Source organism: Dysidea avara, chromosome 7 (genome assembly GCF_963678975.1).
Source record: "Dysidea avara chromosome 7, odDysAvar1.4, whole genome shotgun sequence".
Lineage (NCBI taxonomy): Eukaryota > Metazoa > Porifera > Demospongiae > Dictyoceratida > Dysideidae > Dysidea > Dysidea avara.
This window is the reverse complement of record NC_089278.1, coordinates 31,029,866-31,092,096: the sequence shown is the minus strand read 5'-3', so window position 1 is coordinate 31,092,096 and position 62,231 is coordinate 31,029,866. Positions and strand designations below refer to the sequence as shown.

Below are 62,231 nucleotides of genomic sequence, written 5' to 3'. Positions count from 1 at the left end.
TGGAAATGTCATTCCTTGTTCTGATAGTTATAAAGATCTTGGTATATATTTCTCTGTAGTTTATCATGGAGATTACACTATCAAACATTACTTCTAAAGCTTATAAATCTTTTGGATTACTTCGCAGCATATTTAAAGACAGTTATTGTTTGGAGTTAGGAAAAATCTATATGTTTCGATGATTAGATTGTTCTTGCTTGTGGAAGCTCTATCTGATATTGAGCTATTAGAAAGAGTGCAAAGGAGGACAACCAAATATTATATTCTTAACAACTACACCAGTAACTACAAAGAAAGGCTTTTGAGACTGAAACTTCTTCCACTCATGATTTAGCTGACATCATGTCTTTAGTAAAATTTCCATCTGAAAAGTTCAACATATTAAACCCTGTAGAATTTATCTCTGGACCCACAAGATCAGCAGGATACAATCTCAAGGAATCTAAAAACAGTGTAATTCATTCCTACTTCTACCATATACCCAGATTGTGGAACAGTTTACCATTATTTGACCTATCCCAAACCCTCCAAACTATCAAATTCAAACTCAGAAATTATTTTTGGAATCATTTTGTTGACCGAGGACTCATTTACCTAGTTGATTTTATCACATAATTTCAATAATAATGATAATGACCTCCAAATTTTCTTAGCAACAGTAAAGCAAATAATAAAATTGTTCTAACAAACAGCTATACATAAAATCATTTTTACATGAAGTGATATGCTGTGGGGACATACCTGTGACCCCTCCACACAGTGAGGACTGCCAGAACAGATCATAGATAAATTTATCACTTGACACTTGCAATCATTGTAGTCCTTTGCATGACAAAATGTCTAGCTAGCTATAAAATGTCTGGTGACATTTTGTCAGCTGACAAATGTCTGGCTGACAAAATGTCTACCTGCAATCGTTGCAGTCCTTTGGAATCACTTTTTATCAAACTTCAATTCAGATAACAAATTTAGCTACTCCTTCTTGTGTCCTTGCGTCAACTGTAACAAGCACCCAAGAACTCCTAATTTTGACTTTCTTTAATAGCAATAACCAATGTAATTTTCAATTGTACTTAGCTAATTAAGTAATTACTTTATTACTTGTAACTCCTGGCCACTGGTACAGGATACCAGTGGACCATCAGTGCTGCTCCTGCAACACTGTAAAGCTTTTGAATAAATAAATAAATAAATAAATATGTCCCTGTCTAGATCAACCCATCCCCCTCCTGCAGAAAAACCCTAATTAATTCCACCCGCATCAGTTTCCATGTTACCTCATCAAACTTCATTATGGCTGCAACTAATAACATGTACAAAGGCTATCCTTACAACAAGGCATGCTCAAATAAAGTTGGTATAAGCTCTAAAAAGTCTATTACTAATTGAACACGCATGGATAGTTTGTAATTGTATGTTTGATATGTATTATCAGGGGCGGATACAGGGGGGTCAAAGGGGGCTCTTGACCACCCTCCAAAAATTTTTAGTATACCAAGATCGAGATACTCTAATAGAGCAGTCACTCTAATAAAGCAGTCACAGTATTAGAACAGTGTGTAGTGAGCTATTTAAGGATTTTTATGTGCTTTATCAGCTGCGTGGTTGGTGAGGTGGGCAGCTATTGTCAGCTGGCTGAGACCCTTTTTTTTTTTTTTTTTTGGTCTCACCTTATGAAACCAGAGACAATGTAGTGCCTCAGTTCATTTTTGACCCCCCCCTTTCTATAAGTCTGGATCCGCCCCTGATTATAACACATAATGTTATTATTCTATAGTAAACTAACCAGTGTACACTAAAAGTCGAGATTCTTTACTACTTGGCCAGATCTTTATACAACGAAAAGTGGACTAAATCAATGCACAGGAAAAATAGATTCCTTGATGCTTATCTGTCACTATCTTCTATACATTTGATGCAGATATATATATAGGTGATCATTATTATTACTGAAGTACTCATGTTCAAAGTCACAGAACTGACGAAGTAAGCTACAGGGCACTTCAAGGATTGTACCGGGGGGTCCGCCACTTTCTCGAAGGGCGTACGAGATTTCGAAATCACAGTGATTTCTCTGAAATCAATGATTTCATTAGTGATTTCTCTGAAATCAATTATTTCATTAGTGATTTCATGATTTCAATTGTGATTTCGTGATTTCAATTTTGATTTCGTGATTTCCGTGATTTCACCATTGTTGACTCTCATGAAGCTAGAACAGGTCCAGAAGCTTCGACATCAGTAAACTGGATGGTAAAAGTTATATCTTCACTAGAGTCTAGTTCGTAAGCAAAGATGCTGGGGCCAAAGCCGTCTGGCTGAGATGATTCCAGGCACCAGTAGCGGTGATGGTTTGTGGTGTGGTTGTACGGTAGTGCTGATGATTAACAGGCAAGCTAACAGTGTAAAGAGGCTGTCTAAAAATGAATAGAAGCCGTCCCAGAACTTCGTGCATAAGCTATATTCTAACAAGGGTAAAAAAATAATAGGCGTGGATCAAGGAATGCCGCACTGGCCTAGTTATAGCTAGCCGCCGGCATTTGTGACGAGGCAATCCACGACTTATCTGCAGCCTATCAATACCATTATCCTCTTAGCCACACAATGTTCAACTAGACATCACTACCCTTACCACTTCATCCAGGTACTTAGCTACATGAACCGGCATTCCTTCTTTCCAAGAGCTGTCATCGACTGGAATAATTTGCCAACTTCAGTGATTGAGTCAGAAAGCATGCATTATCAAAAAGCTACTACATACTTGTGCTGTAAAGTAAAAATGGTATAGGCAATGTTAGGCATTGTCGAGTATCGTCTTTACCGGTAGATATAATAAAGCAGTACTGTTGTTATCTTGTGTATTTTTTCCTTGGAGTATTACTCACGTCCCCTTGGCACATCGGCATTCCCACCAATAATAATAATAAAAGTAGCTGATGGTGATACATGTGATTAATTAAGTATATTGGAATTGGTTACTATTACATGGTTGCGTGTCATCAGTGGGTCCACATAATTTCAGTTACACTTTTATCACTGAGTTATGATGAATTTAAAACAGTATCTTTGGTAGGAGATAGACTTGGACTCAATCAGTAATGATTAGGTAATGAAAAGGGTGTAAAATTATTTACAAAAATAGATAACAAACAAGTACACAGAAAAGTTAAGCACAAAAGAATACAAAGACTAGCAAATTAAAACTACCACACTAATTACAATAAACTAAACTACTTACAAGCTACACCTACTTAACTACATTATAAAACCTAAGCAAAATCTATAATGTCCTCCGAGCAAAGAGCATAGTGTCTGAGGACCATTTTGGCATTGTATTTCCATAAAGTCACTGATTAGGTAATTGTTCTCCGTAAAATTTGTGTGCTATACACTGTTAGCTCCAATGCATCCTGCATTATCAGTTCTTCAGATAATATAATGCAAACCAGTATGATGCATTGCCAGCAATGAACATACCTGCAAAATTTAGCAGAACTTATAAACCTTATCTGATCAATATGTGATGTATTTAATCTGCATGAAGCTGACTTAGCTATATGTAGAAAGATAGCTACTTGTATGTATTACCTACCAGTTTTATAATACACAATAGATTAAATCACACCTGAAAGTTGACATAAACAATATCTCTGCTAACATCAGTAACGTGCACATCCCTTCCTTCACAATGGTATTGAAAACTGGAATGGCTCTCTGTTAACAACCCTGATCTCATTTCATATTGACTAACAACCACAGTGGCAGGAAACACCTAAGTACACAGTCAACTGATCTGGATACATCCATGGTCTTCATTGTGTATGCCAGGATTGTTTTATATGAAATGTTTGCTTGCGAGTTATGTAAAGATGTTTAGTGGGTCAGCTGAACAAGCAGAATCATATTATGTGAGCTAATCGTTGAAAAGTTACACCTAGTAGCTAGTTACTAACCAGTACTGACATACATATTTTCTAGACAAGCTGCATAATTATTTGTCCTGAAGCTAATGCTGGGAACTACTTTCTTTGCAAAAGTGTGCTTATAGTTTGCAGCCCTTCTACATGGTTTACCCGTTTCATCATTAACCCATGCAGTCACTATGATGTACCGTCACTTGTGGCTGCGAGTAGAGCCTAAATTGCTAGTTAAAACTGAATAAGATTCCGAGATGGATTCTCAGATCACTCGTGTGGCTCCAGCATAGATTTTAGAGGCGCTTACGCGCCTCAAATCTATGGCTCCAGTGATGGAAGCTTTTGACCATTAGTGGACTCAGCTTGGGCTGTAAAATTCTAGAGATTGGCAGCCGAACCAGTGCCAGATCAAGTGATTCGGGCCTTAAATCACTTCTGTTATGTTCCAATTAATAATATCGCGTAATTCAATGCGTCCGTAATTTACGGAAATGTACAGAGTTTTACGATTTTCGTTTTCAAAAAGTGTGATTTCTGATTTCTTTTGAGTGTGTGATTTCATGATTTCAAATGTGATTTCTGACGAAGCGTACGAGATTTCAAGAGTGTCGGACCCCTCGGATTGTACTAGTCTGGCGCCGCCCGCCCCTTCGCATAAAGTAAGGGTCTGGTGAAATACTGATACTAAATCATTTCTAGCGCCCAGATTCGGCGCTAGCCAATTAGTGCATGCCAATGACGTTCACACAGAAATCGCCTTGGCAACACAATGCTTTTGTTCGAATTGAAGTGCAATTATCTTACGTAACAAGCATTACGTGCGCTGTCTAATTAAATTCCTTTTGAAATGATTAGGTATTTGTATTTCACCAGACCCTTACTTTTTGCGAAGGGGCGGGCGGCGCCAGACTAGGATTGTACATGTATGCTACTTTGCATTCTAAGTCAGCAACGCACCTATATAATATGTAACTACATTGAGTATGATGATAAACTACTACCCCATCTATATTTAATTCCATGTGAATTATACAGCCTCCTTGGCTACTGTAAGACAACTAGCTGTTACATACGTATACAGTCGTACACTATTTGAAGGTGAACTATAATAGCTATATAGCCACTTTTCACTAGGGACCCGCCGATTATGCTGGCATAATAATGAGCATAATAGGTGCCTGAAAGCATTGAGCATAATGCTAGCATAATAGGCAGAAAACTTGTGCAATGCTATAAATTCTTGCTTATCAAAATACATATCCGACAAACAGATCGATATACTCTAATAGAACAGTCAGTAACTCTAATAAAATTATCAGGTAGCTGACTGTTCTATTAGAGTATATCGATCTTTTCTGTGACATGCATTTTGACAAGCAAGGATTTACAGTCTGTGCTTCAACCACTTACTGCTTTTTCATAAAGTGCAAAGTTATTAGAAAAATATGGGAACTGAGGTAAAAATATTGAGCATAATTTGAGCATAATAGGTAAATATTGAGCATTAATTTAAGCATAATAGGTAAATTTTTGAGCAGTGCAGCATAGCATAATAGGTAAAATAATGAGCATAATCGGCGGGTCCCTACTTTTCACTATAAATTTTAGTGCCAGTCTGCATGGCACACATGTACATAATAGTCTTTTAGTGGCCAGAAGGTGAGAACAACCTAACCCAAGACCAAACTGCATACAAAATGGATAACAGCACCAAATGTTTCTGAAGATTTGTTGAAGCATTGTGACTAATTTCAGTCTCAGAAGGGGTGCCATTCCCTCATTTCTAATTGGTTTAAACCTGAAAACTTCCCGAGGGCTTGTCCTCAGAATGGCATCCGTTTATTTGTACTTTCATTCCCAAAGCTTTCCACCTCCACTACTCTCTGGCCTTCCTAAAAAGTATAGGGTCAGAAAGGCAGTCCTTCTCTTAAGCCGCTTATGCATGCAGTATGATTTTTGTGATTCATTTCCCTTGTGATTTGCAAATCAGTACGCATGCTAAATCTGATCCCTTATAATGTTTGCCTTTAATTGATTGATAGGTACATACCGCAGGGGCAGAGAACAGTACTCAAAAGTGGGGGAGGGGGCAAATCATGTGGGTTGGCTGTAAGTTACAAAGTGTTTTAAAAATCATTAACTGTACCTTAGTGTGTTTTGCACTCAGCATGCCAAGGGGTCTGAGATTTGGATGCTTTGAGATTGAATCTGAGAGCATTTTCAGTGGAACATGTGTAGTTGAATAGGATACTCCTATGCAATGACTATCATTGAGACACAGTACAATTAGATACATCAGTAAATGAAGACATTTCAGAGACTCATGCTGTTGATTTTATACATATAGATATAAGTGTTAGTGAAGACAATTAATTGCATATAGCAGGGCAAACTTATAATGATTCTGCTGAATGTTCTATTAGAGTAGTTAGGTGACTGCTCTATTAGAGTATTTCGATCTCGTGCACTCCCAGCATTGATCCATACTGTGTTTTTTCATGCTTGCATAACCTTTAGCACAAATCCCAGTAAATAAAGGCAAAGTAAGTTAGCTAATGACTAAAATAGTTGCTTTACTTAGGCAACTAGGCTTTGGAGAAAATGAGGTGGCACTGCCCCTCCACTTGTAAAAGTGGGGGGGGGGGAGGCAGTTGCCCCTCTGCCCCCCCCCCCCCCTATTTCTCCGCCCCTGACATACCTTAAATCAGGAAAAATTCGTCGTCAAAAATTTTTCGTCGCTGGCTGTATCGACGAAAATTAACTATTAGCTATGTACGGATAATTCGCGCATACAAATATTAACGTATTGACATCCTGGGACACAGATTTGTCCGCGTCATTCAATGACGTGTCATCTGCCGTACAGCCTAGTGTTGCTTTAGCTAGTCTTAATACATCGTCTTGTTTAGTGGATACTTTGGATACTGGCAAGGTTTTGGCTCCTGTGGTTGCTTGTACTGAGTCAGCTGCTTCTGTCAGCAATGTTTCAATTAACACTTCACCAGTGCCAGTCAACAAGTCCTAAGTTAGTGCTCCACCATCTTTAGTCAGCAAATCCTCAATTGTTATTTCACCACCTACAGTTAGCAAGTCCTCAGTTAGTACTTCACCATCTATAGTCAGCAAGTCCTCAGTTAATACTTCACCATCTACAGTCAGCAAGTCCTCAGTTAATACTTCACCATCTACAGTCAGCAAGTCCTCAGTTAGTACTTCACCATCTACAGTCAGCAAGTCCTCAGTTAATACTTCACCATCTACAGTCAGCAAGTCCTCAGTTAGTACTTCACCATCTACCATCAGCAAGTCCTCAGTTATTACTTCACCATCTACTGTCAGCAAGTCCTCAGTTAATACTTCACCATCTACAGTTAGTCCTCAGTTAATACTTCACCATTTACAGTCAGCAAGTCCTCAGTTAGTACTTCACCATCTACCATCAGCAAGTCCTCAGTTATTACTTCACCATCTACTGTCAGCAAGTCCTCAGTTAATACTTCACCATCTACAGTCAGCAAGTCCTCAGTTATTACTTCACCATCTTCAGTTAGTGAGTCATCAGTTGATAATTTAGTCAGCAAATCCTCAGTTAATACTTCATCATCTCCAGTTACTACAGCCGTTGCAGCTGATGATCCAGATCTTTTGTTATCTCCCCTTGAAGCCAGCCCCAGTCACACCCCGTCACCTGATTCAGATCTAAATGACTGTCCTTTGTGCAATAAGCATTTCTCCTCCTGTTCACATCTCTGGCAGCACATTAATTCTGTTCATATTTCAAAGTCTACCTTTCCACCTGCTGACTTTTTTGATTCTTGTAATCGTTTGATTTGCTCACAATCTTCCTGCCGTTGGGCTTCTCACTTACGTTTTCGTAATTCTGGATGCAGGCATCTTCTGAGTACAGGAAAACATTGTGGTGCACCACTTGTAAATGCTAATACTGTGTCAAGCATTCCCTTATCTCAGTTGTCCATCCCATGTGCCTCCACTCCCCCTATCATTGATGAACCTTCCTCCACTTTATCTGATCCATTACAAATTGGTTTAAACTCTGTTGCATGTGGCTCTTTTCAAGGTCCTGCAGCTATGGAATCTGAGGTACTTACCTTTATGATGGACCATGTTATGGTTTGTCCTGTTAATACTATTGCCCATGTTTCTCGTAGTGTCTGCCCTCTTTTAGCCAGGGTCTTAAGTGTTGAACTACGTAAAGCTTGCTCATCTGTTTGGGCTTTTGTTCGCTTGACTATGTTTGCAAAAGCTGTTCTATGCATTCCAGCTACTAATAGTCAACGTCGCCGCTTTGTCATGTCTTCTGTTTTACTCGACCGTTTACATATTTGAAATCAGTCTGGGGGCATTCATAGCCTTTGCAATTCTTTGCTAGATGATCTCAAAGTTTCTAAGCCTCGTGGAGGGGTTTCTCATGGTTTGTATTGTAAGGCTCGTGCTTTGTTATGGGCTAGGGAGGGAAGATATAGTAATGCTCTTCAGGCCCTTTCATCTCAGGGTGTTGCTAGTCATGATGATGATTCTGCATACGAGGATTTACTCCATCATCACCCTTCGCCATGTCCAGATGTAAGTGTGTTGCCTTCTAAGCCTGCATTAACAGTTGATGACTCAATGGTTTTGTCTTGCTTGCGAGCATTTCCAAAGGGCACCAGCCCTGGAGCTTCCAAACTCCGTGCTCAACATTTGTTGGATGTGATTGCTGGGTCCACTGCTCCTGCCGCTCATGATTGTCTTCTTTCTCTAACCTGTCTGATGAACCATTTGCTTTCTGGAAAAGCTCCTTCTTGTCTTTCTCCTTGGTTGTGTGGGTCTCCTTTGACTGCTTTGCTAAAGAAAGGTGGAGGGGTCCGCCCAATTGCTGTGGGTGAAGTAATTAGGCACCTAGCAAGTCGATTATGGTGTCTTGCTGTTCGTCCTTCTCTCCCTGGTGTTTTTATCCCCTACGGTCAAGTGGGGGTTGGAATTCCTGGGGGGTTAGAGACTGCTATCCAGTATCCACATTACTCGTCATTACATTTACCAACATGCTTCTGACTCTTCCTTAGCTTTGTTAAAAATAGACATGAAGAACACTTTCAATGAATGTAGTCATACTGCTTTTTTCGAACGAGCTCGAGTTGCTGAAGATTTTCCAGAGATTTCTGCTTGGGTTAGGTGGTGCTACTCACAACCTGCTGAGCTTCATTTTGGTTCTAGGCGTATCATGGCCTCATCTGGTGTACAACAAGGTGATCCTTTGGGCCCTTTGCTTTTTTCTTTAGTTTTGTTGCAGTTTATTGTTTTTGTCAAGCTTCATGATTTAGTCAACTTACATCTGTGGTATTTAAATGATGGGACATTTATTGGTTCGAAATCTTCCTTACTGAAGCTTTTAGATTCTTTCTCAATTCATGGTCCCCGATTTGGTCTTCATTTAAATCTGTCCAAGTGCGAACTATTCTGGCCTTCTGGAGACTCTTTCCCTGAATTTCCCACCAGTATCAACCAAGCCGGTGAAGGTTTGGAGCTTTTGGGATCTCCTATTTGGGGAACTGACAACTTTTTCGATCAGTTCTTGTCCTCTCATTTAGCCAAGGTTATAGCTGCTCAAGACAGCATTGCAATTTTAGAAGACCCTCAAGTCGAGCTTCATTTACTACGCAGCTGCCTTGGAAGCTGCAAGATCATTCATCTTTTGCGTACAGTGCCATTCTGTATGCTGTGCTCCTTTTTAGAACAGTTTGATTCTAATCTTAAAACTTGCTTAAGTCGCATAATACATCTTCCTAATGATTCTTGGTGCCAAGCCACTTTACCATTTCACTTGGGGGGTCTGGGCTTGCGGTCATCCTTTTCTTCTGCTGCTGCGGCCTTTTTGGGTTCATGTAATAGTGTTCGTCTCTTGGCTTCTCATCTTCTATCCCAGGACTTTCATGATCTAGTGTTTCCAAATGAAGAACATGCTGTTACTACCTTTGAAAGGTTTACATCTGATATCTTTATTCCCTCTGCTACCCAGCAGGACTTACAGGCTCTGTTAGATCAAAATCAGTATGACCAACTATTTGCTTCTTTCAACATCTGAAGCCGTGCTCGACTTACTGCTCTCTCTCAATCATCTGGTACTAGCAGTGGATGGCTCAAAGCTATTCCTCAAGTCTCCCTTGCTCTGGCTATTCCTGGTCCTGAGTTTGTTGTTGGCCTTCGTTTGTGGCTCGGAATTCCTCTATTTCCACTTTCCCCATTATGTGTGTGTCTTGCTTCCATTGACCAATTTGGTGACCATCTTCTGGAATGTTCCCATGGTCCTATGAGAATTCGTCGCCATGATGCCTAGTTGACATTGTTTGTCATGCTTTGTCCCAGAGTCACTCAGGAGTTTTGAAGGAACAACGTGTTTCTTATGAAGATAATTCTCGCCCAGGTGACGTGTACCACCCTGATTTTCAGCATGGTAGTCCAGCTTATTTTGATGTGTCTGTTCGTAGCACTACCCAGCCTTCTCACATTTCTTTTTCTTCTTCTTGTGCTGCTGGGGTAGCTGCTGCAGCTGGTGAGTTAGCCAAGGACCAGAGCCATCAAGATGCTGTAGAGGAGGCGGGGTGTGACTTTGTCCCACTTGTTGTAGAAACTTTTGGTGTTTGGTCACCATTTGCGCTTCAAACCCTTCGTACCATCGCTGAACGCACCACAGCCAGAAGTGGTGCGTCAACCAAACAGGCTCGTAAACATTTGTTACAACAACTTTCAGTTTCTTTATGGATGAACAATGCCCGTATGATTTTACGGTACTGGGCTTTGCAGTGTGAGGACTCTGATTTTCCTTTCCCCAAACCGCTGTTGTAATTAATTGTGTTTGTAGTTTAGTTGTAGAGTAATTTGTATTGTAGCTGTATTTTGTGCCTTTTCCCTTTATGTAACACTCACTCCTTTCAAAAAAATATATACATATATATTAACGTATAGCTAGTTCTTCCGACAAAAAATTTTCGTCGATTATGCTAGCGACAAAAATATGTAGCGTCTAAATTTTAATAGACGAAAATTTTTACGCCGAACTTTTCTGATTTACGGTATGTGCAGTTCAGTGTACTGGTTAAATTTACTTTGGATTAAAGAATGATGATCTGCAGCTATTATAATTATACTGTAGTGTGAGGACTCTGAACGGTACTGGGCTTTGCAGTGTGAGGACTCTGATTTTCCTTTCCCCAAACCCCTGTTGTAATTAATTGTGTTTGTAATTAATTGTGTTTGTAGTTTAGTTGTAGAGTAATTTGTATTGTAACTGTATTATACTGTAGTCATTTTTAATAAAGTATACTTTGCTTCCGCCCACACATATAATTGGTTCTATGGGCAACCAAAGAATTTGTGTACCAAAAATTCAATGATAAGGGAATGATTAACTTCTATATTTGTACCACTTGTGTGTATATCCATTAACTAATACCGTAGATTCCCTAAAAATTCGGCAGAAATAAATTAATTCCGTTCGTGTCTGGCCGAACAATTAGGGAAAAAATGTACCAACCTGGTGTTATTGTCGAATTTTTAGGGATCTATCCCTATTACAGTCTGCACGCTTCATGGCTATGTTATTTGCGATCTGATTTCTGGATTTCTTTCTACAGGGACCAACAGGAATGCCTTGTGCCGGCGGAACTGGCGCAACACTCACTTCGCTGCAGCACTAACTTATATACTGTGATTGCCTACATTATCCAGGAGAGATGATCAATGTCATTACTACATCGCTTTTGTATACAGTCACTCAACACTAATAATAATAGAAACCACAATCAATACTATTAAACTAGCTATCTCGTGATAATTAATTAAATCTCGCTAGCCCCCAGTTGCTGCATGAAGTGTTCCATGACTTAACAGAACGTTATATCTGAGGATGTATCATGTTTGTGGGCTCCAGGAGAGATGTTATTCTGTGAACAGAAACGAAGATCGTTTTGTGGTAGCCGTGATGTCACACGATGATATAGTTCCTCCCGTGAACCATTTCACACTTGGTGCTTCATCCAGCATCGAGGTAGCATATTATGTGAGGTCACTGGGAATCCTCAGTAGACTACTAAAGAAACCTTCGTCAACTAGTACTCCAAGTGCAGACTGAAAATTAGCGCGCTTGTAATAGAAACTTTCTTTCCGCTTGCCGAAATTTAGAGCACATTGCGTTCAAAGCACGGGGAGTGCCGAATATTTAGAGATGCCGAAATTTTAGGGAACCTACGGTAATAATAAGAATGATGATTTTATCCACTCTGTAAAAAAGGTTGTACTATAGCCTCGTGCATGATGGTATCTAGCCGATTTGATATATCATTTACCCTCTAGGTATTCGGCATAAGCCGTTCTTCCTTACCAGAGCAACTAAGTACATATACAACACACAGAGCAAAACACAAACAAATTATACAAAAACAAACAAAACAAAAAATTACATATAATAATACACAACACAGGACACGTAGTTACAAATTTAACACTCAATTACTTAGCTAAGTAGGTCTATATAGATTTAGCATAATTACAGGTTTTTGCAATTGAATTCGTCCCCTTTGCAATTGAATTCGTCCCGTTTGTACTAGTAATAGCATGGGTAGCAGTGAAATTTGGGATAAATACCACGAGTGTTGTATTGGAAATTTACCATTTCCACTACAACAAGAGTGGTATTTATCCCAAATTTCACTGCTATACCCATGCTATTCCCATACTCGCTGCATATACGCATGCTGTGCATTAGCGTTGCTATGTACGCAATTTGTCACTATGTACTAAACACGCGTCAACACTAATTGGCGCTACATTGTTAACATAAATTCTAGCCAATGAAATTGCAATTACAACTTTTTCACTGCTACCAGTGAAATACGGGATAAATTTCACTGCTACTATTGGGGCTTTTGTATGGGTAGTGAAACAGGTATGGTATTAGCAATTGAATTCGTCGGTATTGCAATTGGATTCGTCCCGTTTGCAATTGAATTCGTCGGTTTTGCAATTGAATTCGTCGGTTTTGCAGTTGAATTAGTCGGTTTTGCAATAGAATTCGTCGCGTTTGCATTACAATTCGTCATAAACAAAACGGCTCCAAGAAACCAACCCGTTCATTAAGAGATGAACTATTTATGCTTTGGAGAGTTACACTTGAGACACTAGAAAGTAATTGAAGCTTGTAGTACGCGAAGTTGATAGCTGTCTGACAAGTTAATTAGCTTGCTCGCGAGTGACCACACCCATCGCGAATGGCGTAGTAGAGTTTGGAATATTGTTGGAGAGGCTGTAGAGGAAGAATTATTGCCTTATAAAGAGTTGTTTACTACTTTTGTACTTGAACAAGTTCTTGTAGCAGCTGCTACATCATGTTTTCTTGTTTGCTCCAGCTGCCATTCTTGTTATGGACGAATTTAACTGCAAAAGCGACGAATTCTATTGCAAAAGCGACGAATTCGTACTAGTAATAGCATGGGTAGCAGTGAAATTTGGGATAAATATCACGAGTGTTGTATTGGAAATGGGGATAAATTTCACGAGGCGAAGCCGAGTGAAATTTACCATTTCCAATACAACAAGAGTGGTATTTATCCCAAATTTCACTGCTACCCATGCTATTCCCAGTTAATACCATACTCGCTGCATATACGCATGCTGTGCATTAGCGTTGCCATGTACGCAATTTGTCACTATGTACTAAGCACGCGTCGACACTAATTGGCGCTACATTGTTAACATAAATTCTAGCCAATGAAATTGCAATTACAACTTTTTCACTGCTGTCAGTGAAATACGGGATAAATTTCACTGCTACTATTGAGACTTTTGTATGGGCAGTGAAACAGGTATGGTATTAAATTGCAAACGGGACGAATTCAATTGCAAAAGCGACGAATTCAATTGTAAACGGGACGAATTCAATTGCAAAAGCGACGAACTCAATTGCAAACGGGACGAATTCAATCGCAAAGTCGCCGAATTCAATTGCAAAAACCTGTAACAAGATGGGACAAGTCAATTTACTAGGAAATGATGCTGTTGAATAGATTAAATTCCAATAAGCAGAGGCACTACAGCGAAAATATTTCCTAGTTCTGGAGAGCTTAGAATTACAAGTATTTGCAAAATAATCACCACAGCGTGTGTTGTATGAGTGCTGACGACCAAAGACAATTGGAGGATCTAATTGTAAAGTCTCTTTTTGTTTGTAGTAGCGAAACATAGCAGCAATAGATTGTAATTGTATGATGTCAGGTACAGATAGCCAGTGCCTCTCTACGATGTAGAGATACGTGATCAAATTTACATAAAGATTTAGTTATACGGACAGTACGATTTTGCAATCGCTGTAAACGTGAAATTTGATCCTTCCTCAAAGGAGGACCCCACACTGGTAATGCATAACTTATTTTCGAAAAGATTAGTGATTCTGTGAGTAATTTAAGGATGGAAAATGTCAAAGAGTTCTGATATAAGTGAAGATATGCAACTCGTTTACATAATATCATTAATTTGATGGTCCCAACATAACTGCTTATCAAAAATGATTCCTAAATTAATATTTTTGGTGGTCAACTTCTTTTAGCTGATTGTCATTAACAATAATGGAGGGGCATGACACATTTTGAGATGATTTAGGTGTAAACCACATTACACTGGATTTATTGATGTTACGTTTCAGACGACTAGCAGATATCCAATCAGAAACCAATGCAAGGTCATGGGATAACTGCATCTTCACAGAGTCAAAGTCAGAACCAGAGCAGGTAAGTGTGGTGTCATCTGCAAATTGTAATAGTTTACCAAACTTGACAATAGAAGGCATGTCATAAATATAAATAAGGAACAAAAGTGGTCCTAGAGCACTGCCTTGAGGGATCCCACCCTTTACAGTTGTCCAAGAAGAAGTACCACCATTAAGTTTCACTCATTGGAGACGATTGGAAAGATAGTTTGTGAACCATGCAAGTTCACTCCCAGACACACCCAGCTCACTAAGGCGATTCGGTAAAATGGTGTGATCCAAAGAATCAAACGCTTTGCGGAGATCCAAAAAGGCTGTGCACACAATTTTTCTGCAGTCCAGAGCACTTACAATAGTATCAACAGCATAAATGAGGATTTGTTCTGTAGATTTGCCTTGACAATATGGGGGCTCAAAAGTTCATTGGATTCAAAGTACCGATTCAGTTGGTTTGCAACAATCTTTTCTAGGGCCTGATGACTGCATGGAACAACAGAGATTGGCTGATAATTTGAAGGATCATGTTGAGGTCCGCTTTTATGCACAGGCGTGACATTACATTGCTTCCATTCCAGGGGAATACACCCAATTTGTAGAGAGGTATTGTAAAGTTTAGTCAATGGTTCTGCAATATAGCTGACAAGAAAGTGCTGAATAAAAGCTGTGAATGCTATCCCATTAGCTAGGGACCTGTAAGCCTGTGAATACAGGCAGTCAGAAACATGTGAAGAAACTGAAAAAATCCCCAGGTGACTTTATCTCCAGCAAAAATTATGCAGTCTAAAACGATAAGGGAATTTTCTCGCGCCGATTAGCTAGCTACATCCGAGCGGTCATAGCTACGTAGGCTCGGTGGGGTCTAATCGACGGAACGGAATCAGGGGCTAAACCACGGAAACACAGAACGGAACAAGTTTTAAAATGAAGCTCTTGTAGCTTACCATTGCTGAATGTGCCCTTGCAATTTATTAGCGGCATCTATGGTGATCAAAGCAGTGGATCCATCGAAATAACAAAGGATCGATTGTGGGTTCAGTTGTCATTAGTAACGAAATATTAATTGTGGGATTGCTTTCTTAGTAATGGTTTACCTCCTGATGTCAAGCAAGGAGCTTCCAATCCAGCGGCGTAGCCAAGGGGGGGAGGCATTTGCCCCCCCGTCACTAAGTGATGTTTTTTAAAACTTCCGTCACAAGCTTTCCAGTAACCGGCTGACACGCATCCCAAATTACTGTTTGTGCGCTACTACACGAGTGCACACAACATTCAACTCGTTTGTGAATGGTGATAATAATACGTGACCGGATTTCATATAACAAGGCTTCCACACACACAAAATCAAACTTACGATTTTACCAGAAATGGATTGCTGGTCTAATACACTATCATATTTCACACTGTACTTCCTTCAGCACTGGCAAGTCTGGTTTCTGTAGCAGCTTTCTTCCGACCCTGTCAAAGCCACGAGTGTGAGATTGGCACCATTAAATGGCCATGGCTTTGTGATAATGGTGTGTAGTGAGCTGGGACTTCACAGAGAGCTCGCCAATAGTGTTCTCAGTCAATTTGGAGTAATTTGAGGGCCATGGAGAGCCCAAACTTGGCCTCTGGATTCCAATCGTCTTCTTACTCTATTTTATACCCGTATATTAAGACCACCCCCACCCTCCCACCCTTATTACTACCATCTGTGATATTATACACCCACTCAGTGATAGCTAGTGAACAGATGAACAATTGGTGCAAATTTTGTTTGCACAGCTGTAGGCACTGGGAAGTTATTACACAATGATTCCTTATAAAATCGCCATATCTCCTAACAAAGCTTTGTGCGTCGAAGCCTTGTTTTGTCAAATCCAGTCACATACGATGATTTCTTTCGCGTTACAAGCAATTAATAAAACGATGCACTAAAAATAAGGTATGCTCGAATCCCCAGGGGTTCCCCGTGTAGACACTATGCCTTCACAGAACGAAAATATTAGACACAATTCTATATTTAGCCTACACTACTCACGTGATAGTGCATTTTTTGAATCTAGACAGATGACCCGCTCAAAGTGACTTCGCAAGAGTCGAGTAATAAAGTGTTAAATGGACCAACTTTATTTTCCCGAGCCGAGTTAATCACACTGGATCTTCGTACAGTGTAGTGGCATGCCAGTTTAATTTTTTTCACTTTGTCAGTCAGTCAGATGATCTGTCACAAGCTTACAAATTCTGCTAACAGGAAAGGTATAGAGTTGGGATTTCGTGCCAATACCGACATGGCGTTTGAATTTCGCCGGCTGAAGTCAGTGAGCTCGTCATACTGTGCCAGTGTGCTAGGACTGCAGTACAGACTGTGGCTGACGTAAGTAACTGTGACACATTGTATTTGTACTAAAATATTCACAATATAGTTCTACTGGATTGTGGACGAATTTGTTGGAGTACAGTTGTGGCACGTGCGATGATGCTCGACGAAAATATTTCCATTGATAAGTGGTAACTGGTAACAATCAGTAATGAAGTAGTTAGTCTGGCGCCGCCCGCCCCTTTGCATAGAGTAAGGGTCTGGTATGCTTAGTATAGTGGAGTTGTACCGGATTACCAAAAACTGGTGCAACCAATCAGAACGCTCCACGTTTAATCAGCACATTTTTGTTTATGATACGTCAGAAGAAGGAATCAAATGTCCTAACAGTGCTGAAAGAAACAAAAGGAGTTAGCTAATAAAGAAGAAAGTGTTGTTTCGGGAAGGGCTTTTCGCCTTGTTTGATACGCGAAAAACCCGGGTTACGCTCTGATTTCCTAGGTAGGGAGACATGTCTATTCTATAAAAGTAGACCAATCCACTTTCGCCTGTGTAAAGGCGAAGGAAGTTCAATATCACTGCCACAATTTTGAGTGAGGCACTTCCGTTAAGACCATTTTCGTTACGTCACTATATTCAAATTAAATTCCTCCAGAACAACTCGGTGATACTAAGCAAACCAAACCCTTACTCCATGCGAAGGGGCGGGCGCCGCCAGATTATGAAGTAGTTATGTAGCTAGTTACATAAGCTGTAATAATACAACACCGTATGTTGGCTAGCCCATCATTGGGTCATTAGCCTTTTGTGCAATTATGAACAATGTCGAGTGTTTTGTGGGGGGTGCCTGCCTCCCCCCACCACCGTCTGGATAGCTACGCCCCTGGTCACGTGCATGGTTCTTAAAGGTTGCAGAACGGATGTTGGCGACTGAAGCCTTAGCAGCAGATAGTCAAAGACATTGGAAGAAATATCTCCGTCACCGAGTCAGCGTTAAATGCTTAGCTAGCTACTGTTATCTTCGTCCAACACTGGTGAGTTTCTTATATTCAAATAGTATTACGTGGTCTGTGTATAGCTACGTACCGCTAGTACTAGTTGGCACAGTGGTGCCAGATACTTACACTGATCGATGGCGTCCGCCACATGATCTGTTGGACGAATAGCATTGGCTATAATACGCATAGTGGAGAATAACTTTAGATTTTCCAAGTGGTATTCCTGTTTCTGGTCCTTGCTGAATTAAAAATTGGATAAGGGTTCGGCCAGCTCGATTTACATGCTGTTGCAGGTTGACATGGTCAACTGATTTTAATTTTAGCTCAGTAATAGAAAGTATTGTGCATCCATAAAACGCTGGGCAGGCAATAAAAAGGTAAGTGCAACGTTATTGCCACCTTTGATTTCACAACTTTTCACCCAGGCTTTTGAAGGCCAGCCCTTTTATACAGCTTGGGTGGTTGTAGCTAATTTACAGTGTGATTTGTCACATACTTTGGATTGCAAGCTATACCTATATACACAGCTTCAATCTACAAATATCATATCAGTTCATCATTGCAACATCACTGTGTACAATTTTTTTGAATTACCAAACAGGCATATCATGTCTAGAGAACCAGCATGAACAAAATTCATGCACATGGCGATAATCAAAGGTACATAGCTATATCAGTTTAAGTTTGTTACAAATGATTCCATGCAGGGAATTTGATTCAATGATTCTGATAAAGAGATTGTTGCAATCATGGATTGAACAATTAAATTAAGGAAAATGACTGAATTTATACAGATTTATGTATACATTGTAGTGTACAATAACTAGAGCAAACTTGTTTTTGGAGCAATGGTGTATAATTAATTTTCATTGTTATTTCATCAAAATAATTCACAATGCAACTAGCAAATGCATGCAACTGACTTACTTGTAATTCTTCTGAACAGTAAGAGGCATTTAGCTATAGCATTCACATTGCATTAAATAGAATATTCACGTACAACGGCATAAATCAGAGGAAGCCAAAAACTGATGCAGGAGGGGACCAGAAACAGGATTACTACTTGGAATGGCCTTAGTAACGGTTGACACTAGCTAATTATATGGTATAACGGGTAATTTGAAGCACGTCAAAGGTCAGGCAAACTTGGGTTAATTGTTTCTTAACCCAGCCTGCATTCCTTTTTACCCCACCATCTCTAATTTCATTATTGCTGTTATCAATCACATGCACACGTATTTTGATGCTATGAAGACTGGCTATCATTTCACAGCGCAGCAAATGTCACTTGCAAGGAACAGTGATAAAACGTAAGTACTAGGTCTTAAAAGGCTTTAGCTAACTTCAGACAGCTTGATTTGGAGTAGTTTCTTTACTAATGAAAAATGACCTCCCACCCACATGGAAATCCAAATTTCTGTGGATGAGAAACAAGTAATCAATTTTGCCTGGCCTAAAGGCTAAAGTAGCTATAGTTATGTATATATGTTGACTGGTAATAGTTAACTATTTTAGTATTAGCTATCCCATACATGCAGCTATTGCTTGCTAGCTAGCTATATTTTTTGTGTGTATCTGAGCTTATGTATCCCAAATGGAGGTCTGCACCATATTCAGTAATAAATCAAAAGTCAGTCAAATTTGAGTCAATTGATTTGCCACCTATAGCCAATAAATTCATTTAGACAGAGTTGTAGACTGTGTTGCTACTAGAAGTGTTCCTAACATCCTCTGTTCTCATGTGTCTTACTCTGATGGTATATAGCATGGGGTTAAACATATGCATGCATGCAGCTAGCTAGCTATGTAAATACAGCATATGAAATTGCCAAATACTCATGAAAATTCCTATGATTATCACCACGAATTTTAACTTTTCATGGATACTACACCCATGAAATCTCGACAGTGCCATGAAAAATGCCATGAAATTCTGGTGTGTATAGATATCCATGGTGTACATGAAATGACTTTCATGGTACATTCCATGGGAGCAATTTAACTTTTCATGGCAAAGTCATAGGCATTTCATGGCATACGTCTCTGGTATAATATCATATCATCTCTTAGTTGACAACTATGCAGTGAAGATAGCTATACATGTATATCTGTAATGTTCAGAGTATAAGGAGCATCTTGTAAGCTGACAAGTGTTGCTCTTTGCTGGATCTTTTCAATACATTAGGATATATTTAATTGTATAGTCTCTAAAAATAATAGTATTGCCATACTTAATCACTTGTTTTTATTTTGCCAAAGTCAATTGTAATATTGTTTTTGTAAACTATGTTTAGAAGTAGCTACTATCGGTTTCATGGTCTTACATGTAATTGTAGAAAGGAAATGATCATTCTTAAAATTAAACAACCATATAGGAGATAACCTTATTCTCAGGAATTTATGTAGCATATACATGGTTGTAACATTCAGACTGACAACAAGCTATATAGCTGCTGTAGGGCTAGAGTTTTAATTTAATTGGCAAACTTCATGCATTTAATTTTTCCCACACATTTAGAGGCAATACAACATTATGCCAAGCTAACGGATCCTTTTCAGCGATAGCTATTATAAGATGTTGTGGTGTAAAGGAGGTGACAGCAGGAGGAAGAGTGGCTGTTATGGTTATTATTATAAGCAATTCACTTTGAAAACAGATGTGCTATGGTAGCACCTAAAAGTGTAACATTTTGATTGCTTCAGTTGAGAAATGCTGGTCACTGTAAAGTGCTAATAATAATAATAATAAATAGCACATACATCTACTACTGTAGCACTTCTACTTGCAAATAGAAGTTGAAACTTTAAACCACCAATAACTAAGTCATTTGCAGCACTCTGTTAAAACAGAAGTGTTATACAATAGTGCTTAGATGTGTTATTTCTCAACTGAAGCAATAAAACTTGACACTTTTAGGTGCTACAATCTGTCTCCAAAGTGAATTGCTTACTCATATATAGCAACCATTCTTCCTGTTGACCATTGGTGTTAAAATGTTTCAATGTAGCTATAGTTATGGTCTGAAACTGTACACAAAACCGGTCTACGTGATTGAATCCATGGCTTCCAGTATCGTAAGGTTGCCTTGTAATGTGATCAAGCTATCATGTAGCCTATACAAGTCAAGTCATGCTTGAGCTGGTACTATGTAAAATTACACATCCCACTTTTTTATATTAGGGTGTTACCAATTCTTTAGCTAATCTGTTAGTAACTCCTCCTGTAGGGTGAATGCTTAGGCGTGTATAACTCCATTGGTAGTTGGAAAATTGATAGTATTCTTAGGCATGCTGATTTCTGCATGAGCGCCAGTTTCACATCTGCTTGTGCAAATATATATGTATGGCTTTAGCTGCTGGTTGAGGTTTTCTTCTTACTTGGGCATTTACCTTGAGATTCAGTTGAGAATTATGCAATTAATTTTGGCAAATTGATTTGGTGATACTCAACTTAGATCCGGTAGTATCTTAAATATTTGTTGATAGCTAACATGTACAAGTCAAGTAGCCAGCAAATAGTCCTGTAAAGGCTGTAAGGAAGTGTTGAATTACAAGAATCCATTAAAATGTCTGGCCATCATTCAGTTTTGTATATAAAGAACCCATGAATAGCACTTCCTTTAAATTTCCTCGTTCCAGTACATGTAGAAGCCAGCTTGCTGATGGATTACAATTGACTTTCATAGGTTTGTGTCACATTTTTCCATGCCACTGGGGGTTACTTGATAATGACTGTCATGCTACAACCGGTCAGTGAAAAGAGGTCTACCCATAATATAGTTCACCAGAATTGTTGTGGCTACTAGCTGTGAGCCAGTGGTCTCTCTATAGTATAGCAATGATTTGTTATTAACTAGCTGTTCTCAATTGTAATTATCATAGCTATGTTGTAGTGAAGATATCTATGGAGGCATGTGATGTGGGATATAGTGGTCAAGGGGACCATTTGTGGCACTGCAAAATGATATAAGGACAGGAGATTATAGTAAAATGGAGCATTGCACTTCACACCTACACTATGTAGTCTTTCTCAAAGTTTGTATTTACTGATACACTAGTTGGCTATAGCAAATACTGGAGGCTATTTATATCTATCACATTTGGCTAATAGGTAGTTGCAATATAATATTATGTTTTGCTTATTTTACAGCACACTCACACCTTCTATTATTGCCCTACACGGCATCAGTGGTCATTGTGTAAATACTGTGCACCTCTTATACAATTATACATCCTGATCCAGTAATGCATATTACTTTTATTACTATAGCTAATAGCAATGGAAATGAAAGAGATTAAGAGCGATGTAGGTAGGAGCACTGATATGCTTTATGTTGCCGACTACCTAGACAATGACAAAACATTGACAAATCCATCACCTAACATGTGTGAAGAATTAGCATCAGAACTGGCAACTAACACCACTCAACAAAAGAAAGGGATGGCTGGACTACTCAAGAGCTTATCAGTGGATAGCCCTCTTATCTCACGCGTCTTGCTCATTTTGTTGATTATTCTAGTTATAATAATCTTACAGATACCCACTATTCTTTATTACACTGATCTCCCAGCTGATTCAGATTCTCTACTTGATGGCATTGACTTTGAGACTTGCAGCGTAAGTTGAAGAAAATGTAATGTGTGTGTATTTTCACTGTGGTTAATTAAACATACATAGTAACTTATCTATATTGACAGCTGTGGTACTCAAAGTAATGCTCTACATAGTCTCCCACCCTGTACAATGGCTATGCCTATTGCTGTAATTATGCAAAATAATTCAAACATGGCCAGCTGTATCCTCTTGCACAAGTTTTCCATAAACTATAATGTCCATTTGGTTCCACATGAGGTACTTTGAGATAATAAGTCACTCTCTAGAGTTTGTATGGATACGTATCCATGAAATCGACTAGGAGAAAACATCCCAACTGCCTGTCAGACTCCTGTAAGCATTCGAGCATTAATCGGATGGTTGCGAGTTTGAGGCATGCCCAGTCCAGTCATGAATTTTTTTCTCCTTTCTCCACCTTTTCAAACATACTTTACATAACAACTTTAAACAGGCTGTTGGACTGGGTGTCCTACAGACCTTCAGCATTTGTGTGCTGTAAAGCATTAATAATAGTAAACAAGTACTGTTGGTAGTACATGCAGTATAAGGTCAGGTATGGAGTAGTGTGACATATACAGATCAGAAGTACAGTGCAGTGTCTACTTGTAAGTTTATGTGGAAAGAATACTCGAATTACGTAGATGCAAAACATCACAAATTAGCTGTTGTCATACACCCAAAATAAAACTGTGTCTTTACACAGAAACTACTTCTAGCCTAATAACCTCTGTGTTCAATGTGTACAATTATTTTCTGTCTTGCTGCTGTGACAAATACACTGCCACATGTTTAAGACCATTGGCCACAGCTAGCAGTATAAACTTGCATAATTGAATGGCCTACATTTAAAATTTTACAATGTCTGAGCATAAATATTTTTTTCTCAGTGGAAAGTTTGACATTCCAAACTCCTATGCAATTTTTCCCAACAACGCAGTTACTTCTCACATCAATAAATCTGTCAATATTATGGATGTTTATATGAAGGCTTTATTATAATATGGCTACTTGACTAGTGTGACTGCTCCATTAAAGTACCTTGATCTTTTCAACACAAAACTAGTAAGAGACCTCATCTTCTCTTTCTAGATCCTCTTTCTAAAGAATGGACTTTAATTGAATTAGTTCATGCAGCATATCTACTGATGTAGAACTGTGAAATTCAGGAGCCAAACACACCAACAACATAAATAACAACATGCAATACTGTAAACATAAGGTCTGAGTTCAAACCTATGATCGTTCTCATTGTATTGGAAGTAGTGCTGAAACAATTATTCGGTTATTTGACTACTCAGTTGGCATGGCACTATTTGGTTCATTAAGACACTATTCGAATATTCTTTAGCACTTTGTGCACTGTGATCAGATGGATAAAGCCAGTCTTGAAACTTTAGATTCTGAAAAAGTGGCATAAAGATTCTGGTTTAGAAGAAATTGGAATAGCTCTCAGGCTTTACCTTGCTCCCTAGCAAAGGTTTCAGTACTTATTGAACAGAAATTTATGCTTAAAGAATCATCTAATATTCGGTCATTTTGTTCACAACTATTCGAATAGTAAAAATTGCTATTCGTTTCAGCACTAATTGGAAGTGGCCTGTATATAACACTTGTTTCTATTGCTACACATATGTAATATATGTATGTATGTAATAGTTATACCACGGGCACAGGTATTTGCCTGACATATACACACGTGCCCAAGGGCAAGTGCGTATATACAGACAAAGCACAAGTGCCCGTGGTATAAATAATATGTTCTACTTTAGCATGCAGACTTACCTAATTGGCAAAATCTCTAGTTGTTATACCACTAGTGTTAATTATGTTTCTTTAATTACTACATTTACACAAGTACAAAACAAACTACAGTTGGTGTATTAAAATTGAATCCTACAGTCACAGCTTGCTTGATTCCCTATATATATATATAAGAGAAGAGAGATATAACAGTATAACATCAAAGAAATCTAATGATTTCTGGATATAGCGTGCACTCCTATTAGGTGTGCAATGTCTCTTGTTTGTTAATGAGATATACGCACTGCCTTAACGAGATATACGCACTAGTAGATGCACTGCCTTAACGAGATATACACACTACCTTAACGAGATATACACACTGCTCCCAATGTGTATATCTTGTTAACATTTTGAGTCAGTGCATGCAATATGTGATATATGTGCATTGATCTGAGGTGTGAAAGTGGTACATGTATAATTATAACTATTATTAAAGACTTGACATAATGTAATTATATCATTCAAAATTCTGCAGGTTAAAAATGTGGAAGTATTTCAGTCTGCTACACCCAGTGTATCATTACTTGAAATCTGCATTACACTTGGACGTTGTAATGATTGTATCAACAATACTTCACCAGTATTTCATCTCTTATTACAGGCAGTATTACAGCCAGTATATGACCTCAGCCTTTTCACAGCAAACAGGCAATGTAGTGAAGCTGTTGTCTCCCTCTTCTGTAATGCCATTAATGATGATATGGTTAACATCAGTCTGGATACAGAATGTATACAAGTTAGAGACAGTAGCTGTGCCTCTGAGTGGAGATTAATAGAGACATTCTTTAACCAGTCATTGTTAAACTGTAGTAGCTTGAATAATGCTGAAAGCATTTCATTTTCAAGAGCTCCAATTTTACCATGTCCTGATGGTTATGGAGTGCTGTGTGGGTCCATCTGTCAACCATTATGTGCTGAAGTTTCCTCATTTACTGAAGCAGCTACTACTGTTTACAGAGTGCTGAATATCATATTCCATAGCATTGCTATCATCAGTGGAATTACCACTTTATTTGCCTGTATTTATCATAGAAAGAAAATGTAAGTTGTATATCTGCTAAGTTATAGTTATATATAGTAAGAACAAGGATCATTTCAGCAATAGTGCAGACAGATTATGGTTTCTTTACAACTAAGACTGCAATGTAGAGTTTGTTTAATGGAGTTTGGCATATTCAAATAAGTGCTGTTGCTGAAATGTATGCAATATACGTATATGATATCATAAATGATGATGAAAGTTTGAAGTGGCTAAAGTTTGGCAAATTTGACAAATTAAGGAAATCGCCAAAACTTTATTCATTAATCAGCTATTCAGTTAATTGTTCTATATTAGCTGCATGGCAATGTTTATGTTGGCCAACCTGCTTTGCAAGCTGGTTTGCCTAACATGCCAAACTTTTGTCGTATACAGTACATAATTTATTATATTACTGTTGTGTATAATATGATGCAAAAATTTCTTTGCTGTAGCACATATATATGTATATAAAATTTCTAGCTACTTCATCACAACCAATTTTAGTTGTGTGTGAGGTGTTAGTGTGAGTGTTTGTGCGTGTGTGTGTGTGCATGTGTGAGTATGTGTGAGTGTGTATGTGCGTGTGTGTGTGTGTGTGCATGTGTATGTGTGTACATGTGTATTTGTGTGTGTGTTGTACCTGGGGAAGCAAATGCCCAACTGTCCTTGTCTCATTTAGTGGTGTTGGGGTTGTTGCGGAACTTCAGATTCTGCGACTTCTCTCAATGAGACCCTGGACAGTCCTCCTACCCTGCCCATGAGAATTTACCTGCACAAGGCTCAAGTGTGCAGGCATCCCAGTGCTGGTTCACTGGGCAGCAATAGTTGTGGCTGGCTTTGTGTGTGTGTGCGTGTGCATGTTGTGTGTGCGTGTGCGCATGTGTGTGTGTGTGTGTGTGTGCATGTGTGTGTGTGTATGTGCGTGTGTGTGTGTGTAACAGGACAGAACAGGTGTAATTGATTATAATTATGACAGATTATTAGCATGGATTACATACTGATATTGCAGGTTCATCCATCCGTTAATATTTGTGGTCTACTACACAATTATATTCCTGATTATTTGTAAGTTTCATTTTGTGGACAACTGTATTGTGGATCTACATGGGGTATTAGGTATAGTTACTGCAAAATAACTGATGAGTATTATACAATGAATGTTAAGGGATGACAAAGCTTGTATGCTTATTGAGGTTAAATCTTTAGCAGCTACATGTACAGTGTACATAACGTAATCAGATTTAAGTAACAAAGCACAAGGTCCACAGTTTGCAGTGCAAGTAATAATTTCACTCTTATATGCAATTAAAAGGAATGTATTAGTACGCTTTATAATGGTACAGGGAATTTTTCCTATCCAATTCTTCATCTTGACAAATTCATACCTTCTGTTTTACCAATTTCTTATTCTACGTGCGTTTACTAGTAGGATGTTGACAAGCAGGAATTAATTAAGGACACATATTTTATAAAGAGAGAGAGAGATGTAATAGTTACTTAGCAACTCTAGATAAACCACTAAATACTTCTACCAGACTTGGCTATATCACACCAAAGATCAATCTATTTACCAGTGTATTGGTTTTATAGTTTGGTTATCCATTAATTTATGAAGTGCTTTAGCTAATCTCTTAATCACATTCATATAAATTCTAATGTAATCAGCACATACCAATAAAACTAGCTAATAATATATACACTGAGTGTACTGTGATCATACACTTGTGATTCATAGCTTTAAAAAAGCAGTGAGTTAAAATATATTATCCTTTTTTTCTAGCATGTTTTGTGGCATCTCCCTATGTGTTTGGAACAGATAGTTTACTGTGCTCTCATCCTAGCCTAGTTGTGGCAAGTGCTGACCCAACAGCATTTTGTAAAATTCAAGGTAGCTACTTGTATGAACTAATTTACATAATTAATGTACTTTTGTTGCAGGAGTTGTCATACATGGTGGGGGTCTCATTTTTATTGGATTTTGGTTGTGCCATATCAGTCACTTATTTTTCGGTGTAGCATACCCATTCAAATCACAGCAATTGATGCAATCTGCAAATTTTAAGATAATTTCCCACATAACTGAAGTGTTCATTGTAATAGTATGTGCATCTGTACTAAGCATCATTGTGCTGAGTACTTCAGGATATACATTTACAGGATTTCCACCAACTTGCAATGTTTCAGATCCTGATTTACTATTTTACACATTCACACTACCAAATGCCCTTGCATCAACATTTGGTATATGTATATTATTGACATCTTTGTGGATCCTGCATAAGGTATGTTTCCAATCCATATGTGTGTGTGTGTGTGTGTGTGTGTGTGTGTGTGTGTGTGTGTGTGTGTGTGTGTGTGTGTGTGTGTGTGCGCGCATTTTTATGAATTGCATGCATGCAGAAATATATACAGTGAAACCTGACAGTGTGTACTATGGACACCTTGGGACTGACCGCAAAAGTGTCTTGATTATCAGGGCGTCCTGATTTTCCAGGTCAGTTTACATGCTAATTGAATAATATGAGACTACTACCAAGTGTCCAGATTATGCAGGTGTCCTCATTGTCAAGTGTCCTGGTTAATAGAATCCACTGTGCTGGGTCATGCATGGACTAAGATACAGACCTATGAAAAACATTGAAGCAAGAATATACTGTAGATGTTTGAAGCTTCATTAAATTTTAGATACCCTGAGAACTAGAATCATGCAATCAGCTATATAGCTAGTAGACAAAGGCAGTGTCAGAATCACTGCACACAAGGATCCACTGTACAACCATTATAAGTTGTACTTGAACTCATCAGTTGGTTGCTTGGTTAGCCAACCAGTTAATTAGTAATTCATTTCTATCAACCAAAAATATAATTTTAGGAACTCGTTAATAACATTTTGAATTGCTGTGTATAGTACACATTTAAACTTGAAACCAATCCTGGTTGGTTGTCAACCTTTGAGCATCATAATGCAATACTTACTTGTAGTAAGCTTCTGCACTAATGCAGTTATAAATTAGCTACCGTAAATCAGGAAAATTTCGACGTAGAAAATTTTCGTCTATAAAAATTTAAATATTATCGTTGCTTGCATAATTGACGAAAAATTTTTGATGGAATAACTAGTTATGTGTTAATATTTGTATGCGCAAATTATCCATATAGTAGTTAAAAATAATTCGTCATTTTAATTTTCGTTGATACAGCCAGCGACTAAAATTTTTTGATGACGAATTTTTCCTGATTTACGGTAATGTGTAGTTTTTACTACATAAGTAATATTTTATGAAGTGAAAGTAAGGACAGCTAGCCCTATACTTGCCAATCAACCCTCAGATCACTGTTCATTTGATTTGTAGTTATGTCTGTACCATGACAGCATGTGTCAGTTCTGAATAGCTATGTACAGTGGAATTATCTGAACCCCTTGGGACCAGGGATGGTCTATAAGTCTGAAAAGTCTGTATCTCTGTAGCTGTGTATAAATAACCTTAAAATAACATAAAGAAAATTTTTTTAAATATCAGTATTATCAACTACCCTAACGGAACAGTCACTACTCTAATAATGCAGTCATTTCCGTAATTTGGGTAACCGAGAATCCGGATAAGTGGGGTCCATATAATGGAGGTTCCACTGTATATAAAAGGAAATTTTGGTGTGTGTATAATGATGTTAGTTACTCTATATCTATTGTTTCATAGAATCATAATAAAGGTCAAATGAGAAGGAAATCTTCTGTGCTATGTGCAAAATATTCCACTCCAGAAGCTAAACTGATGATTCTATCCTTGTTTTATGTTGTCACAAATCTTCTAATATTAACAGCCTTAGTGGTCACTTTACGTAGCATTAACACTGCAGTTGAAAATGTTACAAGAGTTGCCGTGTGTTCTACTGGTGGAGACCGACCTGAGTGTGATGAATATTCAGAAAGACTCAATGACCATTTGCTCCCTGTTCTTATATTTGATTTACTATCCACATGTTTCATTGCTCTGATTAACGTTTTCAATTTGCTTTTTGTATTGCAGTACAGAGACATCAAAAAGCTTACAAATAGAGTCAGCAAGGTATTTAGCTCAACATGAAGAATTGTACAACTAAAACTGTAGATGTAGTCTATTACCTTTCATGGTGCATTATGTGTGTACATGTGATGTATATATTGCCATCATGTTACTGTATTGTATGTTATTGACAATGTATATATACACATATACAGGGGTGGAGGAAGTAGTTGATATGAGGGGGGGCTGGGCTGACCCAGACTTATGGAAGTGAGGTACTACATTGTCTCTGGTTTAGTGAGGTGAGACCAAAAAAAAAAAGGTCACAACCAGCTGACAATAGCTGCCCACCTCACCAGCTATGCATTTATAGCTGATAAACTACATAAAAATCCTTACATAGCTCGCTACACACTGCTCTAATACTGTGACTGCTTTATTAGAGTGACTGCTCTATTAGAGTATCTCGATCTTTATCGCGGTTTTCAGCCCCACTGACTCCAAGAAGGATAATTTCGGCGTGATATCATTCTGAGGGGTGCTAAGCCCCCTCTCAGCAGACCGAGGGGGGATTCAGCCCCCCTTTCCGCCACCTATGCACATATACACAAGCAATTTACCGTAATTTGCTTTTTTTCGTTGTAAAATAATTTTCGTATGCAAAATTTGTACGAACATTTCTTGCACGAAAATTTTTATATAATATCGAACTACTCTAATAGAGCAGTCATTCTTGTAAATCATACGAAAATATTTTTACACGAAAATTTTAATCATGAAAAATTTTTGCACGAAAATAAAGCGAATTACGGTACACTACATGCTATGCACACATACTTCCAAAGTGCTTGTTAGTTTTTGAGCCATTTTGAATTCAGCTCTAAAAATTTGTACAAATTGCATTTCATTAATCATACAGTATTGACAGTACATATTAGGGGAATTTTTAGGAAGGTTTGCTGAACCAGGAAACCCCTTCTGAAATTTTAACTTGTAGGCTTGCAGTAGGAACACCATACAAACTATCATAGTTTGGCAGCACCAACACACAGAACAAATGGTACAGGGCAGGGCCGCAGTACATAGCTACAATGTAATAGGAAACGTACAGCAATTCCTCAAAAGTGGATTAAGGGAGAAAATGGGTAATCTTTATCGAGATTTTTAACATACTCTAATAGAGCAATTAAAACTACTCTAATAGAACGTTCAAAACAGAACATAATAAAATGGGTATTATAATAATAGTACAAGTGTAACTTAAAATTTAAAGAATAATGCAATTAAATTTTTTATTTCAAATGGAGAATTTTGATGTTGGATGACTATTTTCAATGCCTTATTAGCCATAAACCATATAATAATAATTTTAGGACTTTAAGAGACAGAACCAAGCTTACAAATAATTGTAAATTTTGGATAGAGGCGTAGTCTGTACATCCAAATCATACACATAATAAAGTAGTTATAGCCATTAAAAATCATACATTATAGTGTCTGCCCAGCAGATTCTTAAATTGATTGATTTGGGGAATTGGAGTCAATTACTGATCGGGGTAAAGAAATACTTTATAGTATCCATAAAATCATAAATCTAGAAGCATTTTAATGTACTGTGCATAATGTCATCAGCTGGGGCTGTCCCCCCAGACCCCTGCACCTATAATTAACTCACTACAAAATCTGGAAGCCACTTTGGAGAAATCCTGGATACGCCTATGTATATATACCTTGTTCCTTGGTAATGGTAAAACAGAATTACTATGCAACCTGGTATATAAAATGATTCATGTAAGGAAGAGTCATAGAATACTTCTTTAAGCTGATCTAGTGTTATCAAATACATTGATTCATTTCTGATGAGCTATGAACAGGCAATGCTGGCTTACTTTCAACATAGTAGGTGTTTGAAGCATTAAGCACAATTTTAACATATGGTAATAGGCAGAATAACTTTTCCTTAGTACAGATCCTAGTTTAATTGTGAAAATCTGTCTCAGAGAAAAAGTTGACGCTCTAATAGCATGGTCAGTACTCTAACAGAGCAGTAACTACAGTACCTATTAACAGGACTGTTCTATTAGTGTACATGTACATTATAAGAAGGCCAATGCAAATTATTGATAATGTTTCCATTATAGTACTATTTATAAAAATTGCTCACAAGGTTAAAGTCGATATCATCCATTCAGAAGTACTAATTTTTGGCGTAATGTATTTCGCGGACTGGACTCACGCACTGAACTAAAAACAGCTTTTAAACAATAATCCAGGCATTATCCATCTCTTGCAACACTGGAGACACCACTATCAAGCTACAACTGCTGATACTGCTCTTCTTACAAGTAAACAAACTAGCGGTGCACTAATTAATTAGAATACACTTACGATACACGAGTACTAGCAGTGATAATGCGTGGTAGAGACTATTGTTGTAGCATAGATGTTTTTCCTTTATTGCTTTAGCACTAGTGCTAGGGTTGTAGAGATGAGCCAGTAATAATTCTTAGCAGGGTAGCTACAGGTGGCACCTGAGTACTAGTGCTAAGTACTGGAGCAACAAAAGAAAAACATCTAAGCTACAACAATAGTCTCTATCACACTTTATCACTGCTAGTACTCGTGTATCGTAAGTGTATTCTAATAAATTAGTGCACACGCTAGTTTGTTAACTTGTAAGGAAGAGCAGTAACAGCAGTTGTAACTCGATAGTGGTGTCTCCAGTGTTGCAAGAGATGGATAATGCCTGGATTTGTTTCCAGCTCAGTACATGAGTCCAGTCCGCAAAATACATTAGGCCCTAATTTTTTACTATTAGCTAGAAAAGATATATATGTGGATGTGTGGATATAGTTATGAGTATCATAGGTTAAATTTTCTCTATATCAAGAAACAACAGAGTGTTACATATTTTCAGTGATTAGCTAAGATCAGTGAATGCCATAAAAAATTAATAGTGAAAACTTTATCTCTCGAATTTTTGCTGTATAGCTACACTGCATGTAAAACATTAGTTAGAAACATGTATTCTTTATGTAAGACTTCCCATTTTTTCACATACATACTTTGAAACGATACATACTGATAGTTATATAAGTACACTTTAAATCTCTTGACAGATTCATTGACTAGTTTAAGACAATACAATGTATAATACATCACTAATATGCATGCATTATGGAGCTACTCTAAGTGCGTACAGTTTTCATTGCTTCTATATTTCAGTGAGAAGTAAGATACGTCTATATAGTTGTTTCATAATATACACATCTTTCATTATTGTATATGTAGAGGAGGATGAAATCATTGTCAGTTTGTTCCACAGTTGTATCAGTTCTCTAATAAAAAAAGACAGACATGTAATTACAAATAGTAGTTCAATAACTGTGCGTATGTACGTATTAGTTATATGTTGGCACGAGTGCATATATATCAGGCAAAGCATGAGTGCCCATGGTATATAACCAACGTGTGCCACATGAATTAATCACCTACACATGTTGGAAACTGCTGGCACATTTCACATGTGTATTTAAATTTGATAGTGATCATCTGGAAATTATGTAAGAATAACAAGATGTTACTGTACTAAGGAGTTGAACATAAGCATGATACAAGCATATAAAAGCTCAATCATGAGTTAATACAGTGAGCAAACAAGCACAGCTAGGACTTCTTTTTTAAGTGTAGTTAAATACTCACTATGATGACTAAATTATCTCTATGAAGAAATTATAGTCATACGAATACCCAAAAAGCTCAGTTTAGTAATTGTGCGTTATGTAAAATCGAATCAGGTGTCTAACATTGTCTTATCTAAACAAAACAAGCCTGTTGACTTTCTATACAACAATAGCTCCATTTCAGCCTAAGGACTTTCTTTAAATACTAATTTACAATAGTGCCGAAAACTTAACCCCACAACTGATCTGACTATATAATATTATAGCAGAGAGATAGCAGAGGACATCCAAGAAATCTTATAAATGAGTTTACATAATATACACACACCTAACTGTGATTTAATGAAATATAGATCCTGTTATAATCTATCATAATTATGTGAATTCTATTAAAAATACTCAGGAAAAATGTGTGCTTTATTAGAGTACTACGAAAAAATCAATAAAAGTCAGAAATAGGCTACATACCAAGCACATGTAAGAGTTACCTGATTGAAATACTCTAATAAAGTAGTCAGCAATAGTACAACTTGTTGTCACATCTCTGGCTAAATAAGCAAACTAGTTTGTACATGTCAGTAAACTATCAAGGTAAAAGCATTCAGTAACCAGCCATACATGCATGTACCTTCAAGATCTCTTAGTTAGGCTTGCGCCAATTATTCTGGAGGCTAGAAAAAGCATGCACTATGCTAGCATAGTAGGACAATTTTCAAGATTTTTAATTGAATGCGCAATGTGCATACCAAAAATACAGCAAAACATAAACACACTACACCTTAGTACTGCATTTCAAGAATATGTGCAACGTTGGCTGATTATTCATACTTCAATATAATTCAATTGTAATACTTTAATTGAGCAGTCACTTACCTAATACAGCAGTCAGGAAAGGTTGATATGCTGATATACTCTAATAAAACAGCCATAATTGGCTCAGACCTACCCTTAGTACTATGCTTGAAATGATGTTGACATACCTACTAATTCAGACCCATTGACAGTTGTCTTTTAAATGAAATAAGTCATTATAGTAAATAGGAAATACCCATTACACCACTTATAAACAATTGCCAATTGTATTGCCATATCAGGATTACACACTGATAATTTTGGCATGGCAATGCAAGAGTATGTAATTGGCAATTGTATGAAGCCAGCTGTTGTGTAATGATAACTATACATGTATGTAGGCAGGTATATAGTGCCATATATAGTGCCATTGGTAGACAATGGTACTACTAATCCTTGGTGGGGTGTTTCACGTATAGAGAATCAAGACACACATTGTGTGTCGTGCAGTCAAGCACAGCCAGTGCAGGCACACGACAGGCAAGTGTTAATTTTACAGAAACCAAGAAAATGTCATTTTGGCACATCTGTAGCTTGATAGTACTTAAACAGAAATTATCCAATTTTGCTGTGGAAACTTCCTCAGGGTGGAGCACCTTCTATTCCAAATTTGAGTTAGACCCACCTGGCCATTACTAAGATAAATATTATTATGTGCTTCAAAGTTCTTCATTTCTTTTCGCACCATGTATATAAAATTGCCATAACTCTTATGTACTTTAGTCAAATTTAGAGGGAAGCAGAAGCGTCATAAAGCACAGTTTGAAAAGAATCAAGATAAAGACCATCAAGTTATAATAAAAATGCCAACCACATACATCAGGAGTGCAATCTAGTTTTGTAAATATAAAGTGATTTATTGTTAAAAGAATGAGCTAAAAATTGAAACATAAACAGATTAATCATCTTAGGAAGGCATTTCAGTGGAAAAGACCAATCTGGCTTTAAAAGCTTTGAGTTATAATGTGATACAGCAGGACCTGAACTTATTATATATATATGCATGGTTGGGCAGAAACATGCATGGCAACAGCATATTAGTTTACAATGGTACGTATATCCTTCTATGGAATATGCTGGGACCCCCGCCATGTAAGAGACATCCAGCAACTAGAAAAAGCTCACTGCAGAGCTACAGGATGGGTGTTTAATGATTATGGGAGATATAATAGGGTGTTTAGGTTGGAATGCTCTTCAAAAAGTACACTATAACACGACTACAAACATTATTCAAAATCCTGCATCATGCTATGCACTTGACATCCTACATTACTATCTCCCCTCAACAAGAAATACTTATACATTATATTATACCATGTTCATCTACTTTAGCATATCAGCAGAGTTTTTATTCAAGAGCGATAAATGAATGGAATCAATTACCAATTGAAATGGATCATTTTGACGTGTTCACAACTAACTTACAAACACTCCTATACACACATCAATTAACACACTAGTAGCTACCTAATATATCTGTGATTCTTGTACTTCTTGGGCATATTAGCTGAGTTACCTACCCAGTTTCAATAAATAAGTGCTCAATCAAAATACTCTAATAGTGCATTCACCCTATTAGAGCATTCAGCTACGCATTCTATTACAGTGCTTAGCTACAGTACAAGTCGTATGTCCATGATGGTGTATTGAACATACTGCATATAGTCAAAAGCACCTGTTGGCTGAAGCAATGGCTTGTGGTGAAAAATCAAGCTGGTAGCCTAAACAGTTACTGAATTACACTTGTCTAAAAACATTAGTTAGTTCTTTACAGTGTCCAGCACTGAATAGTTTAGCTAAATAGTTTTGCACCGATAACCAAATTAGCAATAACCGATATTAAGCAACATAATTAGCCGATACAGAGTTCAGCTACAGACAAATCACCCTGTAAAGAGGTCAGCCTCAAGTAGGTCACCTGTAGAGAGCTCAACTCAAACAGGTTACTCTGTACAGAGTTCAGTTACATACAACTCCCCCTGTAGAAAGTTCAGCTACATTACAAGTCTCCCTGTAGAGAGTTCAACTACATTATAAGTCACCCAGCAGAGAATTCAGCTACATTACAGCAGAGAGTTCAGTTACATTACAAGTCTCTCTGTAGAGAGTTCAGCTACATTAGTGGAAAGTTCAGCTATGTACCAAGTCTTCCTGTAGAGAGTTCAGCTACATTTCAAGTCACCCAGTAGAGAGTTCATATGGCTGTCTTGATATAGTATATATATTGTAAAAACTTCTCAATACAAGTTCTCGCAAGATAGAAACTCTCACAGCATGCTGTGTCAAACATGCCATTGTGAAATCTGCATCAATTACATAATATAACTTGTGCAATCAAGTGCACATTCTGCTGTAGTTAGGCATTATAGCAGTAGAGCTGCCTTTTCTGAGCTTAGTGTAATTTCTGTAGTGCAATATTGACAATAATACATAGGAACATGAACACTGTTAAGAATCAACTAGCTAACAAAATTTATTGCTTTGCATTTGCTTATAAGCTTGCTTCAAGTATGAAACCATCTTATAATATAGCATGAAAATTGAAATGGTCTCATCACACAGCAGGAACATAGGTCCATACCTCCTTGTTGTTAGTTCTAGTAAACTTCCCCTGAACGTTGTAGTATTGCAGTATAAATCACACACATTAATGGCACTATATATCCCTAGGTGCACTGCACCTGCTACAAAACGCACAGCAGTTCTTAAACACAACACTGGAGGCAGTTTCCTGGCAACAACACACAAGCTAACTTCAATCCATAAATATATTTACAGACAAATGGTGTTATGCACATATGGTAAGCAGTGGGACACAGCTATTAAGTACTTCCATGTTCAATGCTAGCATCTGCAGTAATGATATACTTTAATAGAGCAGTCAAGTGTGTTAAGGGATGGATCATATGATATGAATAAACCTGTAGTGCTGACCTGGTATTCAGAGTACTGTAAGTTATAGTAAAGCAACAGTACAAGTACAACTATGCAAGGCTGAGCAAATAATCAAATTCTAATGAGTTCCCAGAATATTAGATTTATGTTGAAAAAATGTTTGATCTATTGCCAGCTGTAACTACCATATGGCACATCACTGTAATAAAACATGTGTAGAATATTTCAGTATACTACAACTAGCGCCTATCCTAAAATATACATGCCAGTAGAGAGGTACCATTTCTTAGTAACTAGTTCCTTCATGTAGATTTAAACCTAGTACAATGTTTCTTGCTGACATAATTTTGAACATATAATGGCATGCAACATCACAGAAAATGGTTGACATACTCTAACAGCACAATCAGTAATTCAATAGGGCAATCTGACAGCTATTAGCATGACTAAATTATTAGAATATAGCCAAATCAATAATTTTTTAGAGGCAACTATACTTTATAACAAGCCAAAAAATTTATCAATTGAAAATAATAATAAGCTAGTATCTAGCTGACAGATGGTTATTAGAATATAATGTGATGTGCATGCATGTGGATGCACATGAAAAGGGGATTGTGCCAAATCTTGACAGTGATATGTAACAGTGGTTTGTATCAGTTGTTTCATCTTTGTTGTGTTGAAATTACTTTGTGGTTTTTTGTTATGCAAACATAAACAACATAAGTGTGCAGTAATCACATTGAAGTCTGGTGGTTACTTAGTATCATATTAAGGTTGTTATAAAGCACAGTGGTATATACTATATGGCTTGATGGTCACTTTACACCAATTATTGGTAAATGGATATATCACTATAATCCTTAACTGGATGATACTAAATAGATATAGCTAACAGAGTTAATGATAGCAACATGATAAAGTGGAGCCACAAACCAGTACCACACTGTGCTAGGTGTATCAAAATAAATAGGCAAAAATATAGATGGAATAAACTGGTCTTGTTGTTTATTTAAAGTCAGCTAACCAATGGTCACATTAAATATTTGTGTGATTTACGTACAACTCTTCACTTTCCAAGGTATCCACTGTAGTAGCAGCCAAATTTCCTTCTAACCTTTTTGTTGAACAAATAAGGAAAGCCAACAGTCAGGGTGGTGAGAAGGAGAGGGGTAGAGTTGGAAAAGGATTGTATTTAAAATGGGAAAGGATGACATTGGGGATGAATTAAGTCCTACAAAGCAACAAGACATAAAACTAGCCAAACTGAGAGGGATTTTAAATTACAAGTCTTTATCCAACTCCACATATCTATACAGCCTAATCCAGCTATCTCCAGACTCATAGATTGTTTCTATATCTCACTTAATGGCCTGTAAAGAGCAATTCACACAACTCTGATTGATTTTGATAGCACAGTTAGATAGTGTATTCATGTACTGTGCAAGAAAATCAAATCACCATCTCTGGTGAACAATACCATTTTCCCCCAGAACTGTCTCACAAAGAAAATTGATATACATGCTGTATGTCATTTTTTCCAGACTGACACAAAAGGCTGAAACCTTTACAAAGTGTTGAGGAGAGACTCCTAGGCCTATATTGTGTTATTCATGAGGTATTTTATGCAGCCATTTCTTGTACTTATTTTCCTCTTTGTCCATGGCATGATGGCTCACCCTTATCAACCAACAAGTCACGCTGTTCACACTAGGAGGCACGTGTTGAATGCTGTGCATGTGCAAATTCCAGTTAACACTCACTAACATTTCTAATTAATGCCTGCATAACTAATAGCTCCAACATTAACTTGTGCATGTAAACCTCATATGAACATAAGTTTTTCACATTATTAACAACTGCTCAAATTTGTGCAAGCAAGCAAGTAGACCAAACTGCAATATCTATCTAAACAAGGCTTTTCCCTGACCACAATTCTACACTAAAATCATTGTGTGGTTTCGAAACTCAATGCATACCACAAAAGTGGTACATATGTTAACTATTGCATTAGCTCTATGAATTCAATCAGCCTCAGGAAATCTTAACCAAGCATAAACATGTTGCATCAGCTTGGTGCATAGCATACCAAACACTAAAATATTTCTTAGTTAAGTCTTATTACTGACGTTATTAATTTTGTTAGAGATTATATTTTTTGCTTTTCTTTCTCTCTTTTTTGCCATTTTCTTTTCCCATTCTGTGTATCCCTCACAGTTTGAGTGTTTCTCAACCTCAGAGTATACGAAACTTGTATGTGTATATAAGCTTGTGCAATTTGTGCAAACCTCCTCCTTACACATATTTGTCCACTAGTGAATGATTAGGGTAAGTGACCTGTATGTATTATTGTCAATCTCTGTTCCAATTAATGGCTGTAATAAAATCTGGTGTTTTACGGACAACTAAAAAGTAAATTGTCTCATGTTTATACTTTATGTGCTGTTTTGTTGCTGTAAATCATCCCTATCGGTTGTGTGAAGTTATAAATGGTCAATGTAAAGTGTTGCTGCATATCATGTGCAATGTAAGTACTACAACACTGAGGCTACTGTATGTCACGTGGAAGCAACTCAGCTCTACCAAGTTTAGAATTCCCAAAATAGCTCATATAGTCCAATGAGTATATGAAACAAGCTATGGGTGCTGTTAGAAATGGATGCAGTGTGAAAGGGAAGATGAGGAAAACAAAATACCCAGAACAACACTGCAAGATAGAATTATGGGGAGAGTTGTTTACATAACTGAGCATGACCCATCACCATAAAAGAAGAATCTCACCTGACAGGTTAGTTCCTGATATTAGCAACGGAAAACCCAGCAAAGAAAATAAATTTCAATTGATGGCTGGTTTAGGAGATTTTTGGAGTGACAACCTCAGCTTCATCTCTGAAAAGGTGATTGTACTGCTAGATGGAATGAAAGATAGAGAAGCAGGGGAAAATTATTTCAGTCGATAAAAGGGCATTCTATAGAAGAGAGCGATTTGATGCAGTCAAATCTTTATGTGGATGAATCTGGAATACCACTTGATCATTGGTCCCTGTATACTTTAACAAAAAGGTCAAAACAATGTAAGATAGTGTTCATCAGGGAATAAAGCACAAGCAATTATGGTTAGGTGTGTTAATGCTTTAGGGCAAACAATTCCTCCTTTAGGCCACACAAAGTCAATTATATGTTTCTGGTCCCCGTGCGGGTCATTTTTAAACCAGTCGCGCACCCAGCCGGCTGTGCGCGCGCCTGTTTACTGAATTTGTTTTTTGTAAAAATGTGTGTCTGTACCTAGGCGACTCTTCTTAAGCGGTTTTCCCTTTCAGTTTTATAGATATTTACCACCTTTAAAAACAACGGTGAAGGCCTCATAAGCTTCCAGAGATAGCGTCTCCTTCGAGGAAAGAGGGGGGCGTTGCCCTCTCTCTTACGCGAACAAAAATGCAGGGCATCCTCGAGGCTTTCTCTAAGAGGTTTGTGTAAAATAATACAATAGAAAGGCTATAAAACAGTTAAGAAGATAGCTCTGTACGTTATTTGTGGTTCAAAGCGTTTTTTTTTTCTGGTTAGGCTTTCCAAGATGCTTCCTTAGCATGACGCGATCAATCGATTGTAAATGGGCGTGTTTGCTGCTATATCCTCAGTTTATTTTTTCATAGAGTTTATCAGCTTGTATCTTCTTTTGTGATTCCTGAAATTTAAACTTTTTACATCAACATTACAGTGCAGTTGGTAGCTATGTATGCATTAATCATTTGTAAAAAAAAAAAAAAAAAAAAGCCTGGTCACCTGGTCAATTTTTGCATCTGAGCTGGACCAGAAACATATAATTAACTTTGTGTGGCCTTATCATCTTTGATATGAAAATTTTAATTTACAGTGGACTGAGAATGAGGTGTTAGGAACAAAGTATGGTTTGTTGAGTGACAGTGGATGGATGAACATGTACATGTACATGGGACTCTTCAAGGAATAGTTATTAAAGAAAATTTTCTGTCATTTTAGCTCAAGTTAACCAATACTCCTACTCTTTGATGTTCACCGTTCCTACTACAATCTAGACACAATTAAACCTGAATGGTGTAATTGCAACCACTGGACACAGCAGTAATGGGCCAATAAAAATACATCAACAGGACATTAGCGATGAATACCTTCAAAAGAAGGACATGGAGAATGTATGGAGTGGCAAAAATTATGTACGTGCTGACAATAAATGGCAATCGACAATGCTTGCTTCAAATGCTTATAACTGACAAAATATTCAAGGTATGAATTTGACTTTTTTTGCAGGACAACTTGAACTACTATGGCACAAACAGACGAGGACTGGAAGTTCATAGCTCTTACAACATACACAATCCTTGAGCAAAAATTTATGTCGACAATTGGTGTCTTATACTATACACTACACATCAGGAGCCTAACATGTTGGGGTAAATTGCATGACACACATATAAAAATTATTGACAGGCAAAGTATGTAGCTGTATCATTTTCTGGAAACATAATACTAAAACCTAGCAATCAGTAACCTAGCCTATAAAAAATCACTGAGATTATGATGCTTACACTATTAACCAGTTTGTTGTGCACTACAAGGGATACTTGGATGTAATACTGTATAGCAGGTTATTATAGTGTCTGAAGTTCACAAAAAATAAAATAACAGCAGTTGAAAATTTGGCAATAGAAGGCCATCACTACAATTAGAATGTTGCTTTAAAATTGAAACATGGAAACACCTGCAGCAAGGAAGAACAAAGTGAATTCACATGCATGGCATTGTACAATCAACCGTTGCACCATTTTAGTTTGCTGTCTTTTGTATCCCAAGTCATATCCATAATTTAAATTACCTGTGTGGGCTAGGAGAGAGCTTTAAGAGAGCTTTAAGAGAGAGCAGGACTATTGCTAGAATGCAAGCTTGCTGGCTTAGTATAATCATTTTTGGTTTGAGCATAGATTTTTAAGTCACGTGCATCTGGCTATTATCTTAACCACATCAAATCACATTACCAGACACAGCTTTGGCTGGGGAAACATATCTTTCCAGAGTGCTTAGTGATGAAACTTTTAACAGCATGTGACCTTAGCAAAATCACATGATAACATTGTTGTCATAGTGCCAAAATCCTTGTGAATTAAAATTTTGCGAATAACTTCGAACACTAAAATTAACGTCTTGCTATAAAATCTGCACAATACAATATAAAAAAACACCAGTATGGCATAGCCTCTCTTTATTTGCTAAATGTATACACTAATCCTTTTCTGGCCTACCATCTAAAAATTATCTATGTGGACTAAGACACACTAGTATGGCAATTTTTGGTCAAACAGTGAACCAGAAACTACAACTGCAATGTTACTTTAATAAACAGTAATCAGCATTGACTTCTGGTAGCAGTATTACACAATCAATAAACAGAATTTGTTTACCTCTAATTCTATGTTGTCAGCTTTGAAAGACTTATGCATCCATTCAGCCAGTAGGTATAAAGGGAGGCAAACAACCAAAGACACTATAATCAGATATTGCATTCCTTGCACATCTAGAATAATTCCTGATACAAAATTGATAAAATATCCCATCAGAAATAAAATGGTGTGGAGCATATAGGCAATTTCCAAATTATCAGGTAGCATGTGTCCAATGTAGCCTAAATGAAAGATAAAAACCTTGAACATTGTGAACGCAAAATTGCTATAGTGACAGCTTAAGCATAGTTATACCACGCATGTATGAATATATTTTATGTGTTCATATTTGTAAATCATTACATATGTGTGCATGAGTATGCACTTATGTGTGTATACTATTTATGGACGAAAGTACATGCTTGTACATATAGTTTGTGTGTCAAGATGTTACATAACCTAGCTACCACACATATGTATAATAAATCACAGCAAAAGGATTGGAATATAAAACGGCCAGCTATAAATGCATCTGGAGCAACTGCTGAGCTCAGCAGACAAAAGTACCCCCTGGAGGTATTAGCTAGTATCATTCTTCCCTAACTTAAAAAAAAATTTAATAATAAGTTAATGTTAAACAGTGCCTGATAAGTAATATTAAGAACACAGCAACAAGAATAGAAGGTACTGCAGCAACTGCATAGCCTATGTATTCATGGGTGGAAGCTAGATTTTGTCATGCCCAGTCACACGTTACATACACAGTGACTACATAATTATATACAAACAATTCTAAAATACACACTACTCATAATTATGTATTTTTGAAAACATAACACTTTGCACATATTACTGAATTGAAGGATTTACATATTAGTAGACATAGCTCCCCGGCATTGAGAGCCTATAAAGTATGCAACTAAACATTTAAGTTTTAAAACCATGTACAAAATTAATTTGAAAGGTTCACATTAGCACTCTGTTTCCTTAGGCATAGCTACTGGGTAATGCAACTGCTATTGGAATGACCCCCAGGATAAAATCACTTATTAAAACTTTGCTAAGAGTTCACATGTGCTGTAGCATTGACAATTAGAACCGCAAGGAGTTGGAAATTTAATTTTAAAAGCATATTATACAACACATCTGTATGTGCACATTGGTTGTTTTCAAAAACACAGCTATCATACACATATATACTGATGCACAGCTTCATGATACTTCATAGATCCTTGGCTAACTCTGGATCAGTTTTAATAACCACCAAACATTTATTTGAGCATTAAAATATTTTCACCAAGCATATGATTGACACAACCCATAAACATGTATTTTTTCAAATCACAAGCTCTAATTAATCCACTCCAACACTTTAGTTAGTGTGTGGTACAAGTGCCCTATGCAAATAGCCTTAAACTACTCTCTCATGTCAGCTAGCAGTACAAGCACATGGAGATGTTTCTAAATAAACGGGTCCATAAAATGTTTAAAAATAATTACCAAGGATCTATTAAGTAAACAGCATACATATACGTACAATTACATAATCTTCTCAAAATGCAAAATAGTTCATTAACTAGTGAACTACTTCATGGTTAGCTATGAAATAATGAAAGCTATGTGTCGAAGTGCACAGTTAAAAACTTTCTGTACATTAATTAACAATTGGAAAGCACAACTGCATACATATCGTAGCTAATGTTTAGAGTTTTATAGCACAAACACTTTCCACGCTTGGTTTTTAAAACAAAGCAAACAAGCTTCTTCATGATGAATTCATCTCTCTTTGTGATGTGAAGTCTAACAATACATTTCTTATAGATTGCTGTAAAAATTGTGATATAAAAAAGGAAAGCAAAAAGTTTTAAGCACCTAGAAATGAAACACACAAATATTTTAAATATGATTATTAACACCCCATAAAAAAACAAAAGCTTTTCATTTACTACAGTAGTGGCAAAGATTATTGTCATCTTCAAACGATGTAAACTTCACAGAAGCAATGCTGGATGCGCATGAAATTTTATGTCACAACACACACTTAGCTCAATGATAACTAAGTGTGTATATACGTACACGCACAAACTGTACATGCTGGTACAGTAAGTGAATGTATGTCTTGATATTTGACCATTCCTGCAAGTCAGTCTAGCACAGATTCTACATTTTATGCACAGCAGATATTTGGTTATCCAAACCAGGTTAGCACACTAGTGCAGCACTGAAACAATTGACCTTTTCTCACTGTTTTAACCCTGTATACTTCAAAACTATTTTCACTAAACAATTGCATTGATAAAGGTTTGGAAGGCCAAACATCTGCTATGCATGGTCATACGTTCTGCCGCTGACAACCACAACTGTTTACACATTTTACAGCATTTTCTGATCAAAGCCTCAGCATAGCTGTTCCTATGCCATGTATACTGAGTTGATGAAAAGTGTCACCGTATGACAGTCCTAAATAAACAAGCATCCAATGCTACATACATGCATGCATATACATGTGATGTGGTGGATTTAGAAGTTTCAAACAAGGTAGGAATTAGAATTTGTAATTGGTATTAAATGACAAAATTATAAACTTGGTGTCTGTTAATAGAATTAGCAACAAAATAAAAGAACCTAAAGACCTAAAAACTTTCTCTAAATTCACCACTGATGTACATATATACACATGTAATTGCGGTAAAGATATTGAACACACATATATACAGAGATTATATGGGCTAGTACACTTCTGGGTATAATTGGTAGTGTACATAAAATAATATAACAATTACCCTGCATGGTAAAGTTTATTTATCCAAGCCAATTGGTAGAAGGTGCTAAGGTAAACGTTATGATTATCTTTGTAATGTCTGATAATCACTATACGTTGTAAGTACAAATTTCTGAGAGACATAATTTTTCAGACCAAATAGCATTTGAGGACCACTCATATCAAAGTATTAAGTAGCATACTAATAGAAATGAATGTTTAAGGTGGCACTAAACCGATTAAGGGCAGTCACACAAAGCTAATTGGACAGCATGTTAGTGGTTATGCATGAACAACTACAGATAACCATAGATGACACAATGGACTAACAGAACAAGCTCTATCAGACCATCAAGCTAACTACAGCACATGCTTAGAATATATTAGCTTGTCACAACTTGGGTTAATTCACTGCTGAACAGCACCAGCTGCCATTGCGTGATTACTGTCATGCCACATGGTATCCTTTCTTGTTAAACAACTTTGAAATTACTGTATGTACCACAGTCCATCAAAATTTGGTATGGGCATTGGGTAAGCATTACTCTGCAATAGTACGCTTCAAGTTCTTGTGATTCAGCTATGATGGAGTAGTTAGCCAATGTTGCAGTCCACAGGTGTGCATTTTCACTACTATCCAGGATGTTATCAGTAAAAAGCATTGTTCCACAAGGTGAGAAATGGTTGGAACCAAAGTGGCTTAGCACTAGGTTGTTCATTGGCCAAGTTATTTAAAAAATTGGCTTGAAGCTTTAGACTTATATAGAAGGCATGTTAATTCATGAAACTTTGTATGCTGCTATACTAAAACACAACAGGCAATCAGAACAGGTTTTATGCGTAAATTAAGTTTTACACTAGCAAGGTTTGGGCCACCCTAAAATAGTTCATTAAGCATGTTGGTTGCAACAAATTTGTTTTTGTAGCTGGACTTAATCAGTTCAGCTCCACCTTGAAGAAAGATATAGTCACCATGAAATCTAAAATAATTGCATCCCTCACAAATTTGTACACAGCATTTACATAAACCTGAACGATGATAATGTTTCCAGCTTAAAGTACATAAATATACTGTTGCACATTATACACATATGGATTATTCCTTGTCTAAAACCACCATGTGGTCATCTACTTTTAGTTAGCTGTAACTGCCAGTGTGAAAATTTAAAGTTGTAAAATTTTATGTTGAAAAATAATGATATAATTTGCATCATACCACAGTTCACTGCATTTCTACAGTGTGCGTACTTTTACACTAATGGGGCACAAAATGTGCTGAGTGTAATAAAGAAATTGCTTTGAAGTGCAAAAAGTAGCTATATAGCTCTAAATCCTTTCATGGACAGAAGTTTGCTATATAGCATCTTAATATAAATAATTTAAAGAAACACAGTAATTAGAATCTGGATCTACAAAAATCCCATGTGTTAGTGCAAACCTAATTTTACAGAACACAACAAATGCAATGGGTGAAATGTTTATGGACAATGGGAAAAAGATCTGTAGCTCCTTGGTGCTAATAGCAAAAAATTGGAAGCATCATGTTCCCCAAAGCTAGAAGGGTTTGTTTTGTGTCAGTGCTCACAAGGATATGGAAGATACAAGCATTAGTCTGCCTCATGTTGGACCTGAAGTTCTTCTCTCATACTTTCGCTTTTTCCCTGGTTGCAGTAAAGACCTGGAAGGAAAACCTTACCCAGCAATGGATTCGTCTGTTCATGGAGAACATGATGACATAAATTGCATCTGGCTACAAAGTCACATTCATAAGTTATGACCATTCAATACAACGCCTGCAATATATTTTCTGTATTGCCACTGTACAAACAGATCATTCTGTTGTTACCAAATGTAGCACTGTAACTTAGAACGTTCCTGGCTTCTAGATCTGAAACTTTGGTAGACCCTTTCTTAGACTATCTCGATAAAGGAAACATGATAGGATTCCAAAAATGTGCTAACATGTAGGATTCTTGCAGATCCGGTCACATTTAGCACAGCAATACACTACCATAGATCAAGATAATTATTATCTTGTGCATGTACAAGTCATTTGCACATTTGTACATCATAATATGTGACTGGATTTGCGAAAAGGTACCTTTTTCACACACAAAATTTGACCCATTTTGTGAACTTTAAGGCTTCATAACTTTTTGATCATGGCATATAATTGCTTGAAATGTTCAATGAATGTAGCTACAGTATCTGGTTACGTATTGATACTGAGACCAAGATAATCAGAATAAGGAGTCAAGTGTTACATCATTTTGCTTGCTGGTATGTCAAATGTGTGGAAAAGGTACCTTTTCACAAATCCGGTCACATATATACTGCATAATATATTATATATATATATATATATATATATATTAGTACAAAGAATACATACACATACACTAAATACTTATTGTGAAAATTATTTCAGATTTTGTCATTAACATAAAAGTAACTTTTTTCTAAGCCATGCACATTGCGTCCAGTAACTACTGTATAGCATATTCATCATTCAAGTATGAAAAGGTAAACTCAGACAGTTTTAGCTCTAAAAATCATTGTAATGTACAAGTGCAAAATCTCTCATGCATGAAATGTTGATGATTTTTAGACCCATGCAGAAAACACATATTCCACATAAATTAGATATGTAGATGGGAATTCCCAATATACATAACAATGTAAACTGCAAACATAAAGTACACTGAGCATGCATCTATCAAATATTGTTTAATCAACTTACTTGGTGCTAAGGTAATCCACTGGCCAGCAACAATACCCCAAACAGCAATAAATGTAAACACAAACACATAGCTGGGTTGTCTCTCCCAAATGACCAAGAATATTGCCAATGACAACGTGATCAGTGTGGTGAAGATAGCCACCACATACCTGGGAAAATATGCCAGGTAGATTTTACCAGTGAGGAAGGAAGATATGGCAGTAAACAGAGCATAAACCATTGTGGTATATCCAACCATATGAACACCAAAGCAAGCAGAGACATACTCCTAAAGTAAGAATGAAGACAATTTATTAGTTCAAGGATCATGCTTTGAATCTAACATATCAATCATACAGTATTAGAACTGTGTAATATGGATGAGCAAAGTTTGGGCATGGCCCATGATAAAATATCACCCAAAAACTTGATTTCTCCTCACAATGACATGACAGTATTTGTTGGGTACTATCAAATTCAAAATACCTTCAGTTCAATCCAAAACGTTGTTATAGAATCATATCTTTTCAATGGAATTTTTACTGTCTACCTGCCTGCCTGCCTTGCCTGCCTGCCTGCCTGCCTGCCTTGCCTGCCTGCCTACCTTGCCTGCCTACCTTGCCTGCCTGCCTTGCCTGCCTTCAGACAAGCATAGCTCGATAACGGCTAAGGCTATGGGCTTGATTTTTCACTGTTCGATGTCGCTTCATCCCGAGATGTGCCTTTTGGCATCAGTAGCACAGTACATACAATGCACATATGACATATCATGGACTTACCTTTGTCCTCCTTTGTGTCCCATTTCTTTTTGCTGACAGCCCAAGGTGTAAATTGGCGGTAGCGCGATGCATGGCTTCCCTACAGTACGTTTGTAAACAGGAATTGTCCGTATTTTCCATGGTGATTGGATTGATAGCAGAGACAATTCTAACACTGTTCTTCATTTGTAATGCTGTGTAACAGGCTGAAAATAGCTGAAAGCGAAGCGTCATGGCGGTTGCACTTTTTGAGGCAGTAATTGATAGTTGGAGGCACACAAATAGGCTTGCGTCGATTATGACAGCATAATTTTTGGCATAATAGGGGATGAAAAGCATAAAGCATAATGCTGGCATAATGGAACATAATTAGGAGCCACAATAAGTATAACTTCTGCTATAACAGTCACAGAGTCAAGGGCTAACCTGTTTTGGATGGTGAAATGAATCCTGATAACGAGTAGAAAAATGTGCTACTACAAGTTTACACTCCTCGACGAAATGAATATTTTCATTGTTGGTTTGAGTTTTATCAGTCATGTGCCAACTAGCACCAAGGCATGGCAAAGCAGTTTAGCTGAGCTACAATCATTGAACTTGGTATTATATAACAAGTCTCATTGTTTGATTTTGAATAAAATGTGATATGATGATTATGATTATTGGAAGCTCGATTGGAAAACAATATCCACCCCAAAAACACCTTCGCTGTAAAAAAGGCGTGCCCAAGAAACTACAAGTACCTGGAACCCAATGTAAAAAAACAAAAAGAAAACAGCTCAGCTGAAGTGAAAAGTAACTGGTAACTTAAAGAGCTGATATCTGAAGCGGCCAAGAATACAATTACTAAAGTTTAATCCATGCAAGAAAAGAACACCTTGGCTATAAAACAGGTGTGTACATGAAAGTAACTGGCAACTGAAATGGCTGATATCTGAAGCGGCCAAGAATGAATGGTCATATACAACTAATTCAAAAATTTAACACTGAACCTTTATAATTCAGCTGTGTTCTATATTAACTCTTGCTGCATCATAAAGTAATTTCTTTTAACTCTAATTGGCTGGTAATTTAGCCGCCTTTTTTAATAGTCAGTATAATAGAGCAAAAAAAGGCGGCCAAATTACCAGCCAATTAGAGTTAAAAGAAATTACTTTACGATGCAGCAAGAGTGAATATAGAACACAGCTGAATTATAAAGGTTCAGTGTTAAATTTTTGAATTAGTTGTATATGACCATTCATTCTTGGCCGCTTCAGATATCAGCCATTTCAGTTGCCAGTTACTTTCATGTACACACCTGTTTTATAGCCAAGGTGTTCTTGCATGGATTAAACTTTAGTAATTGTATTCTTGGCCGCTTCAGATATCAGCTCTTTAAGTTACCAGTTACTTTTCACTTCAGCTGAGCTGTTTTCTTTTTGTTTTTTTTACATTGGGTTCCAGGTACTTGTAGTTTCTTGGGCGCGCCTTTTTACAGCGAAGGTATTTTTGGGGTGGATATCACTCATTTTTGTCAGTGATAGACTCTACATTTGGTTTAAAAGGTAATTTTTTTTGGAAATGAGCAATTAACATTGATGCAGAATATTATCTTGGAGAGTCAGTAAAATCCATACATAATAATGATTGTTTCATAACACCGTAAATTCGGAAGTATGAATTTACGGTGTAGTATGACTGTTCTATTAGAGTAAATCTATCTTTACTGCCTGCATGTGACGAATATATCTCATATCTGTGCATGTTAAATGCTTCAGACACCTAATTAAACTTGCAAGTGACTAATTAGTTTACAGTTGCTACACAGCTATAAATACATTTGTAATTGTTATCACCATAATCATTTATCATGTTATAACCATTTTTTATTATTTTGGTCACAACTTCAGGATTAGAGCAGCAGAGAAAGGAATAGAGGACTCAACCATCAAGACTTGTATATGGGAGATGGAACAGTATTGCGATGGACAATGCCGGTACTAACCCCTCAAGGGTGTTGCAGTACAGTATAGATGCAAGACCAGAGCCTCGATTGTCACCTTTTGACTGTGGTCACAACTTCAGGATTGGAGCAGCAGAGAAAGGAATGGAGGACTCAATCATCAAGACTCGGGGAGATGGAATAGTATTGCCAAGGATAATGCCAGCACTAACCCCTCAAGGTTGCCACAGTGCAGTATCGATACAACCACTCCAACCAGTGCATAAGACCAGAGCCTCGATCATCACCTTTTGACTGAAATTTTTATACTTGATGAAGCAATTAAAACACAAAAGGTTGTAGTACTTATACTTTCCTGAGGGAGCATGCCCCCAGAGTTCCAGACTCCCTTGCCTGTTCAGCAGAATAATAGGATTGAGCCTTACTACCACTTTCACCTTTATTCTTGGCCCGGATGTACATATCGGCAACATAATACAGTAGCTGTAGATAATGCCCCTAGGCAGAGCTATAGGGGTGGGAATTTTTCTCTACTATCACACTATCACAGTAGTTCTTCTCGCAGTTCTTTGCCTGGCCATCATCAACTGCTGTCAAAACATTAGTGTCGTCCCCCAGACCCTTCCTCAAGCATGCTTATCACACAAAAATAACTTAGTTTAGCAGTGCACAAACAATTATTGACAGCATATGTACACTTACCGCATTGTTGAACCATGTATACCACCAGAATCCACCGGATTGACAACTAACATGTGATCTATTTAGGGGAAATCTCGTGGAAAGTCCCTAATTACCTTAAGCAGACACTCGTGATACGTGGTTTTAAATTGAATGGTTTAAGAATGTAACTAGATGGTGAGGCGTACTTTAATCGGCTCGACTTTAATGAGAAACTCGAGCCCCTCGTGAGAAACTACATCGCTTGAGCAACGCTTGAAGAAGTAAGAGTCAAGAATACTGATCGAGGTACTCTATGATATATGCCAGTCTTGAATGCTAACGAAACGAGGAGTGAAGTTTGTGTAACGTGTCACATCGCCACACACTGATTCACCGTGTTTGTGCGATAGGGTTTATGGACCTGTCCACCAGATGCTGAAAGGAAATTCATTCCACCACATGTTGAAAGGAAATTCATTCCAACTTGTGAAGTTATTGATATACTCATTGTCGGGGTCCACGGGGACATCGATGATCATTTACCAGTCAGCTGTAAGTAATGTCACAACAGAAGGAAAGGAACCATTTCCATACCCCGGCTATGGCATACTGATTTTCCTGGTCAGTTTATGTACACTCAACCACAGATCGAAATGTAGAACTTTGGTTGCAGGTGGAAAATAAACACCTTTTTACTCAGTTACAAGAGATTCACCCAGCTGGGATAAAATGTTGAAGTGAATGTCATTAGTACTAACTTGTTCATCAGGTATTGGACAATTCCAAGTGTCCAGATTATGCAGTTGTCCTCATGTTCAAGTTTACACATTTAGGCATGTTCCACAATGTCCTATAATCTATTACTATATCAGTGTGGAATAATGCTTATATAATATTTTTCATATTCCAGGCTTTAGGTGTATTGTATTTAACACCTGCTTGTTGGTTTTTGCAGGCCATCTGGTCATACTGGTTTATCCACTAGCAGTTGAATGTGATCATGGTACATATGTAATTTGAGACCATGCAAGAACAAAGATACAGGTGTCATGAATTTCAGGTCAGTTAACGTTCAGAGGAATTGTATTATTGCAATTGTTGTTTTTGTAGTTATCAATTATCAGTGACCAGTTTGTGATAGCGTACTTTTGTTTGACCAATGACCTAATGTTCTGGTTTACGTGCTTACCCAACAGTTATGTTACTCACTTAACCTGCATATGGGATATATATTTTTAGTTCATTTTGATTATCCATCCTTTATTGGTACAGCCTGGCATATTGATTTTTTGCACATTCTCTTTTTAATTCAGTGCCTGCTGGATTGTTTCGTCAGATATCGAAACAGGTGTCTTTGGTGTTGCAACCGATGTTCCAGGTCAGTTTGCATGTGTGTTTAATTTAAGGTTGACTTCAGTGCCTGCTTATTCTTTTACAGGTCTCGGTATCGAGTGTCATGAATTTCAGGTCAGTTGACGTACAGAAGAATTGTATTACTGCAATTGTTGTTTTTGTAGTTATCAATTATCACTGTATACTAGTGATGTGAATTTGCAGGTCAGTCTACTCAGATGTATCGGGTATAGTGTTGATGGGTTCAAACAAATATCCAGTGTAGACTGTAGTGGCATCAAGGGTGTTAACTTCTAGGTCAGTTTACATGTTGTGATGTTAGTGATTTTTTCCTATAGTACCCAGATGTTAAGTGTATTGTATTTAATGCCTACCTGTTATGTTTTTAAATTATGGTATATCAGTGTAGACAGTGCAACAGTAAGCCTTCTGTGTTGTAGTAACTATTTGTTTCATAATCATGCTGTTGTCCTGGAATGGCACAATTTTTGGGCAACCAGTGTGAAGTCCAGTGGTACAAACATTGTATTATGACCAAGTTGTGATAGCGTACTTTAGTTTGACTAATGTCCTAATGTTCAGGTTTGACATGCTTACCCAACAGTTATGTTATTCATTCACTTAGCCTGGGATATAATTTTTGTTCATTTTGATTATCCATGCTATTATTGATACAGCCCGGCATATTGATTTTTTGTACATTCTCTTTTAATTCAGTGCCTGCTGGATTGTGTCATCAGATATCGAAACAAGTGTTTTTTGTGTTGCGACCAATGTTCCAGGTCAGTTGCATGAGTGTTTAATGTAAGGTTAACTTCAGAGCCTGCTTATTCTTTTACAGGTCTCAGTATCGTCATGCTGACATACAAAAAATCATCACTATTGTTGGAACTATTTTTAGTCAAGTCTTGATTTGATGTTGATTAACGTTGTTACACATTGTTGTATGTTTACCATATGGCAAGAAATTTTCATGGCCATCATGAAATTTGAATATTGTGTAAGTTGTGTGGAACAACCCCAACTCATACATGGTCACTGGCAAACCACGAACCACATTCGAGCCACAACACCACCAACCACATTCGAGCAATCCATTACAAAATTTTGTTGCACCATTTGTGTGTGCATAATACTTAATTAAAGCCACAACACAAGCTACATGGTAAACACTACATAGAGGTGGTAACCCCTAAAGGCTTGTTACCTTTTGTATTCACCTTATCAGCCTTTGTGGTTAATCTATTAAAAATTACATGTAAATAGAGAATTGAAGAGTATGCTTAAAGCACCTTCGCTAGTGATTTTGTTCTTCACACCATAAGACAACTGGCGATTTATAAACGCTCGCATGGGGTGTGGCACTAAATGGAATTTAAAAAATTTCTGCTTAAAACGCCATCCCTAGGGAACTTACGGTTCAGCACGTTGTCACAACTTGTTTATCAGGCATTAGAGTTTGTGTCCACGTCATGCCTTTAAAAGTTATTGTAGGGATTAGAGGTTTGATTGAAGAAAATACGCGTATAGGCAAACCAGGATTGGATAATGTCAGTGCTAGATGGACTATACAAACACGACTATGTTGACTGGTATAATGTGACAGTAGTTGTAACATAAGGTAGAGAAATAAAGTGAAATACGCCTATTTTTTATTTTGCAATGGTTACTTTTTTATTTTAGCGAGGTCGCAAGAAAACTATGATGATGACGACTCCTAAAGATTTTTTTATCACGTAACGCAATACAAATCTATTGAGAGATGTTGCATAATCTAGGACTAATATTGCAAAACCGGCCCTACACGTAAATAACTCACAGTAGTGGCCGCGCGTCTTTTGATTGGGCGTGCGCTTTGTAGTTTCTTGGCCGCGCGACTCACTACCGTGAGTCTTGATAAAAGAAGCTCTAAGGTTAGTGTTGAGTGAACTTGAGTCAGATAGCTAGTGAATGTCTGGACATTGAAAATAGTGCATGAGGTCTGGAGTGAGACTGAGGTTAATATCAAACTAGGAAAGTATTTCAAGAAGATCGAGATTCTCTAATAGAACTGTCAAACACTCTAATAGAACAGTCATCACACAATGAGAACCATTAAGTGTTTATCCCCAGGAGGCTAATACTATGTTCTATGCAAATGCAAGTTACATATTATACTGAGCAATTGATGTCCTTTGAATACCAATCAGGAGATCAATCAGAAATGATGCATAATATTATATTTGCATACAAAACTACAAAGATATTAGACAATAAATTAATGTCTATAGCTTCTGAGGGACTATAGATATGCCCCCAGATCCCCTGCTCTAATATGCCTATGAACTCTGGAGCACATCCAATTTCAAGGTATTGCTATTATTTATATGTTGCAGTTCAAGTGACACTTCTCCATTTACATTGTGTCATATGAAGAACTTCTTTGCACAAAGAAAAAACACACAAATTAAAAGCATAATGCATTTCTGAAAAGCATAAAAACAAGCATAATAGGCAGAAAATTGGGGAAATTCCAAAAAGCATAATAGGCAAATTTTGGAGCATAATAGACTCAAGCCTACATACGAATCGTCGTATTTTCGTGGTGACTGGATTGTTGCAGAGGCACTTCTTCTACTGTTTTTCGTCTAGCACTGTGTAACGGGCTGAACATACGTAGCTAAAAGCGAAGCTGCACTTTCGAAGCAGTATTTGATAGCTGGGGAGCACGCCATTCAGATGAAAACATTAATTCTAGATCTGGTGCCATCCTTTCTTTTGATGTGGTATGCATGGGTTCACCAGTCATAATAATGTTACAAAAAAATAAACAAACAAGTTTAAGAAACTATTAGGAATTTTAAGTTCGATTTGGGATCATAGAATAAAAGTAGGGAAACAAGGGAGGTCGCCTACACCTGCAGATATAATAGTGAACATTTAATCCCTTATTCAGTCTTGGTTTTGGGGTATAGACTGAAATAGGGATTAAATGTTCACTAGTATATCTGCAGGTGTAGGTGACCTCCCTTGTTTCCCTACTTTTTTCTATGATCCCTAATCGAACTTAAATAAAATTCCTAACTTTTCTTAAACTTGTTTACTTACAGATATCTTCTAGCTCAAAGCATACTACACACTGACTGCAAATGACCTGTTGTTCATTGAGACCACACCCCTACATGTACTTTGTTAATTTTGAACCCCTTTTGTGTTTATATCTGTATTAACAAGCAGACCTACCAACCCTATATTCTTGAGATTTTGCCCATGAAACAAGTAATCAAGTTGAAGTGGCCTTAATGAAAAAAAATTTAACTTTGTGTAAAATAGTCTATCTTATTTTGTTTACTCAAGATGAGTTCAAATATCTTTTGCAGTAGACCAACAAAAATGTACATTTATTTACATGACATTAAAGCAATAGTATGTAATCAATCTTTCTTCACTGATTTTGTCTTTGCATGTAGTGACGAAAGGTGACATAAAGAAAAAGGTACTCAACACTATTCATAATAAACATGATGGTGCAAGTTTCAGCTCTATACAACATTGCATTTGTAAGTTACAACCAATTTAATAAGCATCTGTAATTTATTTTGCATACACAAATATTATTGATCTTTCTTTTGTTGATATTACAGGTTTTTGCAATTGAATTCAGTGACTTTGCAATTGAATTCAGTGACTTTGTAATTGAATTCATTCGTTTGCAATTGAGTTCATCGCTTTTTGCAATTGAATTTGTCCCGTTTGCAATTGAATTTGTCGGTTTAGCAACTGAATTCATCCCATTTGCAATTGAATTCGTCGGTTTTGCAATAGAATTCATCGCTTTTGCAGTTAAATTCGTCCGTAACAAGAATGGCAGCTGGAGAAAACATGAAAACATGATGTAGCAGCTGCTACAAGATCTTGTTCAAGTACAACAGTAGTAAACAACTCTTTATAAGGCAATAATTCTTCCTCTACAGGCTATCTAGCAACATTCCAAACTCTACTGCGCCATTCGCGATGGGTGTGAACACTTGCAAGCAAGCTAATTAACTTGTCAGACAGCTATCAACTTCGTGCACTACCAGCTCCAATTACCTTCTAATGTCTCAAGTGTAACTCTCCATGGCGTGAATAATTCATCTCTTAATGAACGGTTGGTTTCATGGAGCCGTTTTGTTTATGACGAATCGTAATGCAAACGCGACGAATTCTATTGCAAAACTGACGAATTCAACTGCAAAACTGATGAATTCAATTGCAAAACCGACGAATTCAATTGCAAACGGGACGAATTCTATTGCAAAACTGATGAATTAAATTGCAAACGGGACGAATTCAATCGCAAAGGTGACGAATTCAATTGCAAAAACCTGTATGTAGGGTTGTAATTCCAAAATTTATTGGCATTGGAGAGACTGAAACTTTACTAGAGCGTGCACTTGGCTAAGTAGTTTATAAAGAATTCGAAAAATGCATCATTATGTCAGTTTTTTGCAGATTGATTATTGAGTCATAAATTGGGAATTTTAAGCTAGAGTAGAGATAATAGCACCCCAATAAAAAGTTATGAAACAAGCTGGATTGGAGTAATATACGTGTATGGTCCAATTACAATAAGAAGCGAATACCCCTACTGCATGATTCCCACAGCCCAGCAGAGATATTCATTTCTTACTGTTTTACAGTAATGTACTAGCTACTCCAATCCAGCTTTACGCAGTGGGATACTAGAAATTCCTACTACATACATACGTAATGCACTTAATAGACAGAATGCATATGCACATAATTAAGATACATACCTTAGGAAAGCTTCCAATAGTAAAAGCTTCAACCATTGAACTACTTATGGAAAGTGGAAAGCAGAACAAAATATATCCTCTCTTCCTAACAATATTTAGTAGTTCCATGCCACTGTTTTGAAGCTCTAGCAACAATTTTGTGCAAACAGAGTTTAATTGGTGTTCTTTTGTATTCTCTCCTTTTATGTGATCCAAAAAGAGTATAACAATAGTAAATGCAATCAAAGCACAGAGTAGCAGTACCCCACGTAATATCATCAAATATTTATTGTAAGGATCAATGTGGTCAGTATTTTGTTCTAAGTTACAACTTTCATTCCCAACAGCCACAGACTGTTCATCCAAGCCAGATGGTAGTAGTATTGATGAAGACATTACATTTCCTAACAGCATGCCACCAGCATAGCTAGTCATTACAATACCATTGGCAAAACTCATCATCTTCTCAGGACTTACATTGTACTCATTGGCATAGTTGATAGCTAATTTGTTCACATAAGTGATGCCACTAATCCAATACATTGAAGCTGCTAAACCATAGAATACTGCAGCTGGAATAAGTATGAAATACGACATGTAGAACTGACCAGCAACAAAAAGAACATAAGAGAAGTTGGCAACAACTAGGATCCTCATCATTCCAAATGAACGAACCAGTGCTGGTGACATACATGTAGCTGTAAATCCAACAAATGAAAACACAGCCAGTGACACAAAACCAAGAGTCTTCCCAGCAAGTGTAGTAAGCAGATTAGAGGAAGAATACACTGCTGCAAATGAGAAAGTTACTGAGAAACCAAACAAAACAAAGTTCTTGTAGTAATAACGGAATTTGTTGTTGTGAGTGACTGGATTCTTATATTCATCCATAACTTTGTTTATTTCAAAATGATCCATACTCTTAACAGCTTCGTCAGTTGATAATACATTATAATCTCCTTCCATTTCTGTAAAGAAAACACACAATAATAATTATGTAGACCAGAATTATAGCTTACAAATACATAATGTGTAGGTATATAGTGTGAAGAATGTTTAATGTAGTATTCTTCTCCCAGGAAAGCCTTTTCTTTTTTTTCATTTCAACAACTCATCAAGTTACAGGTGTCTTGATAAACATATATTGCTGAGAAGTGATCTTTGGTGTTCTTAATTCAGGTGGGCACTCATAGCCAGACAATGGCTGGTTGTGGGCACACGTCTGGTTTACTGAAATTGTTTTCGTAAAAGTGTGTGTGTGTGTGCGTGCGTGCGTGCGTGCGTGCGTGAGTGCGTGCGTGCGTGAGTGCGTGCGTGCGTGCGTGCGTGCGTGCGTGCGTGCGTGTGTGTGTGTTTCTATCTACCTATGTGTCTATCTATGTTTGTCTGTATGCACCCACGTGAGCAAAATTGTTAATGGTAAAAGCAGCTTGCACGTAAAAAGTAAAAGAGAAAACGAAGTCTGTACTATACTTCCGAACAGGTAAACTTTGTGGTTTCTTACTGGTAGTCTGAAATACAGGTATGATGACTTCTCTCAGGCTTTGTGAATTACCTTCCCTTTGGGTTCTACAGGCAATTAACAATTGAAAAAACAATGATGCACGCCTCGTAGAGTATCAGGAATAGTCTATCCCTTGGAGTTGGAAGCCCTAAGTATGCAAATGAAAATGAAGAGCAGCTTTAGAATTAGTCGGAAAAATATGATAGTTTAACTATAAAACTTTAGAAGATACTTCTGTGTATAATGTTGTTAAAAGTGGTTTTTGTAACAAGCACTTCCTTAGCAATGCATAGCAATATAATTGAAGAATTATGAAAATTTCATGAATTACAAAGTCCAAAATTACAATAACTTAATTAATTGATGCATTATTGCAAAACCAAAAACCTATTAGCTAAAATAATAACATAGCAAATACATAGTTAATTAATTACAGATGTGAGTTAGCTAGCTAGGATAACTGCATGGTGGCTAGTGGTAGAAGTAGCACAACATCAACTTGTATATATATATATAAACACTTTCACACCTCAGATCAAAGGAACTGCCTAAATGTAGCAGGGCTACAACTAGGCTGTTTTGACAGCTAGACTATTTTGACATATAAGGAAGATCAGGGGTGAATGTGGTAATTACAACTATTATGCGATACTTTGCAGTTGTATTTAAAGCCTTAAATCAATCAGTTTAAAGCCTTTGAAGTTACTTCATGTAAAGCCTTAAATCAATCAGTTTAAAGCCTTTGAAGTTACTTCATGTATTTGAGAGTACTTTTGATGTACTTGAAAGTGCTTTTTTGATGTGGTTTGGTATAGTTTCAAAAGTTTCAACTATAGCACTAGCACTTACTATGTAATGTTTTCAAAATGTTTAAGAAACCTATATCACCAAGAGATAGTTTTATTGTGGGATTCAGTTTGTCTCAATTGAGAGCCACAGTAGACTCAATTGTAAACCACATGAAACCCACAATATAAAGTGCATCTTGCCTATATAGGTTTTATATGCATTTTAGTAGTTTGTAAAAGAAAGAAACACTTAACAACACAAATAGGCATTCCTTTGATCTGTCCGTTTCTTTCTTTGATCTACCCATGCAAAGTGTATTATTTCTACATGCAAAGTATTATTTACCCATGCAAAGTGTATTATTATCTACCCATGTTAAGTGTATTATTTCTTTAATCTACCCATGCAAAGTGTTACATATTAGCTGTAACATGGGGCATTCGGGCGAAGCCCTCATGCCCGTGTTACCACTATTACATATACACCAGCATGTATATATACGCATTGGAATATACATATGCGTGTGTCTAGTGTGTATTAATTAGAGTGTGTCACGTTGTAGTCCACCGAGAGGGTTAAGATACAACATTTGGCAACGAGAATGGTACACGGCAGCATCCGTGAGTTTGACCCCCGGAAAGAATCAGTGGAAGATTTCTATTAACATTTAGAGTTTTACTGTGTGGCGAATAACATAAGACCAGGCGATGGCGACAATTGGAAGAGGGTTTTTTTTCTTATGTTGTTGGGACAAATGACCTTCACAAAACTCAAGGTATTGGCGAGTCCTATGCCAGTGGGTGAGTTGACAATGGATGGTATCCTGCAACGTCTCACCAGACATTTCCACCCCAAGACTATTGAAATAGCGGAATGATTCAAGTTTATTAAACGCAGTCAACGTGACAATGAATTTGCTACAGACTTTATCACTGAGTTACATGCTCTAGCCAATCCTGCAATTTTGGAGCCTATCTTGAGACAGCAATCAGAGACCAGTTCATGTGTGGACTCAGGACTCCAAGTGTCAGCAAGAGTTGCTATGTCAGGCAGAGTTGATGGCCGACTCAGCATTACAGCGAGCCAGAGCAACCATGCAGAGAACAGTATAAACATTCTATATCCATGTATGCACAATTCTAGCTAATACATCCTCCCACACTGACCAACTAACAGACCTTATAATTGCATCGAGTTGTGTTACTAGCCAAATTAATGCCATACATGTTTCATAGCATCAACATACCTGACATAGCTATGAACAATACCAATGTGTGACTTAATCCTGGATTGTGCCATCGCATCCTGATATGTACATGTAATAGCTACGCAAGTAGCTAGTGACAGCATTGTTAATGGTGTAGCTAGCATAATACAAATACTTCTAAGTAACTTACCAAACTTGGCACTGACTGGAGAGCTTGCACAGTATAGTAAAACCATGCAGCACCTGGCTATAGCATTCCTAAATATACATGCAGTAGCTAGCTAGCAAAAAGGTTACAATAGCTGTAGATAGCACCGTAAACTCTCGCAGCACATTAGCACATACCACTCGGGGCATATAGTCATATGGCATTAGTAGGCAAAAGTTTACTCCGCAGCAGTGCGTAGACTAGTGGCTACGTCGTATAGACTTACGTACATGCGTTGTAGAGAATCTATGGTTATGTGACGCACCTCTGTTTCACTTCGTTGTCAACCTGGCCCGGCTTGGCTGGCTAGTCTTTAATACGACCCCGGGAACACAGTAGCTACCTGTAAGTAAGTTCAATTCAGTATGCCTCGGGAAAGCCGATTTCAGGGGGCTGTAGCCAAGGAATGAAGCGCAGAAAGGCTGATGCAACACCTACAACTGTTACTGAGAAGTTTCAGACTTGCTAGGCCTGGCATACCGGTTTAGCTGGAATGATCAGATATTCCGGCAGTAGCTCCGGACATTGCCGCGGTTTACTGAGACTAACTGAAAGTCGGTGTAAAAAAATTCTTAGTCACCACTGGATCACCAATACCAGTTCCTTAAGAACTCTACCCAGTCTGAGTGTAGAAAGCCGAGGACTTCGTGATTTGTTTGAGCTAGATAGCTCAGTACAGAACTGGCCGGAAAACAGAACATACAGAACAAAGAATAGAAGAGAGAAGCCGGCACGGTGAAAGGAGCCTACTAAGGGGAGGTGGGGGTAGATGGATACCCCTGACTCAGCAATTACGAGGACGGTCAGCAAAGTAATGCAGGGTGCCGAGTCCGGCGAGGGGCACGTCCGACACTCTGAACTGATCTCGCCGGTACGCTTCGTCACTGAAATCATAGCCGACTTAAAAAATGGAGGCAGACCACGATTGGAGTCAAGACACGAGATTACAGGGCTGTGCTGGCTCGTTAGTGACTGATAAGCAGCAAAATCAACCGGCAGAAAAAAACTTCTGGCCAACATTTTCAGGTTGTCCACCAATAAAACCACTGATTCTTGCCATGCCAGGTCCTTCACAAGGCCTGAAACCGCCATTCGAGCACTCCATACCACCCAGAAAATACGTCTGTTAAAACCAGCCTCGAGTAGTTTGAGTAGTACTGAGGTCAAAACTAGCAGTGTGATAGTGTAGCTGTCCACTGGTGGTGTTAGTTTGATTTTGTCTGATGTGCGATTTGGATCCATTTTATAAAATCTGGTCACAAATGCTGAGTGCTACGGTGTACCCATTCCCTGACCCCTATACAATAAATACG

General features: G+C 37.4%; 2 protein-coding genes and 1 long non-coding RNA gene across 9 annotated transcripts; 2 read left to right on the top strand and 1 right to left on the bottom strand.

The window, feature by feature from the left end:
- Positions 1-16,704: 16,704 nt before the first annotated feature.
- Positions 16,705-29,620, top strand: LOC136261594 (uncharacterized). The gene is made up of 8 exons (XM_066055622.1): positions 16,705-17,026; positions 17,076-18,003; positions 22,238-22,585; positions 24,861-25,426; positions 26,416-26,471; positions 27,187-27,294; positions 27,345-27,688; positions 29,105-29,620. The coding sequence occupies exons 2-8, from the start codon at positions 17,890-17,892 to the stop codon at positions 29,489-29,491; spliced, it is 1,923 nt and encodes a 640-aa protein (XP_065911694.1). The 5' UTR covers positions 16,705-17,026; positions 17,076-17,889; the 3' UTR covers positions 29,492-29,620.
- Positions 29,621-32,445: 2,825 nt separating this feature from the next.
- On the bottom strand, positions 32,446-61,415 carry LOC136261555 (protein unc-93 homolog A-like). Of its 4 annotated transcripts, none has more exons than XM_066055570.1 (5): positions 61,184-61,412; positions 57,232-58,178; positions 47,756-48,023; positions 42,276-42,496; positions 32,446-32,748 (listed from the first exon to the last, which is right to left on the bottom strand). In XM_066055570.1, the coding sequence occupies exons 2-5, from the start codon at positions 58,174-58,176 to the stop codon at positions 32,653-32,655; spliced, it is 1,530 nt and encodes a 509-aa protein (XP_065911642.1). In that variant the 5' UTR covers positions 58,177-58,178; positions 61,184-61,412; the 3' UTR covers positions 32,446-32,652. The 4 variants fall into 4 exon arrangements, 3 of the variants coding, with proteins under 3 accessions (XP_065911642.1, XP_065911643.1, XP_065911644.1); XM_066055572.1 differs by lacking the exon at positions 32,446-32,748 and adding an exon at positions 44,623-44,714 and having other exon boundaries at positions 42,389-42,496; positions 61,184-61,415; XR_010703944.1 differs by lacking the exon at positions 32,446-32,748 and adding an exon at positions 44,593-44,714 and having other exon boundaries at positions 42,415-42,496; positions 61,184-61,415.
- LOC136261912 (uncharacterized) lies at positions 50,837-54,049 on the top strand. 4 transcript variants are annotated; one of them, XR_010704052.1, is made up of 9 exons: positions 50,838-51,456; positions 51,511-51,721; positions 51,774-51,933; positions 52,056-52,160; positions 52,211-52,478; positions 52,539-52,567; positions 52,618-52,750; positions 53,171-53,235; positions 53,295-54,044. It is a non-coding gene; the product is annotated as an uncharacterized lncRNA (long non-coding RNA). The 4 variants fall into 4 exon arrangements; XR_010704049.1 differs by having other exon boundaries at positions 50,837-51,721; positions 53,295-54,049; XR_010704051.1 differs by having other exon boundaries at positions 50,840-51,721; positions 52,414-52,478; positions 52,658-52,750; positions 53,295-54,048.
- Positions 61,416-62,231: the final 816 nt, after the last annotated feature.

What these genes read in the sequence shown, in the direction of transcription:
- LOC136261594 (XM_066055622.1), top strand. Translation starts at nt 17,890, where the DNA reads ATGTTGGCGACTGAAGCCTTAGCAGCAGATAGTCAAAGACATTGGAAG. An exon ending in AATTATATTCCTGATTATTT is followed by an intron (nt 26,472 to 27,186) that starts GTAAGTTTCATT and finishes CTTTTTTTCTAG; the next exon opens with CATGTTTTGTGGCATCTCCC. An exon ending in CTTTGTGGATCCTGCATAAG is followed by an intron (nt 27,689 to 29,104) that starts GTATGTTTCCAA and finishes ATTGTTTCATAG; the next exon opens with AATCATAATAAAGGTCAAAT.
- LOC136261555 (XM_066055570.1), bottom strand. Translation starts at nt 58,176, where the DNA reads ATGGAAGGAGATTATAATGTATTATCAACTGACGAAGCTGTTAAGAGT. An exon ending in CTATTGGAAGCTTTCCTAAG is followed by an intron (nt 48,024 to 57,231) that starts GTATGTATCTTA and finishes TTCTTACTTTAG; the next exon opens with GAGTATGTCTCTGCTTGCTT. An exon ending in GTGGATTACCTTAGCACCAA is followed by an intron (nt 42,497 to 47,755) that starts GTAAGTTGATTA and finishes TCTTTCATTTAG; the next exon opens with GCTACATTGGACACATGCTA.